Consider the following 72,089-nt stretch of genomic DNA (forward strand, 5'->3'; position numbering starts at 1 on the left):
TCTTTATTCTCCTGAGTAACTCTCTCAGTTAAATGATCTATAAAGAGATCAGTTGATGTTTTGCATATGTGATAGTCATATTTCTCTTTATTTTGCAGATTTTAAACACACATAAACACTAACATTTTACATGAAGCATTGGCTTTATCACATTTGCTGTCGATGAATAAATGATGTTACTGCCATGATGGTGTTGTTCCAGCATCTGCCAGCAGAGGGTTGATGAGATTATTCAAACAGTCAATTCCTGACCCAATCCCAGATGAAAAGGATCAAGCACTCTTTTAACCCTCTGAGGTCTGAGCTGTTTTCTGGGCCCTGGAGGTGTTCTGACATGCTCTGACATTTCTGGTTATTTCTGTTACTTGTGACATTTTCATGGCTAAAGTCTAATTACACTGTATTAGCACAAACTCTGCTACAATAATATATCAGCAGCATGTATGTAAAAGTTTGCAGTTTTGAGATAATGACATTTATGCGTGGTTTGTGAAAATACAAACAAAATTCTCACTGAAATAAGGCCATGAAACCCATACTGATTATTTCTTCACAAGACTTTTGAAAATTGTATCACGTAGCCTAGAATATTTGCTCTAAAACTATGTGAAAATCACCCTGACTGCTCATTCAGATAAGACAATATATTGATTTAAAATTTTTACAATGTGTTTTGTGTGAAAAAGCTTTATGCGGGAGCTCATTAATATGTAAGCTTTTCACACCTGAGAAAGACAAAGACCCTCCCCTAACGGCCCTATTAGGAGCTATCAGGCCCTGTCATTCTGAGCAACCTTGCACAATACTGTAAATGAGGAGATTTAAAAAATAATGGCTTTTAAATTGTTTGGATTTATTTACAACACAACATAATCCAAAGATACACAACAAATGCCAAAAAAGCACTTATTGAAAACAATGATTCAAAGACAGAGACCTTTGTGCCATTCCTAAAAACATTGTACATACCTTTCATTTCCAAGGTGTTCGATTTTCACTTTACCATGTTCATGTACAGAGACTCATGTGGATGTTGAAGTCCTCAGTGGCATCTGGGCCCTGAAAAAAAAAAGTGAACATACTGATATCAAGAGAAAGGCCTGCACGATTTTGGAAATAAATATTAGATTTTTCTGGTTAAAATTGCCTTTTAAAATTCACAGAATACACACACACACACACACACACACAAATGTTTCCAACAATATATAATATAATGAACATCAGGTTTGTTGTGCCTTGCAGGCATAAGCTATGCGCAGTGCTGGATAAAATAATAATAACAATTTCAGTACACAGTTTCAGTAATAATAATAACAGTTTCAGTAACAACTAAGCTAGAGAAAAATATATTGATTATCATGTTACTTCAAATGTTTCCATTCGTTATGATGATATGAAATTAGATAATAGTAAAAACATGAAGCCGTTTGGTGCGTTTTGCTTTCATCCAAAATATGATACATTCAAACGCGATCGCGCTGCACAATATGATACATTCAAACGCGATCGCGCTCAAATATAAAACATTATGGTTACCATATACATATCTACGTTTGAGCAGATATCCACAAACACAGTAACAGTAAACAAACACGGGTCTAAATATTATAATATTCCCCCATATATCTAGCAACAGTTCAACTGCAACGTGACATTTATGCAACAATAACAAACTAATATGTAAGAATTTCTTACCTTACATCTTTCTTGTCTTCAAATCACGTTCTTCTTCTTCTGAGGTAGCCTAAATCCAATGTAAGCTCAGGCGCGTCTTTCAAACTCGACGAAAAGTGAAGTGAAGTGAAGTGGTGTTTTGTTGTTGAGGTAATGAGCGAGTTCGCGTTCCATGTGGAGATTTGCATGTCAATCTCTTTTGCGCGAGTGGGCGTGGCCAAATTAAATCTAATGAGCAAGCGTTTGAGGAGCTGGACATCTTGTTGGTTTTATACAAATTACTTAAACAGAGAATATTTGTTTTCAGTTTGAATCCGATCATTTAAAAGTACACACTTAAATGTTTATAAAGGTATATGGCTCATAAATGTGTGACAAGTATTCGCTGAGTTTTGTTTCAGTTTATAGACGTGCTCAAGAAAAAAAAGTTCACCGCGACGGAGAGGCAGAACGCACACCCTGTTTATTTTCTTTATTTTACAAAAGCACAATGTTTTGATTTGATTGTAAGTGGGCACATACAAAAGTAGAAATATCACAGATTCTTTTTTTATATTTCTTTTTTCTGTATGACCATAAATGACGGAGTAATTTAAGTTTATAGTGCTACAATGTGGAGAAAATCCAGCAAATCGCGCCCGCGCGTTTGCCGACCTCAGAGGGTTAAAAAGACAAATGTCGGCCTATACTTTTGGACTCTGCTCATATATATATATATATATATGTACGTACTTTTTATTTAACATTAAAATATAAATAAGCATATGTAGTCTATCTGTCCCATGAGAGCAAAGGTACCGCAGAACGAGTGTAGCCTCTATATCTATAGACACTTTTAAATCTGAACTCCAAAAAGCAACAAAATTGTCAGACATCCATGAGTGCATATTCACAGAGGAAAACAACTGGAAAACCCATCCATCCATCCATCTTCTTCCGCTTATCCGTGGCCGGGTCACTGGGGCAGCAGTCTAAGCAAAGATGCCCAGACTTCCCTCTCCCTAGACACTTCCTCCAGCTCTTCCGGGGGGACACCCCCCGAGGCATTCCCAGGCCAGCCGGGAGACATAATCCCTCCAGCGTGTCCTAGGTCTTCCTCTGGGTCTCCTCCCGGTGGGACGCGCCCGGAAAACCTTCCCGGGAAGGCGTCCAGGAGGCATCCGGAACAGATGCCCGAGCCACCTCAGCTGTGGAGGAGCAGCGGCTCTACTCTGAGCACCTCCCGCGTGACCGAGCTTCTTACCCTATCTCTAAGGGATCGCCCAGCCACCCAGCGGAGAAAGCTCATTTCGGCCGCCTGTATCCGGGATCTTGTCCTTTTGGTGACCATAGGTAAGAGTAGGAACGTAGATTGACCGGTACATCGACCACATTACTGCAGACCTCTGTCAATCGCCTGTTCCATCCTTCCCTCACTCGTGAACAAGACCCCAAGATACTTGAACTCCTCCACTTGAGGCAGGAACTCTCCACCAACCTGAAGTGGGCAAGCCAACCTTTTCCGACTGAGAACCATGGCCTCGGATTTGGAGGCGCTGATTCTCATCCCAGCCGCTTCACACTTGGCTGCAAACCGTCCCAGTGCATGCTGAAGGTCCTGGTCTGATGGGGCCAGCACGACAACATCATCTGCAAAGAACAGAGAGGAAATCGTGTGGTCCCCAAACCTGACACCCTCCAGCCCCTGGCTGTGCCTAGAAATTCTGTCCATAAAAATTATGAACAGAACCGGCGACAAAGGGCAGCCCTGACGGAGTCCAACATGCACCGGGAACAAGTCTGACTTACTGCCAAAGGCAAAGGGCCTTATTGGCAAAGGGCCCCAGACCCCATACTCCCAGAGCACCCTCCACAGGACGCTGCGAGGGACACAGTCGAATGCCTTCTCCAAATATATCACAACTGGAAAACAGTGCTGGTTATTCTCTTGATACTCGACCACGACGGAGTCCAAAGGCGTGGGCGAAGTAATGGGTGTATTAAATTGTATGAAATAATCCCAAAAAAAGCACAAAGCACAAAGTTCAGCGGCTGGAATTTGCTGAGGTGACGTGACGCTAACAGACAGACAAACTGCTGATAGTGACAGGCTGACATCAGCGGCAATCCACCTGTCACTCAAGTGGCCCCGCCCTTAATTATGCAGAACTTTAAGGCTTAATATTATTTAAACGGATGAGTTATAAATAAATTCACCCCCTCACAGTTTTCATGAAGGGCAAGATTAGTTATTTAGACCAAAACCAATTTTTGTTCCAGGCTGTAAACATATTGTTTTCTGCTATAAAGTTGGGCAATTTAACATGGGGGATATATGGAATTGACTCTCTTTTGTAGCCTGTCTCTAGTGGCCAGACGATGAACTGCAGTTTAAGTTACTTCTGTATCGGCTTCACAAGAGAGATCGGAAGGTTGCCGCTTGATTGGCACCTTAAAGGTGCATATTAGTACCTGTGTACAAAGGTACCTTTTGAAAAGGTTCTGGCCCAGTGACAGCTTTTGTACCGTTTTTACTAAGAGTGATTTCTATCAGGATGACTCTGAACCAGACTGTCGATGTGGAAACAGACGATTCAGAACAGGACTATGTCTTGGTCAATATTACAGAAAACAGAAGTACGTTTGGCAGTAACTGCTATTTTAAGGGGGGGGGGAAATATTACTGATATTCAATTTTTTTTTTAAATAAATAAAAATAAAAATAGAGGGGACCTAGGATGATAACAGCACTAGACAAGAGAGTCCATTACCACACTCTGAGCTACAAGAAAACACTGAACGTTTCGACACCATGTTTCACTTCCTCAAATCTGGTTTAACCTATTCTGAGAACAGTACTTGTTATTGACGCAGAGCAGAGAAGAGGTAAGCTAGCAGCTATGCTATATTGAGATTAAAAAAAAATTCTTCCAAGTCATGGTAAAATAATATAAGTGATTACATTACATTACAACTTAATAACATGAGGTTTAAAACATCAGTCATATGGGTTTGATTAGACAGGGTAAAATATTAAAACATGCTGTAATGTGAAACTATTAACAGTTTATGGACATTAAAATAAGAGGATATTTGCATTATTATTTGTATATATCATACTGCAGATATCTCTACTAATGATGCTTAAAGTTAGCATTAAATGAAAATTCATGTTTCTAAATGAATGATATTCATCTTATTGTGAATGTTTCATACATCCATAAAGAATAGAGCAGAATAAAGTAGGATATAAAAGAGTAGAATAGTCTTTATTGTCATTATACGCAGCTGCAATAAAACTCTACACAGCAAATTTAAATGAACACTGCTCAGCGTTTCTATGAGTCCAGAAATAAAATAAATCTGGTCAGTAATAAGTGTGTCACGGAGTCACCAGATCTGCTCGCTCCGCCCACTCGTTCCCTCTCCCCGGAAGTCTGATTCACCGCTCCTGCACATCATCACTGACTCACACTATAAAGAGACACTTCCCTAGTGATGGCAAAATGAGGCTTCCTGAACCACTGAGACCTCGCAGCCCATTGCTTCACTCAAAGGGTCATTACTCGAAGCTTCATTCAGCATTGCTCACTAGTCACACCTAGCGACTGTGCAAAGAAACAGCAAACAAATAAATCAATACTGAACCAATGACCTGAGCATTTGTCCATTGCCTGGGGATAAAATAAAATATGTTTATTTCGCTGTCTGAATTTACTTGTGCAGAGACAACTGTCACACACAGTTCATTAATTATTCATAAATTGTTTGGATAGTGACAGTATGAACAACAAAAGTGAGACTGTGTTGAGTGTTGTGCTTATGGTTGAGGGAGTGTAATAAAGCAAACTGCAACAGAAAAGTGTGGGGTGGGAAAGGTTAAGAATTGTTTCTGGGTTGTTTAGTGCATTGAACTGTTACTAGTTTTAGTGCAGTGTTGTGCTTATGGGACTGGGGATATAGAGGAGCAAACTGCAACACTGCAGGTTGGGGTGGGTGAAGGAAGGATTACAAATGATTTTTATTGAGGAACAGAATTATTTCAAGTGTTGTTGGGGTTTAGACGATTCCTCTTCTCGGACAAAACCTCTCCAGCCTTGGAAAAGATCCTTTCGCATGGAACAGAGGATGCAGGGGAACATGAAAACGCCAGTGCCAGCTGATATAAATGAGGAGACTGATGCTTATGTTGAGCCCAATATACTAGTGGATCCTCAGATCTTGTGAGATTCACTTCTGATAAATATCGGTCCACTTCTACATTAGCATCTGCTGTTGCGCTTGAGCTCCTTCTACTGTGATCAACCGTGCTGTCCAGCAGAGGCCAAAGGTCACCTAATAATAAAGGTACAAAGTAAAAAAAAAATCCATTAACCATGGTTCACAGTACCAATCACTAATATTAGGGATGGGCAATACGACACTTTTAGGATACCGATACTTTTTCTTGCATTTTCATCGATATCGATACAGATACCGTTAATTTCTTTTTCTTTTTTTCTTTAATTTTTGTCAGTAAAAATATTATTACATTTAAGACAAATCACAAGACAAATACAGACCATTTATACAAAATGTATTATGGTCAATACATAATAAAATAAAAATTAAAAATAAATAACATAAATATGAATTAAATAAATTAAATATGAACAAAAACGTACACATTTTCACTTGTCTTATTTCTCAAAAAAAGAAAGAAAAAAGACCAATCTTGGTAGAAAAAGGTAAAAGGAAAAAAAAAAACTAAACAAACAAACAAAAAACTAATACATCAGTTATGTTTCGAGCCTCTTTGTAGAAGTAAACATGTAACACGTCACTGAAGCAAAAACAAGACGTCATAAAGATCATAATAAACTAGGATTTACTTATCCTATAATGCATAACAAAGACAGTTGTTCCCTGAGAAACGGTCTGACATCATCACGCCTTTAGTGCACTCGAGATATGTCGTCACACTTTACTGGGCTGGTGGCCTTGTTTGGCTGTGTGTGTGTCGTTGTCGGCTGTGCCGCACAATGTCGCTCATTCGCTCGTCTCCTGTCGCGTGACATGGGCCAGCTCAATACGCCGCCAGGTACAGCCAGGGGTGTCCCGGCACATAGTAATTTAAGGAAGTAATCTAAAACAGCTGAAAGTGATACATACACCCCCAATTATAATTTTTTAGTTTATATCGATATTTTTTTAAAGGAAATCGATGCCAAATGAGTAACGCGAGTATATCGATCTATCGATACCACAGGATCGATACGCCCATCCCTAACTAATATGAACATTCACACAACAAAGCCATACACTACTTGCTGTTGATTGAAGATTGAGCTGCTTCTGAAGAGGTTGGCAGCTGAGCTGGGGGTGTGTTGGTGGAAGCAGAATGGAGACCAGAACTTCTGATTACAGAAGCGCATTCAGATTTTAGTCTTGATACCGCTTCTTGCAGTTTCCCTTGACTTAAGAATCCCAGTTTTTTTTAATCTGGGATCCAATAACGTGGGTATGGTCATCACACTTATTGATTCTAAATGTACTGCATGTTCCCTGACCCTCCTGACCCTTAGATGCTTAATCATGCTGTAACGAGCAAGCTAGAAGGCCTCAGTTCAAAGTTAACAAGGCATCTGGGTGACAGCCTTGTTAACTTTGAACTGAGGCCTTCTAGCTTGCTCGTTACAGCATGATTAAGCATCTTCACTTTGGAGGCAGACACCCTTTTCTCTCCCGAAAGCTCTACTGTATCCTGGCGGAAAAGGGCTGTAGGAGGGGTGACGTCAGTCTTTAGAGAGGTCAGGGCTGCCCCCACTGGCTCTCTCAGCTGACAGAGACGCTCCAGCATGTTACAAGTGCTGTTCCAGCGAGTGTCCACTTCAGTTATCATTTTCAGGACTGGTCTCCCCATCTGCTCCTGTACTTGGACCAGTCTCTCTTTTGCTGGAGTGCTGGTTCAGAAATAGGTCACAAGTTTCCTACATTTGGACCGAATGTCGTTGAAGCTACTGATGTCATCAAAAGATTTCCTCGCAATAAGGTTTAGTGCATATCGCATGCCTAACATTCAATGATCTTACACATGCTGTCATGTTGGCTGCAGCATCAGTTTGGCTTTGAGCTGGGCTGGACGGGACCAGCAGGGAAGGAAGCTCTGGGCTGGACGGGACCAGCGGCGAAGAGAGTTTTGGCTCTGGCTCGGGGAGCATGACACTCACAGACTCTGGCTCGGCGGGCATGACGCTCTCAGTCTCAGGCTCGGCTGGACTGGCGTGAAGTGCAGACTCGGCAGGACTGACGTGAAGCTCTGGTTCGGCAGGACTGACGTGAAGCTCTGGTTCGCCAGGACTGACGTGAAGCTCTGGCTCGGCTGACGTGACGTGAACAGTCTCTGGATCGGCAGACGTGACGTGATGCGTAGGCTCGACAGGACGAAACCTTGAAACAATGGCCCTCTTGGCAGCACGTGCAGACATAAGCGGGGGATCGGCCACGCTGGAAAACCGGTCCCGTACATCCATAGACCGATCCAGTGGCTGGCTTGATGGTTGGCAAGACGTGACGATTCCCAGGCCGGGCGGGCGAGACGTGAACTGACTCTGGCTGGGCAGACGGGACATGGAGCTGTGAAGACTCTGGACTGGACGTGACCAGCGGTGAGGGCTCTGGGGGTACTGTGAGCTTGCAGGGTGTTTCATCAGCCAAGCCCACAGTAAATGCCGAACCGCTCAAGGAGAGGGCCAGGTCGACATACCCTTCTAGGGTCCAGCCGGTATAGTCCTCCGGCATCAATTGAGCAACGTCATCATCCAGCCCGCTCCAAAACAGGTCCATGAGCTGGGTGTCATCTAACGCTCCCAGGTGACAGCAAGACAAAAAGTCCCTTGCATACCTCTCAATAGGCTGGCCATCTTGGAACATCGAAGAAAGGAACTTCCTCAGGGCCTGGTTGCTAACAACTGCTGGATCCATTTTGTGGTGAGTTCTTCTGTTATGATGCAGAAGCAGGAAGCAGGAAGCAGGATCCAAATGCAGCAGTGTTTTATTAAATAAACTTGAATTAAGACAAAGACTAAGACTCCGGGACGGGACGGGACGGGGCAGACAACATGCAACATTACAACATCAAGAACTCACAAAGACTGAACTAGACACAGGGCTTAAATACAAAGGCAAACAAGCTAAACAAGATAACAAGGGGGCGTGGCTAATCAGAGACACCTGGGAAGACTAATCAACATAACGGGAGACAGCTAAACATGAAAAGACAGGGGAACACATGACAGACAAGAACAAGACACAAACCCACACCTTGACAGTCAGCCCCCCAGTTCACAAGCACTTCACCATTCCACAATAATTTTATTTTATTTTGATTATATATGCCTACATGAGCCTTGCCTATGAACTCGTAGGATTAGGACTGAGGCTAAAGTTTATGTGAATAAGGCTGCATTTGTAGATCAAAGCAGATTCATAAGAACTGTTTCTGTACAAGTTAATTAGTCCCATTTATTATTATTTTTTTCATAAATTCATTCATACAGTTGTTTGTTCATACATTGGGTAAGAACTACATCAACACTAACACATGAATTATGAGGATTAATTGTATTGCTTTGTGGTTTACAGAGCACAAAGAGATTTATTAAATGAAACAATAAAAAAATGGATGTGTCTTCTGGGACAGAAAGGCAGCTTTTCCACCTTTTGACCACAAGATGTCGTTAGTGTGCAATGTGTTGAAAAGCTTCGAGTAATAATCCATTTTATGATACAGTCGAGGGGGAAAGCCCCAGTGCTTCACAAAGCTTCATTTCACCATCACTACTTAGGGGCAACATTAAATACAGAATAAATAAACGGATCTATTTTCTCAGGGCTGGAGAGAGTAAAGCAGAACATTATAATCCATGTGTAGAAACTCTTCCTGAAGACATTTAATATCCGCTTTTCAGACGCTCATGAAGTGTGTGCAAATACTTTCTGTTTCACCAAACTGGAGCTGACGTTAATCATTTCAAAATACCTTAAAAACTGTTTTAGAATTAATTTTCTACAAGTTAGTCATGGATAGTGGAAACCTTTTCAGTAACAAAACAATTTTTTCACTAATAATGTAATAATTGTTTTTCAAGATTTTAACGGCATGTGGGAAACTGCTAAAATAAAGAAGTGAGACTAACAGTAATTCTCTTGTGTGCAAAAGTAGCCAATAAACTGTTCAGAGCAGATGTGTGTGAGACAGTGTGTTCACTCATTTGATGAGAGGAAGTGAATAACCAGAGGAGGAGCTGATGATGTTTAAAGGAAGAGCTGTAACTATATATAATGAAGAGTAAGACAGAAACCGAAAATGGCTGATAAGTGCGATCTGTGTCTGCTGGGACTGATCATTCTCTCTTCACTTCTCACAGGTAAAGAAATCTGTATTTTCTCTAAAGACATTGTAGGACTGAAAATAATCCAAGATATTTGAAATGAACAAAGACGTTTGCTTTACTGTTTTCCACCCCCTCTTTCTGCCACAATGACCATCTGTAGTTCCTAAAGGTACAGAGAGGCTGATAGTGAGCACTGTAGGCCAAGATGTGTGTACTTCAGGGGTCGATGAATTGTCACAAATTTAGTACGGTGGGGGAAGTTGTAATTATCTGATTGATCAGTTTGAACATTTCACATTTGGGTTTTAGTCACATGGTCAGGGAAAAGGATAAAAGAAGATTGTAACTGTTGCTCTGTCTCTTTTAATCTCTACTCTATCTTTCTCTCTCTCTCTCTCACTCTCTCTCTGGTAACATTTTACAAAAATGCAGGGTACAATTAATGGTATAAGTTATTATCATCTTATACATCTATTTTGAACTATTTTAAGTATAACTATAACCATGTTGCCAATAAACCCTTTCAATTACAACTAATGTGCTAACTAGTTTTGATTTGGTATTGACTTGCTATATAATATAATAGTGCTATCTATTGCAATACAATATCGTCACTCTCTATAGCAACGCTCTCCCACATATTAATCTATTGTAACTGCGCTTATTTCCGTCATTGGTATAAGTGGCAGTGGGTGGAATAGAGAAGAAATGTACAGTTTTCCATTAACCTGTTAACCTTTGCCAGTGCGCCCGCGCACTGAAGCGGTTTTTTTTTATTTAGTTCAAATTTACTATCAGATTTAATGTTATGCCTTGACAAACTATACATCATTAAAAAGATATAATACTCAAGTTTCAGTATTTGACCACTATTGTATTCTGAGAAACTTATAGCGACAGTTATTTCTAAATTTCTGTCAGGAGTTATGAAATGAAAAAATGAGTCGATACCTTTAATATGAATTATGCGCGTCAGCCGCTTTCATTCATAAAAAACTCCCGTGCCGTCGTCATGACAGCGATACACAAAACAACGTCCCTCAGGGCTTTTAGCTCAAAAATGTGCAGATTTGGAGAAATATTGATAGATTCTCATAGGTTTACATCAGATTTCTATTGACAGGAATAATATTTATTGAATTTATACCCAAATGCGTCGATGTAATCTTTATGAGCGTTTGGCACTCTCATTTACTGGGTTTTCAATTCATACCAGAAGCCTGAGGGCGCTATAAGCACAATAATAACCCATATATGGGACATGAAGAAGAGCCATAATCATGTGACATTCCAGGACGTCACTGATACCAGAGATACACACAAAGCTAACAAGAGATAGCGCTGTATCATGCAGATACAGATATTTTGAAGACAATAAACATGATTGCAATGATATTCGAGTTACCTGTGTTTTTCAAGCCACGCCAGGTATTTTAATAATAATAGATTATATGTATAATGTAATGCTAATCTATAGACCATCATTGTGCAGAATATGATCAAATAGTATATTTTCTGTCAGATTTTTTTTATCTGATGTCAAATTAGATCACAGAAGATTATTTAAAACACTTCACTTGCGTTTTAAAGTAAGTTTGAAGCACAAACATGGTTTTAATCTCATAAATTGTCATGTATTGATGGTGTGCTAAGCTAACATGCTAGCTAGCTCTAGGTGCTTCTATCTTGAAAAAAATGAACTAAATACAGAGTTTTAGACTTATCATCTTCAGATTTTAAACATAAAATGTTTAGACATGTGGCTTTAGCTGTAGTGCATTTCTAGATTGCTACAGGGTCAACTTCAATTTTATTTTCATGAAGATGTTTCATAAAAATAAATTTCTAATAACTTTACAAAACTTTAAAGCTATTTATAAAAAAAAATTCATTATGACAATAATTAATTCTACATTTACAATAAACTGCCAGGTGTCAGCTTTCAAATGAGATCATACTTGTGCTTTTAGTGCAAAGGGTTCATGAACTGTATCTGTTTCAGTGTGGGTATGTCATTTCTGGGGATTTTTCAAAAGTGGGCTTGCAGCTTAACAGGTTAAAACAGCAATATAACGTAGAAACAAATGCATTCTGGGAGATATTTGTCTTTTTTAAAACACACCCTATACCCTCATTAACTATTCCCTACATTAGTTCACTAATATAGTCCACTTGACTGAGTGAATAAAAACAAGTGAGTTAATTCAGACACTGATGAACACCTGCTGTTAACAAGCAGAATCACTGAAGGAAAGAGGAACAAGAAGAACAGAAGAAATATGAAATCAACTGAAGATAAAGACATTAAATCTGAAGATCTCAGCAGAGGAGGATTAAACAACTCCACAAACAGCATTACCAGCTTCACTTATTACTAACCAGACTGACTTTATTTCTGTCAGACGTCTACAGACGTTATTATTAAAAGGTGGCAGAGGTTTAGATCATTTGATGTCACCATGATGGTGATCAGTGTTTGCTTTAGTTGGGCTCTGGACCCTTGACTTTTGAACATTAGTTTTTCTTTGGCTGCGGTAGCTTTGTCTTTAAATACATTTGCTATTGCAAAAAAAGCTGAAAGAAAACAGGATCAGATGACAATGGCAGTTTGTTAATGGTAACAATCATCATCTAGTGGCACGGATCTCATTTATTGTCTAATGTATTTTATCAGTGCAGTTTTTTACAGTGTGTATTTTAGTTTTCTGCTTTTAATGCTGGTATGTTTTATGTTTCATTTATTAATATATATCATATTGATCACTGATATATACCGTGTTTCAGGTATCAGTGAAGTGGAGGATCATGTGTTCATCAGTTCTGGTGAAAATGTGCGTCTGTCCTGTAATAATGCTCTTTCTGACTGCAAATCAACTACATGGACCTACTATAACAGTCATTCAGCAGCAGTTGAACTGATTACTTTAGGGATAAAGAAGAAAGACACAGAGAGAGACATGAGAGACTGAGTCTGGAGTCTGACTGCTCTCTGAACATCAAGAACGTCACAGAAGAAGATCATGGATTTTACATCTGCAGACAAAATGACAGACAACCAGGATCTGATGCACGTGTTTTTCTGCATGTTCTTCATGGTAAGTTTATGATTATGTGGTCAATTTAAAATTCTCCCTTTAAACTCAGATGATGATTGAAGAGTCTGTGATTTGTGTTCAATTTCAGTGTCTCCATCATCATCATCATCTTCTTCATCATCATCATCATCCTCACAGACTGAGATCAGTCCAGGCCGCTCTGTGACTCTCTCCTGTCAGTTGTATTCATATACTGGACTCTCCTGTGATCATTTTGTCCGTTCTGAGGGATTTGAGCTGTTGTGGGTGAATCAGACTGGTGTTGTTATGAAGACAGACTCCAGATATCAGATATCATCATTATCAGATCCATGTATCATCACTCTGACTACAACACTCCTGAATGAAGATAACAACAGAGAGTGGAGATGTCAGCTTACTCACAGAAATCAACTCGAGACCTCAGTCAGATACACTGTCAAGTATTCAGGTGAGAAAACAGTGTTAGAAGACCCTCATAATGTCAGTAACACTAAGGTCTATCAGTATCACTGAACCAGAACAAACTGAGGGAACAAAAGCTTCTTTGACTCTCACAGAAGAGTAACTCAAAGCATTGCTTCAAACTAATGAACTGCAGTGAAGTAACAGTCCAAAACGTGATGCTGGAAATAATAAAGGAATTGAAATTTGACAGCAAAACTATTAACTTTTTATGTAATGTGATGATCAAAGTTAAAATATGATGGTCATATTGTACAGTATTAATGATCTGAACTAACATTCATCTTCACAGCTCAAGCTGATTCAACAACAGCAGTGAATCCAGTCCACATCACACACTCTCAGGATCCCTCAACTAGAAACACACACGTTTCTAAAGGTACATCATCACTGTCTTTCTCACATCAGTGCTTTTCAGAGCATAATGCTAGAGTTATCTTCAGTGTTAACTCATCACAATATGACTGTCATATTCTACAATATGATTGTCACACTGAGTTGTTGTTTTAGTTTCATTTCATGGACTTTTATGAGGTGTCCCAATTAGCGTACTTATGCATATTCTAGGACATGTTTAGTATAAACAGTGAGAGTAGTGTGTTCATATAACACTCCGGTTCCTTCACTCGATTCTCCCAGAAAGCGTCACATGAAGACGATGTTGAGCTCATCCATGCAGCGCATTCACTGTAGATCCATGAAAAACACCAAACAGACATAAAACACTGCTCATCCACTCACAAAATTATCAAAAAACATACATGTAAAAGTAAACAAATATACAAAAAAAGAGAGAGAAACACAAAATAAGCCGTACACTCGTAATGCTCGGCAACAAGTTTAACATATACAACTTCAGTTATTCATCAAGTCTGGGTGTCTTATGACCCCAATATGAAATAAACTGATTCAAATATATTTTTAAAAATATATATATTTTTGAAAAATAGAAAAATAGTTATCTCTGCCAACATTTTGTTTCTGTCTTACCGGAGAAAGTTTGTCCTGCCATTCACCTCAACCTTAACACATCCTCATTTGAGCCTCTGTGTCTTGGAAGACGGCCATGCCTGATTCTGGTTCCCAGGATGGCCACCGCCATGTCGCCTGAGAGTTTGCCTCTGGCCAAGATGGCCGCCGCCACGCCTGAGAGATCGTCTCCGGCAAAGATGGCCACTGCCACGCCTGAACCTGAGCTTTCAGCAAAGATGGCCGCCTCCACGCTTCCTGAGCCTCTTTCTGTTCCTGAGACTGAGCCTGTTCCTGAACCTGAGCTTCTTCACGTCAGGCCTGCCGATCCAAAGACTGTTCTTGTCACGTCTGCCGATCCAGAGACTGTTCACGTCACGTCTGCCGATCCAGAGACCGTTCACGTCACGTCTGTCTGATCCAGAGACCGTTCACGTCACGTCTGCCGATCCAGAGACCGCTCACGTCACGTCTGCCGATCCAGAGACCGCTCACGTCACGTCTGCCAATCCAGAGACTCCGGACAAGATGGTCACCACCGAGCCAGTGTCTCTGGACAAGATGGTCGCCACCGAGCCAGTGTCTGTTCCTGAGCCAGTGTCTCTGTTCCTGTTCCTGAGCCGGTGTCTGTTCCTGAGCCGGTGTCTGTTCCTGAGCTGGGGTCTGTTCCTGAGCCGGTGTCTGTTCCTGAGCCGGGGTCTGTTCCTGAGCCGGGGTCTGTTCCTGAGCCGGTGTCTGTTCCTGAGCCGGTGTCTGTTCCTGAGCCGGTGTCTGTTCCTGAGCCGGTGTCTGTTCCTGAGCCGGGGTCTGTTCCTGAGCCGGGGTCTGTTCCTGAGCCGGGGTCTGTTCCTGAGCCGGTGTCTGTTCCTGAGCCGGGGTCTGTTCCTGAGCCGGTGTCTGTTCCTGAGCCGGGGTCTGTTCCTGAGCCGGGGTCTGTTCCTGAGCCGGGGTCTGTTCCTGAGCCGGGGTCTGTTCCTGAGCCGGTGTCTGTTCCTGAGCCGGGGTCTGTTCCTGAGCCGGTGTCTGTTCCTGAGCCGGGGTCTGTTCCTGAGCCGGTGTCTGTTCCTGAGCCTGAGCCGGGGTCTGTTCCTGAGCCGGTGTCTGTTCCTGAGCCGGGGTCTGTTCCTGAGCCGGGGTCTGTTCCTGAGCCGGTGTCTGTTCCTGAGCCGGGGTCTGTTCCTGAGCCGGGGTCTGTTCCTGAGCCGGTGTCTGTTCCTGAGCCGGGGTCTGTTCCTGAGCCGGGGAGCCGGTATCTGTTCCTGAGCCGGGGTCTGTTCCGGAGCCGGGGTCTGTTCCTGAGCCGGTGTCTGTTCCTGAGCCGGGGTCTGTTCCTGTTCCTGAACCGGTGCCTGATTCTGAGCATAACCCCATAGCTGCCCTCAAGAAAATTTTGGGAGGGGGCAGTGGGTCCCCTGAACTGTCGTCTCTGCCATGGCCGCCCGAAGGGTCGTCTCTGCCCTGGCCGCCTGCACTGCCTGCTCCAGCTTGGCCTTCCGTCCTGCCGCACTCTCCAGGACCTCTTCCTCTCCATGGGCCTGGCCCTCCATCCCGCCCCCGGGTCCGCCTCCGCTCCACCACCCTCCTGGACTTGTTATATTGTTTGTGGAGTGTCTGGAATCCACTCCTTAAAGGGGGGGCTCTGTTATGATTCCTGTCTTGTGTTACCCTTGTCTTGTGTGGACTTATGTAATTATCCTGTCATGTGCCATGTTTTGTAGTCCCTTGTAGTTTGTCTTGTTTATTAGTCTCCCCAGGTGTTTCTGATTAGCCACGCCCCCTTGTTATCTTGTTTAGCTTGTTTGCCTCTGTATTTAAACCCTGTGTCTTGTTTCAGTGTTGGTGGGTTCTTGACTTTGTAATGTTGTTTGTTCTGTTTCTGAGTCATGTTCCCTGTTCCCTGTTCCCTAGTCGAAGTCTGTCAAGTTTTGAGTTAATCTAATAAAGCTGTTGCACGTGGATCCTGCTTCCTCCTTTGTTTCAAGCCTGCATCGTTACACAAATGATGTTCACAGTTCCCCTTTAAAAATACATGTGGCCCTAACAACCTAAACATTTTGCGACCACACACACACACACAAACACACACACACACACACACACACACACACACACACACACACACACACACACATAACATAACACCTCTAACAATAACCCTAAAGTTTGCAGGTCAAGCTCAAATTATGCTTTAAGTAATTTGAGCTTGTCCTGCAAATTCAACACATCCTCTTTTGAGCCATCTATTTCATTTTCAACCTTAAAACTGTTCTAAATGTGGATTATTTTCTTATTTAATCGTCCGACTCGTCTGATAATTTTTATTAACTGCTGTGCACGATGAATCAGTCCATTCTTAGGGAGTTGAGCATTAGTGGAAGATCTTCTCCAGTGCCTTTCTCTCCTTCTTCTCCGTCTCGAGAGCTCTCCTTGCGTTGTCCCTCCGGAGGTGTTCAACTAAAAGATCGTCCATAAAAATCTCAACCTTGTCTGTTACATTAACATTTCTTATTTCTGGGTCATCTCCATCCGTTACATTCAAAGCAGGCAGATAGTGTTTAATATATACTATTTCTGGAGATTTATCAGAAGAATTCATAATCATTTGTTCTCCAGTTCCAACATTTATTACAGAGGGGAAGAGACAGGGCAAGATAAAAACAAAGAGAAAAAGAGAGTGATGGAGATGAGGAGAGAAAAATAATCTACTTCACACTGAAATGATTTTAAAGTAGGGCTGTCAAACGATTAATCGCGATTAATCGCATCCAAAATAAAAGTTTGTTTTTACATAATATATGTGTGTGTACGGTGTTTAATTATTTTATATATATAAATACACACACATGGATGTATATATTTAAGAAATATTTGCATGTATATACTGTGTATATATATTTATATTATATATAATTTATATTATATATAAATATTTTATATATAAATAACACATTTTCTTAAATATACATGCATGTGTGTGTATTTATATATAGAAAATAATTAAACACCGTACACACACATATATTATGTAAGAACAAACTTTTATTTTGGATGCGATTAATCGCGATTAATCGTTTGACAGCCCTATTTGCTCGTAAAACTACCCCGATACAACCGCACCCGATACCACTTTAGGGGCCGTTCAAATATTGCATTTTTTGCGCGTGCAAAATCTTTATTTCAGATGTAGGCTATGCTGCGGCGAGATGAAAACGTCTCAACAGGTCATGTGACAAAAACCTTTCCGTAACAACATCGAAAGCTTGGCCGAACAGCTGATCATAGCTGTACAGGGCGGCTTTTTATTTCTTATCTCCATAAATATATCTAATAGTAAAGCTAATGCAAGGGCTAGAAATAAATTCTTTGCTGATACTTCATCATGGGGAGCACAGTTCGCACTGCTTTCTCCTTTCCACAAGCGCTTGCTCTCCTGTGGCGTCTGTCGTTGCTGTGCAACCATGAACAAAGGAGCGCCTGGAAAAACCTCATTATGTGACTCTTTCCTCCTTTCTTGTCAACGAGTGGATTCAGAGCCACCGCATCAGTAGCGCCGCCGGTCGCATGTCTCAGTGATTTTATGAAGAGGATGCAACTGTGTACCTTTTGGACAGCGCATCAAGAACTGGATTAATCCGGTACTCCGTCACCACCGGTACTTAAGTAAAGCTGGTACCATAATGGTTTATTTTTTTTAGTATCAACTTGGTACCGAAGTACCGGGTCTTTTGACAACACTACATACACTCATTGGGAGCTGAGCCCCGTTAAAATGAAAATCCTGTGTGAAGCTCGAGTATTATGTGATGATGATGTTGTGTATATGTGGCATTACGTGTTGAACTGAACTAACAGACGTGATCCACAGATCCAGGAGAAACTGAAGTCAGTGTGACTGCTGGATCATTATACAGAGGTACGACACGTTCATTTATACTGACAGCTTTATAACATTAAACTATCAGTCAGTCTGTAAAAGCTTCATCAATAACTGTTGATAGTTGAATACCCTTGACTTCAGTCATGTACAGTTTCTCTTCTTCCTCTCATGTTTCCTGCAGTGATTGTGACTATTGTTGAGATGGCAGTGTTTGCTGCTCCTACTGTGATTCTTCTTCAGATCATCTGTGCAAGAAGAGCTGGTGAGTTTTGAGCCGCACACAATCTGATGATTCACACTCATCTGATCTGGAACAATCTGCAATCATGATAAAAACACATACGAGAGGTCAGTCAATGCTTTTATTTTGCAGGGAGGAAGGACTCGAAGCACCCAGAGGAAATAGAGATGCCGACAATATTACAATAAAATACTGATGAGTTTAGAGCCAATCTGCAGCAATATTTACAATAGCAAAAACTTACAGAGGATTGTTCATTGATTTATTTTCTTCTTTTCAGAAAACAGAGAAAAAACTCTGATCCCAATGAAGAAATAGTGACACCAAATTTAGATTAAATTTTCTTGTGGTTCATATACAAACTGCTTTAAATATAATATTAAATAAAGTAATGGACAGATTCAGACTGTATAATCTCTCTCTGTTCTGTGTGATGGAGCTGAATTGGTGATTATTGTATCTCGTCTGTTCATTCCTGTTTTTAACATCTTTTTTTTTATTTTGAATGATTCATGCTAATTTCAGGCCTGATAGCGCTCCTGCGCCACGCCGGATTTCCGGCGTACAGACGTGTCAGCGAAAAAAAAAAAAAAAAAAAAATCAGGGGCACGTTCAAGTTCAAAACGGTGCGCAACGTTTTGCTACGGTTTCCGGGTTGAACGTCATGTTTCCTGGAAACGGCGTGCACCGGTGTGCAACGGGGTTTGAGATACGTTTTCTCTTGTTTGGTGGGTGTGTCAGAACTGCAGTCCAATCAGCAACAACGAAAGCACGCGGTATTAAAGTGAACTCGCACAATGGGTTCAAGGAAAGTAATTTACAAATGTGTTCGATGCAGCTCGGCATACGCAACAACTGAGGATATTAGAAGACATGTTTGTCGTAAGTTTTATTGTAAAAATATAGGATATCAACATAATGATGTAGTTGTTTATATTTTTAGCTTCATTGCAAGTGTATGACATTTGGTATAGAAATAAACAATGGTAATTAAGTGCTTTTCCTAAAAATGAGAAGTCAAGTCAAGTCAAGTCAACCTTTATTTATATAGCACATTTAAAAACAACAGAGGTTGACCCAAAGTGCTTTACAGATTAAATGAAATGAACATTTGATTGACATCATAACATTCGTCAATTAAAACATTCTATCAATATCAAAATACACAATTCATGATCTATTTAAAAGCTAAAGAGAACAGATATGTTTTTAAAGACGACTTAAAAATAGCTAAAGATGAAGAAGACCTCACATGAAAGAAAATACAGGGTATTAAAACAGTATGAACTACAAATAAAGTCAGTATGTGAGGCTAAATAGATGTGTAGATCAAACTTGATGAAAAATTATCGTGGCCTGATTTGAGGTAGCTCGCCAACAGGCCGTTCATATATCGCGTCTTTTGCGCGCTCAAGTTCATTCAAATGTAGGCGCACGGTAAGCGGTAATAAGCGCGCTCATAATTGAAGCGACGCGCTCGTTTTTTTCCATGTTTTTCGGCGGTGGAAATCCATTAGTCACTCAAACTTTTTTGTCGTTGTGGAGAGCGCAGACATCACGGGAATATCGGACCTAATTTTACTATTAATAATAAAAGATAGGCTAAAGTGCATTGTAAATGTCAGTAATTTATCTTTTTTTTGACTCATTCTTTTCATAAATAATAATTTAAAGTCTGAAATATGTGAGGTTTATCTTTTTATAAAAAAAAAATTGTCAAAACTTTTTGAACTTGTACATGTTAGTATAACATGTTGCAAGACACTTTTAAAATCTAGCTATCATTTTTAATGGTATTATTTTAATGTTTATGTAAAACAAAAAGTGCATATTGATGCTTATTTTATTTGTTATTTGCTGGTTTTCGACATAAAACGTGGTGAATTGATTTCATTGTGTAGTATTAGTACTTTTTGTACAGGATTCTGTGATAACCGTCATAATTTTTGTCACTATAATCATGAAATGAAATGTTCATGCCATTTCATCTCTAGTTATGATCAACTGAAATCAACTAATTATGTGTTTTTAAATAAATGCTTTTTCAATGACTGAATTCATTGAAATAAAAATGAATTCTTCGATTTGAATATTTTTTTGGCAATGCGTCGTAGGTCTTAAATTGCAATCTTTATGGTCTTAAAATGTCTTAAAATGGTCTTAAATTTGACTTACTGAAACCTGCTACTGTAATATGAAAAGTGCTATATAAATAAACTTGACTTGACTTGACTAATACTAATTTATGACTGAAGTCTTGTAGGCTATATAATCCGTTTTTTTTTTTTTTTTTTTTTTTTTTTTTTTAGTGGTACGGGTGTAGAGTAGACACACGATAGGCGAAAAAATGTTTGTAAGTGAGTGTTGAGAAGACGCGTTCAGCCGTGATCCACGAACGTAACCTATAAGAGTATCCATTGTTGGATCACTAATAGGCTTGAGACGCGTCTGCTCAACAGTCCGCGTTGTAACTGTGAGGTTTGAGCAGCAGTCTCAGTGAGGAAAGTAGAAAATGATCGTTGTAAAGAGTAAAATCAAGAATTATAAATCAAATCGATGGAGCTCCAAAGACAACAACGCGTTCAAACGCGACGCATTTAAGCGCTGTATTCACACTGTAATGAATTGCTGTAAAAATTACAGCATTATTTTACAGCAGCTGGCTGTTTTTTTAATAATACAGCATTTTGCTGTAAACCGCAATGCATTCTGGGGTCACGTGGCGGTTTGACTCAAATTTACGGAATATTGCTGTAAATTTCAAATCTACAGAGCATCGTCGTGGGATTTTCAACGGTCGTGATTCGGGTAGCGGCAAGGCGAATGATTCACACACAAGCAACAAGGTAAGTGACTTTTAGTTTTATTTTAGTTTTCATGTTTTGTAAGTGTCGCAGTATATGTATATAGCTATATATATTAGCGGTTACTATTTGTAATCCAGGATTCACGCGCCCGCGGTAGGATTTCACACATTCCCCGGCGCTATAGCATCTAACGTTATGGGTAGAAAACCTGAGTGCTTACATTTTGAACATGCTTAAATGACACTATTCACGGGAACTTCGTGTTGATTAGCACAGTTCGTCGTGATTATTTTATGGCAGACAGTCGTCTGTTAACACGGTCACAGAAATGAAAATGCGTTGCTAAGGCCTTGCTGTCAGCCCGCTCACGGAGCGTCGCTGAATGGGAGAATGGTGCTGTTCCAAGCCGTTTACTTAACCAGCTAGGTGTGGATTTGTATGCCTTTGTTATCTTCAGCCAGGTAATGTTAGTGTATTGTATAACGTTAGTTGATTTATAATATAATATGCTTTTTAGATTTACAGATATTTGTGTTTGTTTTACCGTCTGGCAACTTTTTTTTTTTTGCACAGGGTGCACAAGTCATTTTACCAGTGTGGTGACACATGAACAAATGAACTTGATCATGCTTATAACTTGACTTTTTGTCGTTGTAGAATGTTTTTCTGTTCATTTTTATTTATTGCGCTTCTGAATATGGCTCTTATGTCTAATCTGGTCTCAGTTGCCAATTTAGCGCCTTTGTCGCTATATTTAGCGAGTATTCAGACCCCCAAAGCGACTAGCGACAAATCTAATGACTTTTAGTGGTGTTATTGGAGGCTTTTAGAGACTTTTTGACGTGAAACCGCACATTGTTCTTACTCTTCTCAACGAGCTGCGGCCTGCGGGTGCTGTCGTTTGACCCATCCCCATGGCAAAGCACTCACAGGCGGCCCAGTTCTCGTGCACCAGCCCCTCCCAGCTGCACTTAGAGCGCGGAGATGTTCACCCCTCCGTGTCCTGACTGCAAATGAATCGCGCATCATGTGCGTGAAGCCGCCGCTGGCTGATACCGCCCTGTCTTACATTCAGCAAGGAATTTAAAATGTAAAATGTACTTTGTCTAAAATAATTAAATCGCTGCATTTATTTAGGCTCACACAGTTGTCGTCAGTGCAGTTGAGTTGGGAAGTTGAGAGTGCAAAGAGTTCCAGTTAGCAATAGAGGTAATTTTCTAAATATTTCGTTGGCTGTTGCATTTTTTGGTTGTAGTGACTTGAAACAGTAATTTAGTATTTGCCTTAAGTGTGAGTATTGTTTTTGTGTGCGTCAGTTGGAAATTATATCGGGTATAGTGCCAATTAGCATGTAAAACACATTTTAGTGTAATGTTTAGACATACTAAGCAAGGATGCATGTTGTGTAGAGCATTTAACTGTTTAAAATGCATTTAAAGTCCCACACACTTTTTTCGCGCACTTTTTTTTGAGCGCGTGCGCGCACTTTTTTCGCGCCTTGTTCTTTCTATCCATTGTATTTTAATGTCTGACTCCAGATAGCATTGTTTTCTGAGTGTGGAAATTAAGGATAGTTAGCATCCAAAATAATAAGTTTCAAGATGATCTGTCAGTTTTGCTCACATGAGTTTGAGACCGTTATGTCTTATGTAAGGCACATGAAATTACACAGATATTTGCCAAATGCAACTTTTAAGTGTGGAATAGCTAACTGCAGTTTGGTGTTCAAAAACTTTAATGCATTTAAATCACACTCATACCGGTATCATAATGAGAGACAACCTGTAGCTGTGGCACAACTCTGCAGTAACATTACTGATTTGACCTGTCACATTGAATGCTGTTCTGTGCATTGTGAGGATTTGACTGTTTTTTTTTCACATCTAAAAACCCATTTGAAAGAGGGCACAGCAGTAACATGTCCATTTAAACAGTGCAAAAAGACATATACTGTCTTGTCAACGTTCACATCACATTTATCAAGATGTCATAAAGGAAAGACAGAGCACAGTCTAATTGAAACCATTGTTCAGGTAACAGGTGCAAACGAAGGAAGCTCTCTAGAGTCCATGGTCCATTCTGAGGACAGGTGTGAGGCTGCTAACTCAAATCAAATGACTGTAGATGAGATTTGCCCAGAACATGTAGATGATGAGATGTTTCTAAAAAATCTGGCCCTATTTTACCTTAAGTTGCAGGCAAAGTTGTTGCTTCCTGCGTCTGTTATTCAAGCGGTCATTGAAGGATTTCAGGAGACACATGACATGAGCCTGTCAAATTTGCTGAATAAACTAAAAGAAAAATTGATTCTACTTGAAGTCGCTGAGACGGACATAGAAAGAGTGGTAGATGAGATTAAAGCGGATGATCTTCTCCACACTTGCAACACTCGGATATTGAAAACAGATCAGAGGAGGAAAACCGTGTTTAAAGAGAGCTTCAACTACATTGAGCCAGTTCCCATTTGTTTAGGGAACAATGAAGCAGGAAATGAATGTTTTGCCCAATACATTCCAATAAAAAAAACACTTGCTAGTCTTTTCAAGAGTGAGTCCATGCGGGAGCAACACAGCAACACCCATTTGCAAGTTCACAACAGCAATGTTTTTAAGGACATTTGGGATGGAAAAGTAGTTGCAGAAAATGCTTTGTTTAAGTCAGATCCCATGTCCTTGGGCTTGATTCTCTATCAGGATTCATTTGAAGTTGTTAATCCATTAGGTTCAGGGAAAAAAAACACAAAGTGCTGGCAGTCTATCTCACTTTAGGAGACATTTTGCCTCATAATCGGTCAAACACTGATCATATGCAACTTGTTCTTCTTTGCAGAGAGCAAGATTTCAAGTTCTTCGGACATGATTTGGTGATGGGGCAGTTGGTAAAAGATCTTAAAGACCTTGAGGTGAGTGGCATCCAAATGCCCAGTGGTGAGATTAGGAAAGCAATTGTGTGTGCCATTGCTGGAGATAATCTTGGCTCACATGGTATTGGAGGTTTTGTTGAAAATTTCAGCACCAGTTCCTTCTTTTGCCGATTTTGTGAAATCGATCGACCAACATTTGTGGCAGACCCACTGGCCAAGGGGCCAAGCAGGACTGTACATTCATATAAAGGTAATATCCAAGCAGAAGATTTGCACCTTAAAAAAGGGGTCAAATTTGACTCACTGTTCAACGACTTATCACATTACCATGTGTGCCAGCCTGGCTTGCCTCCATGCATTGGACATGATCTTTTTGAAGGTGTTGTGTCCTATGATTTGGCTCTGTGCATTAAACATCTGGTCAGAGTTGAGAAACAGTTTACATATGTGGAACTGAATAGAAGGGTAAATCAATTTAGATACCTAGGCAATGATGCACATGACAAGCCATGTGAGATAAATTCTGGGAGTGATAAACTTGGAGGGCATGCTGTTCAGAACTGGTGTTTCCTGAGATTGCTACCGGTGTTAATAGGAGATAAAATAAGGGACCCAGCTGATAACGATGTGTGGCAACTTGTTTTGCAGCTCCGACAGATGGTAGAGTTCATCTGTGCACCTGCCATTACTTCAGGACAGATCGCCTACTTAAAGGTAATGATTGAGGACTACATGTATTTTCGAAAGAAACTATTTCCTGAACATCCTCTGAGGCCAAAACACCATTATGTTACCCATTATCCAGAACTAACAGTCCAGTTTGGGCCACTCATTCGTCTCTGGACCCTCAGATTTGAAAGCAAACACACATATTTTAAGCAGTGTTCAAGAAAGTTGCACAATTTCAAGAACATTTGCTCTACTCTTGCTGAAAGGCATCAGCTATTTCAAGCTTACTTAAGTGCTGGTAGTCTGTTCCCACCCCATGTTGTTGTTGAAAAAGGAACAGATTTTTGCCCATCCGATTATAATGACGATATTAGAGAAGCTGTTTCACAGCTTAACTGTCAGGCAAACACACTAATTTCACATGAGGCAAAAGTGAAAGGGACTAAATACAAAAAAAATATGTTTCTTGTGCTGGATCAAATTGATGATGGAATTGTATTTGGCAAAATAAAAGCCATTCTCATTCAAGGAGATTACATCAACTTCATCACAGAAAGATATAACTCTTCAACTCTCATTGATCAGGGCCTTCATTGCATTTCTGAGAAACCTGCACAAAGGCTGTGTTGTGTCAGCCAAGAAAACCTATTAGACTATTATCCCTTGCCCATGTACAAATTGTGTGGCCTGTCAGTGCTTGCTCTTCACCACTCTTTTCCTTCTCTAGAATGATGTCTGCAACTGTGGGGGAGGACGTAAAAAAGGTCATTTCCAAAGCGCTTCCTGGTCTTCTTGAAGAAAAGAAGGAACAGTTGATGCAGAGACTTATTAGCTGGGGTGTGGAGAGCACAGATGATCTAAAGTATGTAGAGGGGGCGCCTGGAGTGGACCTGTCTGATTTACTCCCGCCCATCCAGATTCGCAAACTGCTAGACAGCTTTAACAGAGGTTATTTTGACATTCTGTATATGTATAAAGAATTTTTTTTTTTAATTTTTTTTTTTGTCACTGTAAATAGTTATTTTTCTGATAAAGATATATTAGCATATATATTAGCACAGTTACATAACACTGACTTGTTGATGATGTATTTTCTTTTTCTATTAGCTGGAGAACACAATATATCTAGTGATGTCCCTCCAACAACAACTCCGCCTTCCTCCACTGTCACCTTAGACACAATTAGCCCACCAAGCCTTTCTTCAACCACAGCAGTTACTTGGCCTGAGTCATTTCAGGTTCCTTGGAACCAAATGTCGAGTGAATTACGCATTGCAGTAGCAAATGGAAAGAGACCACTCCCCCCTGATCGCCGCAAAATGATTCGCATCATTGTTGATGAAATTAGGAAACATGAAAAGAATCCAAGCAAAGCACAGTGTCTTGCTGTTGCTCTCAAAATTGTCAAACAGTATCCACAGAGCTTTTCTGATTTTGATGATGCTCAAGAAAAACATGAAATTGGGTACTACTCCCTCTTGAAACAAATAAAAACCCGTGTAGAACACGTCAATAGAGATAATACTTTAACACGCAGGCGACGGATCAGGGGAGTATCTGACACACCTGAGAGAATGCAATGCAGAGAACCAACAGCCACATACGGATGTGCACAATGGCAGCCTGAGCCTCCGCTTGCAAATTCTGATGATGTACTTGAGGAAAAAAGACAAACTTTAGAGACTTTGTACCAGCAATATGGAAAAGGTGGAGCTGACAGGGGGGATGTTTGTGCCTTAATGAAGGAAACTTATTATTTGCAAAGAAAGCACATCAATGACACACAAGCACCTCCTATCAAAGACCTCAAAAGCAAATGGCCATACCTGTTTGTGCAAAAGCACATATATGCACATTTTGAGGAGCTTACCAGTATCGCCATCCACAAAAGGCTCAACCAGGCCATACAAGAGTATGGTAAAGTTCTCATTGACTTCTTTAAGAGCAAACCCACAAATGATGTGGTCAAGAAAGTATTGTCCAGCGAAGAGGAGGAAGTTGGACCCCTTGTGATTAAACTCATCCTGGCACATTTCCGAGAGGATCCAGATGGACTTCTGCTTCTTGCAAATGTAAGTATATTGCTGAAAACCACTGTTTTTTTGTTTTAGTGTATAGTTGTTTATATTAACAACTTGTACTTGTATTAGTTTATATGGACATGCCTTCCACTTGGATATACACTGAGTTAATGTGTTTTTCTTCTCCACTCTCTAGAAGTGCACCACACCAGCTGACCTTCAAGCGACACACACCATACCTGGGAGCCCACGACTAATTGTCCTTGGTAAGTCTGCACACTCTTGATTGACCAGAACTTGGTCTTGACCAGAAAAGAAAAGCTTGTATGTGTAACTACTTTGACAGTGTACTTTGCAGTTTAATCTTTTTCAGTCAGGGTTTTGTCTCTATTAAGGATGTTTATTTTATTGTTCCTTTATTTAATTTTCAAGTTAAACATTTTTGTAATGCTGTCTTGTTGGCTTTTTGCTTGCTGTGCTAGTCTGTGTTACCGGTAATACTCAGTGTTTGTACACAATTACATTATACTGCTGTACTGCCCCCACTGTCCTTTGCTTTTTTATAGAAATAAAAACAGTTTAGTTCACTTGGACATGAGACGCTACAGTTGTAAACTGAAAGCATCTGCTCTAATTTGCTTATTGTTTTGTTATGCTCTTGATAATTTGGTTTAAAAGAATGAGTCCATTCACTCTTAAGTACTTAAATGTAGTTTAAATGTAAAAAGCTGAAAGATAATAAATGGTATTGTTAAAAATGACTATTGTCACATGTGGTATTGATTGTTTTAGGAGACACTTTGACGAATGGGCACTGGATGCTGACTATTGAAGGCGAGGTTGTGTGTGAGGGTATTCAGCCCAACTTCCTGTCTGGCCTTGCCTCTCTGTTCGCTGCATATTATATATTCAATCTTGAGTACCAGGAGGAGGCAGCGTGTACGTTGGAGTTCATTCAAAGGTAATGGTTGAAATTCTAACAACTTCATTACCAGCATTTTACATATGTAGATTGTTTTATCAGAACTTTCCTTTATCTACGTAGTATTCTATATCTACATAGAATTATGTTTATATCTATATTATATCTATTCATATTCATATTATACGTTTTATATCTTTTGAGGCCTTTAATACAATGTTTCTCACAATGACTCGAGAAGAGATAGCATTTTTCAGGGTGAATGATTTAGCACATGGTTCTCAACTCCAGTCCTCGGGACCCGCTGCTCTGCACATTTTTTATGTCTCTCTTATCTGACACTTCAGTTCAGTTCATAGAGTCTCTCTTGACGAGCTGATGATCTGATGATTTATGTGTTAAATAAGGGAGACATACAAAATGTGCAGAGCAGTGGGTCCCGAGGACTGGAGTTGAGAACCACTGATCTAAAACTTCCTTGGAAATCTAACATATGGTCCAATTTCAAAAACATGATTACCTGCCTCATAAGATAAAACCAACCTTAATTACATATTGTCTGTTTCATGACCCTGTAGGCGCTTTGTAGGCATTAATCCGGAGAGAGGAACAAAGTCGTCAAAAGGAAAGGTGCCATCTAAAATGACAGGGCAAATGGTGCAGAAAAAACAAGTTGCAGTGAACCCACATGTTGCCACTCTTCTCTGCAAATTGATGGACTTTCAGTGGAATTTCTAAAATGTAAGTAGATACATACACAAACATTTTTTTCTTTTATTGTATCTCTGACTGTATCTGTCATCCCTCTATCCGTATCTGACTGTATCTGCCATCCTCTATCTGTCTCTGACTGTATCTGTCATCCTCTATCTGTCTCTGACTGTACCTGTCATCCCTCTATCTGTCTCTGACTGTATCTGTCATCCTCTATCTGTCTCTGACTGTATCTGTCATCCTCTATCTGTCTCTGACTGTATCTGTCATCTTCTATCCGTCTCTGACTGTATCTGTCATCCTCTATCTGTCTCTGACTGTATCTGTCATCCTCTATCTGTCTCTGACTGTATCTGTCATCTTCTATCCGTCTCTGACTGTATCTGTCATCTTCTATCCGTCTCTGACTGTATCTGACTGTATCTGTCATCCCTCTATCCGTATCTGACTGTATCTGCCATCCTCTATCTGTCTCTGACTGTATCTGTCATCCTCTATCTGTCTCTGACTGTATCTGTCATCCTCTATCTGTCTCTGACTGTATCTGTCATCTTCTATCCGTCTCTGACTGTATCTGTCATCTTCTATCCGTCTCTGACTGTATCTGTCATCCTCTATCCGTCTCTGACTGTATCTGTCATCCTCTATCTGTCTCTGACTGTATCTGTCATCTTCTATCCGTCTCTGACTGTATCTGTCATCCTCTATCTGTCTCTGACTGTATCTGTCATCCTCTATCCGTCTCTGACTGTATCTGTCATCCTCTATCTGTCTCTGACTGTATCTGACTGTATCTGTCATCCTCTATCTGTCTCTGACTGTATCTGTCATCCTCTATCTGTCTCTGACTGTATCTGTCATCTTCTATCCGTCTCTGACTGTATCTGTCATCTTCTATCCGTCTCTGACTGTATCTGTCATCTTCTATCCGTCTCTGACTGTATCTGTCATCCTCTATCCGTCTCTGACTGTATCTGTCATCCTCTATCCGTCTCTGACTGTATCTGTCATCCTCTATCTGTCTCTGACTGTATCTGTCATCCTCTATCTGTCTCTGACTGTATCTGTCATCCCTCTATCTGTCTCTGACTGTATCTGTCATCCTCTATCTGTATCTGACTGTATCTGTCATCCCTCTATCTGTCTCTGACTGTATCTGTCATCCCTCTATCTGTCTCTGACTGTATCTGTCATCCCTCTATCTGTCTCTGACTGTATCTGTCATCCCTCTATCTGTCTCTGACTGTATCTGTCATCCCTCTATCTGTCTCTGACTGTATCTGTCATCCTCTATCTGTCTCTGACTGTATCTGTCATCCTCTATCTGTCTCTGACTGTATCTGTCATCCTCTATCTGTCTCTGACTGTATCTGTCATCCCTCTATCTGTCTCTGACTGTATCTGTCATCCTCTATCTGTCTGACTGTATCTGTCATCCCTCTATCTGTCTCTGACTGTATCTGTCATCCTCTATCTGTCTCTGACTGTATCTGTCATCCTCTATCCGTCTCTGACTGTATCTGTCATCCTCTATCTGTCTCTGACTGTATCTGTCATCCCTCTATCTGTCTCTGACTGTATCTGTCATCCCTCTATCTGTCTCTGACTGTATCTGTCATCCCTCTATCTGTCTCTGACTGTATCTGTCATCCTCTATCTGTCTCTGACTGTATCTGTCATCCTCTATCTGTCTCTGACTGTATCTGTCATCCTCTATCTGTCTCTGACTGTATCTGTCATCCTCTATCTGTCTCTGACTGTATCTGACTGTATCTGTCATCCTCTATCTGTCTCTGACTGTATCTGTCATCCTCTATCTGTCTCTGACTGTATCTGACTGTATCTGTCATCCTCTATCTGTCTCTGACTGTATCTGACTGTATCTGTCATCCTCTATCTGTCTCTGACTGTATCTGTCATCCTCTATCTGTCTCTGACTGTATCTGACTGTATCTGTCATCCTCTATCTGTCTCTGACTGTATCTGTCATCCCTCTATCTGTCTCTGACTGTATCTGACTGTATCTGTCATCCTCTATCTGTCTCTGACTGTATCTGTCATCCCTCTATCTGTCTCTGACTGTATCTGTCATCCTCTATCCGTCTCTGACTGTATCTGTCATCTTCTATCTGTCTCTGACTGTATCTGTCATCCTCTATCTGTCTCTGACTGTATCTGTCATCCTCTATCTGTCTCTGACTGTATCTGTCATCCCTCTATCTGTCTCTGACTGTATCTGTCATCCTCTATCTGTCTCTGACTGTATCTGTCATCCTCTATCTGTCTCTGACTGTATCTGTCATCTTCTATCCGTCTCTGACTGTATCTGTCATCTTCTATCCGTCTCTGACTGTATCTGTCATCCTCTATCCGTCTCTGACTGTATCTGTCATCCTCTATCTGTCTCTGACTGTATCTGTCATCTTCTATCCGTCTCTGACTGTATCTGTCATCCTCTATCTGTCTCTGACTGTATCTGTCATCCTCTATCCGTCTCTGACTGTATCTGTCATCCTCTATCTGTCTCTGACTGTATCTGACTGTATCTGTCATCCTCTATCTGTCTCTGACTGTATCTGTCATCCTCTATCTGTCTCTGACTGTATCTGTCATCTTCTATCCGTCTCTGACTGTATCTGTCATCTTCTATCCGTCTCTGACTGTATCTGTCATCCTCTATCCGTCTCTGACTGTATCTGTCATCCTCTATCCGTCTCTGACTGTATCTGTCATCCTCTATCCGTCTCTGACTGTATCTGTCATCCTCTATCCGTCTCTGACTGTATCTGTCATCCTCTATCTGTCTCTGACTGTATCTGTCATCCTCTATCCGTCTCTGACTGTATCTGTCATCCTCTATCTGTCTCTGACTGTATCTGTCATCCTCTATCTGTCTCTGACTGTATCTGTCATCCTCTATCCGTCTCTGACTGTATCTGTCATCCTCTATCTGTCTCTGACTGTATCTGTCATCCTCTATCTGTCTCTGACTGTATCTGTCATCCCTCTATCTGTCTCTGACTGTATCTGTCATCCTCTATCCGTCTCTGACTGTATCTGTCATCTTCTATCCGTCTCTGACTGTATCTGTCATCCTCTATCCGTCTCTGACTGTATCTGTCATCCTCTATCCGTCTCTGACTGTATCTGTCATCCTCTATCCGTCTCTGACTGTATCTGTCATCCTCTATCCGTCTCTGACTGTATCTGTCATCCTCTATCTGTCTCTGACTGTATCTGTCATCCTCTAGCTGTCTCTGACTGTATCTGTCATCCTCTATCCGTCTCTGACTGTATCTGTCATCTTCTATCCGTCTCTGACTGTATCTGTCATCTTCTATCCGTCTCTGACTGTATCTGTCATCCTCTATCTGTCTCTGACTGTATCTGTCATCCTCTATCCGTCTCTGACTGTATCTGTCATCCTCTATCCGTCTCTGACTGTATCTGTCATCCTCTATCCGTCTCTGACTGTATCTGTCATCCCTCTATCTGTCTCTGACTGTATCTGTCATCCTCTATCTGTATCTGACTGTATCTGTCATCCTCTATCTGTATCTGACTGTATCTGTCATCCCTCTATCTGTCTCTGACTGTATCTGTCATCCCTCTATCTGTCTCTGACTGTATCTGTCATCCCTCTATCTGTCTCTGACTGTATCTGTCATCCCTCTATCTGTCTCTGACTGTATCTGTCATCCCTCTATCTGTCTCTGACTGTATCTGTCATCCTCTATCTGTCTCTGACTGTATCTGTCATCCTCTATCTGTCTCTGACTGTATCTGTCATCCCTCTATCTGTCTCTGACTGTATCTGTCATCCTCTATCTGTCTGACTGTATCTGTCATCCTCTATCTGTCTCTGACTGTATCTGTCATCCTCTATCCGTCTCTGACTGTATCTGTCATCCTCTATCTGTCTCTGACTGTATCTGTCATCCCTCTATCTGTCTCTGACTGTATCTGTCATCCTCTATCTGTCTCTGACTGTATCTGTCATCCCTCTATCTGTCTCTGACTGTATCTGTCATCCCTCTATCTGTCTCTGACTGTATCTGTCATCCTCTATCTGTCTCTGACTGTATCTGTCATCCTCTATCTGTCTCTGACTGTATCTGTCATCCTCTATCTGTCTCTGACTGTATCTGACTGTATCTGTCATCCTCTATCTGTCTCTGACTGTATCTGTCATCCTCTATCTGTCTCTGACTGTATCTGACTGTATCTGTCATCCTCTATCTGTCTCTGACTGTATCTGACTGTATCTGTCATCCTCTATCTGTCTCTGACTGTATCTGTCATCCTCTATCTGTCTCTGACTGTATCTGACTGTATCTGTCATCCTCTATCTGTCTCTGACTGTATCTGTCATCCCTCTATCTGTCTCTGACTGTATCTGACTGTATCTGTCATCCTCTATCTGTCTCTGACTGTATCTGTCATCCTCTATCTGTCTCTGACTGTATCTGTCATCCTCTATCTGTCTCTGACTGTATCTGACTGTATCTGTCATCCTCTATCTGTCTCTGACTGTATCTGTCATCCTCTATCTGTCTCTGACTGTATCTGACTGTATCTGTCATCCTCTATCTGTCTCTGACTGTATCTGTCATCCTCTATCTGTCTCTGACTGTATCTGACTGTATCTGTCATCCTCTATCTGTCTCTGACTGTATCTGTCATCCCTCTATCTGTCTCTGACTGTATCTGACTGTATCTGTCATCCTCTATCTGTCTCTGACTGTATCTGTCATCCCTCTATCTGTCTCTGACTGTATCTGTCATCCTCTATCCGTCTCTGACTGTATCTGTCATCTTCTATCTGTCTCTGACTGTATCTGTCATCCTCTATCTGTCTCTGACTGTATCTGTCATCCTCTATCTGTCTCTGACTGTATCTGTCATCCCTCTATCTGTCTCTGACTGTATCTGTCATCCTCTATCTGTCTCTGACTGTATCTGTCATCCTCTATCTGTCTCTGACTGTATCTGTCATCCCTCTATCTGTCTCTGACTGTATCTGTCATCCTCTATCCGTCTCTGACTGTATCTGTCATCCTCTATCTGTCTCTGACTGTATCTGTCATCTTCTATCCGTCTCTGACTGTATCTGTCATCCTCTATCTGTCTCTGACTGTATCTGTCATCCTCTATCCGTCTCTGACTGTATCTGTCATCCTCTATCTGTCTCTGACTGTATCTGTCATCCTCTATCCGTCTCTGACTGTATCTGTCATCCTCTATCCGTCTCTGACTGTATCTGTCATCCTCTATCTGTCTCTGACTGTATCTGTCATCTTCTATCCGTCTCTGACTGTATCTGTCATCCTCTATCTGTCTCTGACTGTATCTGTCATCCTCTATCCGTCTCTGACTGTATCTGTCATCCTCTATCTGTCTCTGACTGTATCTGTCATCCTCTATCCGTCTCTGACTGTATCTGTCATCCTCTATCCGTCTCTGACTGTATCTGTCATCCTCTATCCGTCTCTGACTGTATCTGTCATCCTCTATCTGTCTCTGACTGTATCTGTCATCCTCTATCTGTCTCTGACTGTATCTGTCATCCTCTATCCGTCTCTGACTGTATCTGTCATCCTCTATCCGTCTCTGACTGTATCTGTCATCCTCTATCTGTCTCTGACTGTATCTGTCATCCTCTATCTGTCTCTGACTGTATCTGTCATCCTCTATCCGTCTCTGACTGTATCTGTCATCCTCTATCTGTCTCTGACTGTATCTGTCATCCTCTATCTGTCTCTGACTGTATCTGTCATCCTCTATCCGTCTCTGACTGTATCTGTCATCCTCTATCTGTCTCTGACTGTATCTGTCATCCCTCTATCTGTCTCTGACTGTATCTGTCATCCTCTATCCGTCTCTGACTGTATCTGTCATCTTCTATCCGTCTCTGACTGTATCTGTCATCCTCTATCCGTCTCTGACTGTATCTGTCATCCTCTATCCGTCTCTGACTGTATCTGTCATCCTCTATCTGTCTCTGACTGTATCTGTCATCCTCTATCTGTCTCTGACTGTATCTGTCATCCTCTATCTGTCTCTGACTGTATCTGTCATCCTCTATCTGTCTCTGACTGTATCTGTCATCCTCTATCTGTCTCTGACTGTATCTGTCATCTTCTATCTGTCTCTGACTGTATCTGTCATCCTCTATCTGTCTCTGACTGTATCTGTCATCCTCTATCTGTCTCTGACTGTATCTGTCTCTGACTTAATCATTATGTTTGTAATTTATCTAATATATTGTCCTCTGTTCTTTTCAATATTTCTAGCCAGTCTTTGGACCAAAAGTTCGACTCACTTGGGGCCTTGCTGTTTTGCCATGGTTTTGTTCAAGAAGTGGTGAAAACTCATAAGCATCCTTATGGTTTTTAGAACCGTTTTAGTATGACCATGTTGGTCAACTTGTGATTATACAGTAATGCATTTTGCCTATTTGTTCTTTGTGCGAAATGATGTCTAATATATGTTTGAATGAATTAAAAAACATTTAATGGGTTAGTTCACCCAAAAATGAAAGTTCTGTCATAAATTACTCACCCTCATGTCGTTCCAAAGCCGTAAGACCTTTGTTCATCTTTGGCACACAAATGAAGATCTTTTTGATGAAATCTGAGAGCTTTCTATCCCTCTATTGGGAGCAACACAACTTACATATTGGTCAATATTTTATTTATTGAAAATATTGACCTTTTGTTCTGGACCTTGAATGTGTAAGTTGTGTTGCTCCCAATAGAGGGATAGAAAGCTCTCTGATTTCATCAAAAAGATCTTCATTTGTGTTCTGAAGATGAATGAAGGTCTTACGGCTTTGGGATGAAATGAGAGTAAGTAATTTAAGACAGAATTTTCATTTTTGGGTGAACTAACCCTTTAATTTCATGTACATAAAAAAAAAAATACACAGTAATATGACAATAATTTGGGGTAAAGCTTTAGACAATATTTTCAATCAGATTTGTAAGTTATATATTAAATAAATTTTGAACTGTTTTCAAGATTAACAAGTGTCAAATTGTTTTTTTGTTATGCATTATACAGCACTTTATGCTGTTAAAAATAGTTTAAAACTTATGCAGTTAATAGTTTAAATGTAGAATTCAGCTGCCAGTCTTTAATAGCAATCATAAAAATATATTGAATATACTACATTTTACGTACACTGTTAAAAATTACCTGTAAATTTTACAGTAAAATACTGGCAGCAGGGTTGCCAGCCAATTACTGTATTTTTTACAGTAGCGTTTCTGTAATTTAATTTACAGAATTTTACTGTATTCTCTGATTACAGTAAAATTCTGTAAATTAAATTACAGAAACGCTACTGTAAAAAATACAGTAATTGGCTGGCAACCCTGCTGCCAGTATTTTACTGTAAAATTTACAGGTAATTTTTAACAGTGCATGTGGGATGGGAATTTCGCATTTTGTTTTATTTCCGTTATTATTCTACTGAATAGTGGGTATAAAGTTGACCAAAAATGTTCGTAGAACTCAGCAGGGAAGCCATAAGGTCCTGGTGCTTTATTATTTTGCATGTGTTTGAGCGCGGAGTGAAGTTCTTTTTCAGTGATTGGTAATTTGAGAAATTTGGTCATTTGTTGCGGGTTGAGTTTTGGTAGAATGGTGTTATCGAGGAATTGGTTTATGTCTTCTTGGTTTGGGTCCAGATCAGATGAGTATAATTTTGTTTAGTATTCTTTAAATATTTTGTTTATCTCAATTGGTGAATTGGTTAGCTTCCCTGCTAAGTTTCTAATGGATGTTATAGCTGTTTTTTCTTTATTTCTTATAATTTGACTGGCTAAATATTTTCCGGATTTATTGCTATGGTGAAAAGTTTTGTGACGAAGTCTGTGAATCAGAAACTGGTTTCATTTGTTTATTACTTCATTAAGCAAGAATGTATTTTTTCTTAATTCTTTATAGATGGTTTTTGATTGGTTATTTGCGTGTAAAATTTCCATTTTTTTTATTTTTTCTTCCAGTTGGCTTCTTTTTCTTTTTCCTTCTTTTTTTATGGACTGAATAAGATATAATTTTTCCCCTTGATACTACTTTCCATGTTTCCCAGAGCAGTGATGCTGGCGACTTTGGAGTGTCATTTATTCCAAGGAAGGATGTCCACTCTCTTGAAGTAGCTGTCAAATTCTGGATCTTTCAAGAGAGATGTGTTAAAACGCCATCTGGTGGGGTGTTTCTGCATTGCAGGTGGGTTCCATGTGAGAGTTACCGGATTATGGTCATTGGTCACTAATATTGATGGGATGAATTTTGGTTTCAACCATATTTAGTATGATTGAATTACTGGTTAGAAAGAAATCAATGCGGGAGTAGGTTTGGTGGACATTAGAATAAAAAGTGTATTCTCTGGCAAGTGGGTGTTGTAGCCTCCAACCATCGCCGAGACCAAAATCACTCATGAACTGTTTTATTGTTTTGGAGGACTGCCAGGATTTGCCTTTATGTTTTGACCTGTCCAATAATGGATTGATTACAGTGTTATAGTCTCCCCCTATAATTATTGGACCGCTGGAAAGGTTTGAAAAAGAGGAAAAGAAATTTGAAAAGAAGGAGGGATCATCAGAGTTTGGTCCATAAATGTTGCCAACTGTGATTGGATTATTGTTGATTGAAATGTTAATAATGATAAAATGGCCTTCAGGATCTGAAATGGTTGTATGGTGGTTAAATTGTATTTTTTTTTTTGTTTATTAATATGCACACTCCTCTTTGTTTTGAATTATAGTAGGAGGAAAAACGGTGGTTAAAATGTGTAGTTTTTAAGCTGTTTTGTGTAGATTGTGAGAAGTGCGTTTCCTGTATTAGAAATATTTCAGCTTGCGTATTTTTTAGGTAATTTAGCACTTTGTTTTTGGGAGGGAGGATGAAAAAATTACAATGAGAGAGGAGCAGGGGTCTATTGTCTATACATCATTTCACAGTTTATAGAATTAGTAAAGCCAGGGAGTAGTGTCCTTGTCTCTGAACAATTGTCCATCAATATATAGTTTGTCTACTGTAATGATTGCTTTTTTACCTTGATTGATCATTGTCTTACGGATGGGGAAGAGTAGCTTACGTCTGCGGATGATCTCTTGTGGAAATTGGTCATTGAGTCCGTAATGAGTCCCTTTTAGCTGCCGGCCCTGTCGCTGAACCAGTACTTTTTGTTTGAAATGTTCAAATTTGACGATGATGGGCCGGGGTCGGGTGGAGTTGAGGAGTTTCTGTCCTAAACGGTGTACGCGATGGAAGGTGATGTGCTCAACAGTCTCTGGTGTAAGTTTGAGCTGGTTAACCATGAAGTCCTTAACAGATTTTTCGGGGTCTTCGGTGGATGATTCGGCAATGCCGGAAAAGATTAAATTGTCTCTCATACTTCGTGACTGTAAATCCAGGATGGTTTCTTGCATAGCTTTGTTCTCAGCAGTGACGGAGGTGAGTTGAGTGTTTACAGTGGAAAGTTTAGCGGTGAGTGTGTCCACGGAGCTTTTAAATGATTTGTTTTCTTCTGTGAGCGAATCGACTTGTTGTTGACTGTATTCCAGGCTATGGCAAATATTTTGGAATTCTTTGTGAAGTACTTCGATTAGTGAGAGTCTAGAATCCAAGTTAGATAAGCGCTCGTTGATTGATAAAAGTATGTCAGAACAGCAGTTTGTTTTGATAGGAGTGGATGTTGGTGATGTTGGTGACGATGAAGAATCAGTTGATATAGGAGAGTTTTTTTGGCTTTGCATGATCGGCCCATTGTACATAGTCTATTGAAGCATTTGTCAATGTAGTCCTCCAGGTGGTCCAGGTCCAAGTCGTAATCCAGGTTTTAATCCAGGTTTTTAATCCAGGTTTTAACCGGGTGATGTCGTGGCGGGGGGAAAAAACAAGTAGAGAAAAAGTTTGTTGTCTTTCTAGCAGCAGCACGCTGCCATGTTGAATCATGCATCCATCACACACCCATGACCTAATCATCACGTGACATCTCCTCCTCCACAAGCTTCCTATTGGCTTTTTTTTTTATTTACTACACATTTAATTACTCATTCAGGACTGAAGCAAGAAACACAAAGGCAGAAACATGTGCAGTGCAGTGACATAAAAGGTGATAGCAGATATGTGTTCAGAAGACTAACAGGCGTTCAGAACAGCCCTTTCCCCTTCCCCCTACCCTATCACCACCCTCTGTGACAAATGGGGGATCCAACTTCGTAATCTGATGGCTTTGAGACTGTGGTTTAACCCCCCAGTCTCAGTAATCGGCTGGTGGCAGGCTTAGCCATGACCAGGGTAAATCATTTACATGCCCATATAGGCCACCAGACTTCTCAAGCAAATCCAGTTATGGCATTAAGTGAATGTGTTTTTTGACAGACATCAAGAGATTCCACACAAACTTCAATGTAAAAAAATTAGGTAAAAGTAATCTATTACTTACAGGGTAAAAAGACTAGTAGTGGGTTTAAACACATTAAAATGAGCTTAATGTAGGAAGAAGTGGCACTAAAAATGGTTGGTTAAGAAAATTGTATTATTAAATATATATATATATATATATTATTAACACTATTGTTACAATGGGAAGATGACTGAAAGATCAATAAAGTAATAAGTATCTGTCCAAGAAATAACTATATCTATGACAGCAGCATTAAAATAAAACGATGCACTTGTTGACATTAGTAACAGGACGGTTGCTGTGGATGGTTTCACCAAAGGTACGCTTCTACCTCACATTCTGTGATGTTGCTTCGACTTTGCTTTTCAACCCAGAAGAACAAAATTTCTCAGAAAAACGCAAAAATAACCAATTTCCCCTTGTTGGTAACGTACATATCTGTTCACCTCTCCAAATAGGTTTTGTGGTTTCATGACAAAAACAGTGTACCGGTATTAGTCAATGTAGTGATTCGTTCATGTACTGTATGTGTGCTATTGCTGATGGTTAGCTTGAGGTATTAAAGTTAAGTTGATTTTTATTTGATTATGGTTTTGTAATTGTAAAGTTTAATTTTATGTTAATCAATATTCTTTATTAGTGGATTCCAATGAAATACATTCACAGTATTATAGCGCCATACTGTTAAATATATTACCACCGCAAACATCCAATAGGAAAATTCAACTGCAGTAGCCACCGTTCAACCCGAAGAGGCCAGTACTCAGACGTTTTTACACCATATATTGTAGAATTAAAACACTTTATACCCAAATGTCATAAAAGTTACTCAAATCAATGAACAGCACTAATAAAGCCCCATTCTTACAGATCATTAACCAAAAAAAGTTGGTTTAGGGTTTAGTTTCTTGGCCCGAAGGTGTGTACAGCCATCTAAATAGTTATGACCCTTTGAGAGAATTTGAAGAATGAAATAGGAATTTGAAAGTGAATGACAGTCACACAAACAGATTTATACAACAGAAGTTTCCAGTATGTCACATTATACTGGGGTGAACTATAGGCTATACATGTATAATCTGCTTTTCATAAATGCACACTGAAAAAATAAATAAATAAATAAATAAATAAATAAATAAATAAAAGGAAAACACAGATTGTTTGATTTACTCACATTATTTGTCATATTAATCAAGGATGTTAAGAGGCTAAAAGCAGGTTTAAAACTTGCCCCATTTAAGTCAACAGGGTGCAAATTTTAAAAAGAGGATAACACGGTGTAGGCAACACCGATTTTTGTCGTTGTTCTCTGTACTGACAGCACTCCAAATTTACAAAAAAAAATAAAAAATTAGTAAAAGGGAGCAGAGCCCGTGGTTGTTCTGTAGGCAAACGTCAGTGACTTGAATTTGATGCAAGCGGCAACTGGCAACCAGTGCAATTTTGTGAGGAGAGAAGTGACGTGTGCCCTTTTCGGCTCGTTAAAGACCACTCTAGCTGTGGCATCTGGATCAGTTGCAGAGGTTTGACAGTGATGCTGGAAGACCAGCCAGGAGAGCATTACAATAGTCCAGTCTGGATAGAACTAGCGCTTGGACTAGGAGTTGTAGCTACGAAAGGAAGGGCCTGATCCTCCTAATGTTGTATAAGGCAAATCTACATGACCGGGTAGTTCTAGCAATGTGGTCTGTGAAGTTCAATTGATCATCAATTACCACTCCAAGGTTCCTGGCTGACCTTGAGTTATGGATGATGAGCCTAGCTGAATGGAGAAGTAGTGATGCAGTTGGGTTGGCCGGGACCACGAGTAGCTCTGTCTTCGCAAGGTTTAGTTGAAGGTGGTGGTCCTTCATCCATCCATAAATGTCTGTCAGGCAGGCTGAGATACGATCAGCTATCCTCGGATCATCAGGCTGGAATGAGAGGTAGAGTTGTGTGTCATCAGCATAGCAGTGATAGAAAAAGCCATGTTTCTGAATCACAGATCCAAGTGATGTCATGTAGATGGAGAAGTGAAGAGAAGTGGTCCAAGCACTGAGCCCTGAGGCACTCCAGTAGCCAGATGTTGGGTCCTACCTGAGTGGTAAGACTTGAACCATCGGTCCCCGAGATGCCCTTCATCTCTAGGATTGACAGGAGGATCTGGTGGTTAACTGTGTCAAAGGAAGCAGACAGATCCAGCAGGATGAGAACTGAGGATTTGGAGGCTGCTCTTGCCAGTCTAAGAGCTTCAATTACTGAGAGCAGGGCCGTCTCAGTTGAGTGTCGCTTTTAAAGCCAGACTGATTGTTGTACAAAAGGTTGTTCTGTGTAAGGAAGGAAGAGATCTGGTTGAAAACAAATCATTCAAGTGTTTTCACAACGAATGGAAGAAGGGATACCGGTCTGTAATTTTCCAGATGTGCTGGATTAACCCTCTGAGGTCTGAGCTGTTTTCTGGGCCCTGGAGGTGTTCTGACATGCTCTGACATTTGTGGTTATTTCTGTTACTTGTGACATTTTCATGGCTAAAGTCTAATTACACTGTATTCAGCACAAACTCTGCTACAATAATATATCAGCAGCATGTATGTAAAAGTTTGTAGTTTTGAGATAATGACATTTATGCGTGGTTTGTGAAAATACAAAAATAAATTCTCACTGAAATAAGGTCATGAAACCCATACTGATTATTTCTTCACAAGACTTTTGAAAATTGTATCACGTAGCCTAGAATATTTGCTCTAAAACTATGTGAGAATCACCCTGACTGCTCATTCAGAGAAGACAATATATTGATTTAAAAATTTTACGACGTGTTTTGTGTTAGAAAGCAATATGCGAAGGGGCGGATCACCTCATTAATATGAAAGCTTTCCACACCTGAGAAAGACAAAGAACCTCCCTAATGGCCCTATTAGGAGCTTATCAGGGCCCATCATTCTGACCAACCTTGCACAAAGAATGAGGAGATTTAAAAAAGAATGGCTTTTAAAATTGTTTGGATTTATTTACAACACAACATAATCTAAAGATACACAACAAAAAAGCACTTATTGAAGAAAGAGACCTTTGTGCCATTCCTAAAAACATTGTACATACCTTTCATTTTCTAAGGTGTTTGATTTTCACTTTACCATGTTCATGTACAGAGACATGTACTGTGAATGTTGAAGTCAGCAGGACTCAGTGGCATCTGGGCCCTGAAAAAAAAAAAAGTGAACATACTGATATCAAGAGAAAGGCCTGCACGATTTTGGGAATACATTTTAGATTTTTCTTGTTAAAATTGCTTTTTAAAATTCACAGAATACACACACACACTCACACAAATGTTTCCAACAATATATAATGAACACCAGGTTTGTTGTGCCTTGTAGGTATAGGCTATGCGCAGTGCTGCATAAAATAATAACAATATAGCAGCCTATATATATTTTCAAAAAGATTTCAGTAACAACTAAGCTACAGAAAAATATATTGATTATCATGTTACTTCAAATGTTTCCATTCGTTATGATGATATGAAATGAGATAATAGTAAAAACATGAAGCCGTTTGGAGCGTTTTGCTTTTCCAAAATATGATACATTCAAACGCGATCGCGATCAAAAATATGATACATTAAAACGCGATCGCGATCAAAAATATGATACATTAAAACGCGATTGCGATCAAATATAAAACATTATGGTTAGGCCTACCATATACATAGCCTATCTACGTTTGAGCAGATATCCACAAACACAGTAACAGTAAACACGGGTCTAAATATTATAATATTCACCATATATCTAGCAACAGTTCAACTGCAATGTGAAATTTATGCAACAATAGCAAACTAATATGTAAGAATTTCTTACCTTATCTTTCTTGTCTTCAAATATCGTTCTTCTTCTTCTGATGTAAATCCAATGTAAGCTCAGGCACGTCTTTCAAACTCGACGAAAAGTGAAGTGAAGTGTTTTGTTGTTGAGGTAATGAGGGCGATCGCGTTCCATGTGGAGATTTGCATGTGAATATCTTTTGCGCGAGTGGGCGTGGCCGAATTAAAAATAATTAGGAAGCGTTTGAGAAGCTGGAAATCTTGTTGGTTTTATACAAATTACTTAAACAGAGAATATTTGTTTTCGTTTTGAATCCGATCATTTAAAAGTACACACTTAAATGTTTATAAAGGTGTATGGCTCATAAATGTGTAACAAGTATTCGCTGAGTTTTGTTTCAGTTTATAGACGTGCTCAAGAAAAAAAAGTTCACCGCGACGGAGAGGCAGAACGCACACACTGTTTATTTTCTTTATTTTACAAAAGCACAATGTTTTGATTTGATTGGAAGTGGACACATACAAAAGTAGAAATACCACAGATTCTTTTTTTATATTTATTTTTTCTGTATGACCATAAATGACGGAGAAATTTAAGTTTAAAGTGCTACAATGTGGAGAAAATCCAGCAAAACGCGCCGGCGCGTTTGTCGACCTCAGAGGGTTAAAAGTGGGTTTCTTAAGCAGTGGGGTTACATGAGCCTGCTTAAATGCTGTGGGAAAGGTAGTGTGAAGAGAGGTGTTTATGATGTGTGTGAGTGCGGGTACAACTGAGGATGAAATGGCTTGAAGTAGATTAGTGGGAATAGGATCAATCAGACAGGTGGTAGGGCGATTGGAAAAGAGGAGTTTGGAGACTTCTGCCTCTGAAAGCAGAGAGAAGGAGGGTAGAATGTGTGTGTCAGTTTGTGGATTGCTAAATTGGCTGCTGATGGTGGTTGTTTTATTTATGAAGAATGTGGCAAAAATCGTCAGCTGTTATGATGAAGGAGGAGGAGGGTTGAGAAGAGAGGAGAAGGTTTTGAAAAGCATGCGAGAGTCAGAAGAATTATTAATTTTGTTTTGATAGTAAGTAATTTTAGCAGTAGAGATATTAGCAGAGAAGGAAGAGATGAGGGATTGATAAAGACCAAGATCAGTTGGATCTTTCGATTTGTGCCACTTCCTCTCTGCACCCCTGAGTTTAGAACGATGTTCACAGAGAACATCATATTTTGATTCTTGATGTCTGTGTGAGTCTTTGAAAATAAGAACTTTTATCTGATTGTCAAAACACTGCTGGCTCGTATGCTATAGAATCATAGTTTTACTACAGTGAAGAAAACTTCTTGGTTACGTATGTAACCATCGTTCCCTTTCGTTCGGGAACTCCTATGTCTCGTCGGAGGAGTTTCCAACGAATTGGGATCACGCTAGGGAGACCAACTGTCTTCGAGTGAAATAAAACGAGCCAATAAACATTGGCATGCAGGATTTGCATTCCGCGGCCCGCCTACCAGCGGGGGTATAAAGCGGAAGCAAGCGCATACACAAACGCTTTTCGCTGAGGAGCCTTAGGCAGGGCCGCGGAATGCAAATCCTTAGCTTAGCTTAGGCAGGGCGCTGGAAGGGGCCAGCACCATGGCGTTTTATTAGGGATCCCAATTCGTTGGAAACTCCTCCGATGAGACGTCTCCGTTCCCTACTCAGGGAACGAGGGTTACGATACGTAACCGAGACGTTCCCTTTCGTTCGGGAACTCCTACATCTCGTCGGAGGAGTTTCCAACGAATTGGGATCCCTAATAAAACGCCATGGTGCTGGCCCCTTCCAGCGCCCTGCCTAAGCTTAAGCAGCAGTTTCTTGAAACTTATCTCTTTTGTGCAGAAGCTTAGCTGGGAGAGTCACACTGCTGTTCCGCAAGACCCACTCAGTGGACATTGGATAACACTGGGAAAGCGTGCCGACCGGTTGTGTCCTCTGAGTGTATGAGCGTTTTGGATTGTGTTTCCGTGAAGCTCAACGAGTCTGCTGTTTCATGAAGTCTCTTTGTGTTGGTGTTACAGCGCGGCAGTGATCTTCGCGATCTCCCGGATCCCATCTGTCACTTCAGGCGAGCTGCTTTTTTCAAAGAGCTGTTGTCACAGCTGGTATTCGGTTGAGTGCACACAGCGGGCTTGCAGTTTCCCCGCTGTGTTGCCGCGTTTGATCCCTGCGTGCTTCGGCACACTAAAAGAGTATTTTCTCTGAAAGAGCAACACGAGTGAAGAAAGTGTCCTTTTAAGGATAACGTTTCACCCGTGTGTTTCTGGGTGCGGTCAATATCTGCCTCTGGCTGATGGTCACGATCGCTGTCTCACGTGTTTGGGCCTTGTGCATGCTGAGACAGCGTTAGTGGATGAGTCATGTTCTCATTGCGGGAACATGACCATCGCGACATTGAGACTGAGACTGAGATCCGTCAGACGAGGGGGAGTCCCTTTGGCGATTCCCCGATCTAGTTCACGTTCACTTCAGAAGAAGTCTACTTCGGCTAATCCCATGGGTAGTCTGAGGATTACTGTGAAGAATAACCCGCCGGGTGAAAGACCCCCACGGGCCCCTCAATCCTCCGTGTCGCAGCCATCAGAGTCTTCAATTGAGACGGCTGGGTCATCTCGTATGACTCCAGCGGTTTCTTTTGGAGCTCCACCGGAGGACCAGATGTCGATCGCGGCATTGGAGGGAGAGCAGTCATCTTCTGGGGATGACGATTCGGCTGCGTTGCCCCCTTCGGGTGTGGTAGCGTTGCCCGAGTCGGACCCGGAAATGGCTGCTATGCTTGCCCGGGCGGCCGCGAGTGTCGGGCTCACGTGGAATCCTCCACCGTGTCCCGAACCCTCGCGGCTCGACGATTGGTATCTTGGCGCGGGCCGTGCTGGTTCTCAGCGCGCCGCTCCAGTGCCTTTCTTTCCGGAAGTGCATGAAGAGGTGACGAGGACGTGGAAGGCCCCTCTGGCGGCCCGACACAGACTCACTCCCTCCTCCTCCCTCACCACTCTTGATGGTGGAGCAGTGAAGGGATACGAGGGCATCCCCCCAGTGGAACGGTCTGTGGCGATGCATCTGTGTCCCAAGACCGCGTCCACCTGGCAGGGTCGAAAATATAATCAAATGACTCGGGTCGGGTCGGACCTCGGGCTTAATCTTTTCCGCTCAGTAAAAAAAAAAAAAAAAAACAACATTTATTAATCATCGCTGCTGGTCACCGTAAAGAAAGTCTGGCTGCTGCGTGTAATGTGCATCATGGAGAGGGGCGGGGGCAGACCTGACGCCGCTGCGTGCACGCCTTTAGCCTGGAGAAGAAGATGGAGTTGGTGAGAAGTAAACTTGCCGCAGGTGAATTCACCGTCGCTACTACAGCCTATTTATATATTTAAAGTGTATTGTTTCAGTTGTTTGTATTGTTAAAAGGCGTGAACATTAAAGGTTGATTTGAATTCCCGTCTGCTGGTCATGATAATACGTGTATGAGCGGAAAAAAAAAAAAACTCGTCGGGCTGCGGGTCGGGTTCGGGCAGATAATTCATGTTTATGTGTCGGGTTACATCGGGTCCGGGCTTTAACCTGTTAAGCTGCAACCCCACTTTTGAAAAATCCCAAGAAATGACATACCCAAACTGAAACAGATACAGTTCATGAACCCTTTGTACTAAAAGCACAAGTATGATCTCATTTGAAAGCTGACACCTGGCAGTTTATTGTAAATGTAGAATTAATTATTGTCATAATGACAAAAATTGTTATAAATAGCTTCAAAGTTTTGTAAAGTTATTAGAAATTATTTTTTATGAAATATCCTCATGAAAATAAAATTGAAGTTGGCACTGGAGCAATCTAGAAATGCACTACAGCTAATGCCACATGTCTAAACATTTTATGTTTAAAATCTTAAGATAATAAGTCCAAAACTCTGTATTTAGTGAAATGTTTTTCAAGACCATGTCATGTGACTTTATTTTGATTTGACGCTAAGATGCTTCTGATGTTTATTGCCATCTTCTAACCATCTATCCAGTCTCTATTGTTTTGTGGTGCAAACGAGCCCCATTCAGTCTCAGTGTCCCCCTGCACACATTCACACCTCTCCAGCCTGGTTATGGCTGTAAATATGCATTTCTTTTGTCTGCATTATAGTTACTAACGACTGGCTATTCACAGGCTGTTCATATGGTTTCAGTCACTAATTTCTTTTCTCAAAGTTCACCCTTACATTTTAAACTGTATCTAATGCATTTCTTGAATAAAGAAACATTTCAGTAAGCATTCAAAAAATAATAAAAATATAACTTCTAGGTGGCAGGTGCACCTAGGGCTAGCTAGCATGTTAGCTTAGCACACCATCAATACACGACGATTTATAAGATTAAAACCATGTTTGTGCTTATAAACTTACTTTATAAAGCAAATCGAGTATTTTAAATAATTTTCTGTGATCTAATTTGGCTTCAGATAAAAAATCAGACAGAAAATATACTATTGGATAGTGTTCTGCACAACGATTCTATATAGATTAGCATTACATTATCAATATAATCTATTATTATGGAAATACCTGGCATGGATTGAAAAACACAGGTAACTCAAATATCATAGCAAACATGTTTATTGTCTTCAAAACGACTGTATCTCCATGTTACAGCCATAGTTACAGCGCGATCTGTTGTTAGCTGTGTGTGTGTGTTCGAGGCTTCCTGGATTGTCACATGATTATGGCACTTCTTCATGTTCTAATACTGTGCACAGGGCGGCGAGGGCGCCCTCAGGCTATTGGTATGAATTGAAAACACATTAACAGAGTATGCAAACGCTCATAATGATTACATCGACGCATTTGGGTATAAATTCAATAAATATTATTCCTGTCTATAGAAATCTGATGTAAACCTATGAGAATATATCAATATTTCTCCAAATCTGCACATTTTTGAGCTAAAGCCTAGAAGGACGTTGTTTTGTGTATCGCTGTCATGACGACGGCACGGGAGTTTTTTATGAATGAAACCGGCTGACGCGCATAATTCATATCAAAGGTATTGACTCATTTTTTCATTTCATAACTCCTGACACAAATTAAGAAATAACTGTCGCTATAAGTTTCTCAGAATACAATAGTGGTCAAATTCTGAAACTTGAGTCTTATATCTTTTTAATGATGTATAGTTTGTCAAGGTATAACATTAAATCTGATAGTAACTTTGAACTATATATAAATAAAACCGCTTCAGTGCGCCCGCGCTCTGGCAACGGTTAACAGGTTAAAAGCCACAGGCCGAGTCGGGTCGGGTAGTAATTTTCAGGCCCGTTGAGAACTCTACGCTCAGGTACATCTGTTTGCCTCTCCGGACACGACCCATTGCCGGTTGTTTTATTCCCTGACCGGAGGAACACTCGGCACGGATGCACTGGCGCACAGCTGGCCCCAGGGTCTTCGCAAGAATGCGTTTCCCCCAGTGAGCCTTCTCGCACAGACCCTGTGCAAAGTCAGGGAGGACGAGGAACAGGTCCTGCTAGTTGCGCCGTATTGGCCCAACCGGACTTGGTTTGCAGAACTCATGCTCCTCGCGACAGCCCCTCCTTGGCCCATTCCTCTGAGGAAAGACCTTCTCTCTCAGAGACGGGGCACTCTATGGCACCCGCGTCCAGACCTCTGGAAACTTCATGTCTGGTCCCTGGACGGGACGCGGAGGTTCTAGGTGGCCTACCACAGGCTGTGGTAGACACCATCACTTCCGCTAGAGCCCCCTCTACGAGGCGCCTCTATGCGTTTAAGTGGAACCTATTCGTCGATTGGTGCTCTTCCCGCCGGGAAGACCCCCGAACTTGCCCGATCAGTGTCGTGCTTTCCTTCCTGCAAGATGGGTTGGAGCGAAGGCTGTCTCCCTCCACCCTCAAAGTGTATGTTGCCGCAATAGCCGCACATCACGATGCAGTAGAAGGTAAGCCCTTGGGAAAGCATGACCTGGTCCTCAGGTTCCTCAGGGGTGCTAGGAGAATAAATCCTCCTCGTAATCAGCACCCCGTACCCTCTTGGGATCTGACTTTAGTGCTCAGAGCACTCCAGAATCCACCTTTTGAGCCCTTGCATGCAGTCGATTTAAATATCCTGTCAATGAAGACAGCTCTCCTGCTCGCTTTGGCATCCATCAAGAGGGTAGGGGACCTGCAAGCATTTCCGGTCGACGAATCGTGCCTAGAGTTCGCGCCGGATTTTTCTCACGTTGTTCTGAGACCCCGGCCCGGATATGTGCCCAAGGTTCCTATCACTCCGTTTAGAGATCAGGTAGTGAACCTGCAAGCGCTGCCCCCGGAGGAGGCAGACCCAGCCGTGGCTTTGCTCTGTCCTGTTTGCGCTCTGCGCTGTTACATTGACAGGACGCAAAGCTTTAGGACCTCAGACCAGCTCTTCGTCTGTTACAGAGGCCAGCAGAAGGGGAAGCATGTCTCAAAGCAGAGGTTAGCCCACTGGCTAGTGGGATGCTATCGTCCGGGCTTATGATTCCCAGGACGTGCCTTGTCCACCTAGGTTGAGGGCACACTCTACTAGGAGTGTTGCCTCCTCCTGGGCTTTGGCTCAAGGCGCCTCGCTGACAGATATTTGTAGAGCTGTGGGCTGGGCGACACCCAACACGTTCGCTAGGTTTTACAGCCTTCGTGTAGAACCTGTTTCCTCCCGTGTACTCGCTTTGGCCAGTAGCGCGAGGAATTGGGTTAGTGTCGGCTTGCTACGCCATTCTCGCCCTAGGGGCCAGATACGTGCGTTATTCTGCTCCGTTGGTTACCCAACAAACGGCTAACCTCGTGAGCTCCTCCGTCTCCCCCTCCGGCGACTGGCGAGGCGGATCGCCGGTCGCCAGGGCTGTTCCTCTCTGTTGAACTGAGTGCAGGCTGGGTCCTATGTAGTGATCCCTACGGCGACCCCATAGGTGTCTTTCCACGTTAGGCTACCCTCCGGGTTAGCCAGTGTCTTCCCCTTGGCAGACTCTGTCTGTCGTCTCTGCTGAGTACGCTCCCACCCTCCGGGCTGGGACTACCTCAGAGACTGCCATGTGTTCACTACCCTGCGGGCTAGTGCACATGTGTATTCCTAGTGCCTCCCTTCGGGCAGGCTTTGGGCTCCGCAGCGTTCCCTTCTACATCTTGGGCACGCTTTCCCAGTGTTATCCAATGTCCACTGAGTGGGTCTTGCGGAACAGCAGTGTGACTCTCCCAGCTAAGCTTCTGCACAAAAGAGATAAGTTTCAAGAAACTGCTGCTTAAGCTTAGGCAGGGCGCTGGAAGGGGCCAGCACCATGGCGTTTTATTAGGGATCCCAATTCGTTGGAAACTCCTCCGACGAGATGTAGGAGTTCCCGAACGAAAGGGAACGTCTCGGTTACGTATCGTAACCCTCGTTCCCTGAGTAGGGAACGGAGACGTCTCATCGGAGGAGTTTCCAACGAATTGGGATCCCTAATAAAACGCCATGGTGCTGGCCCCTTCCAGCGCCCTGCCTAAGCTAAGCTAAGGATTTGCATTCCGCGGCCCTGCCTAAGGCTCCTCAGCGAAAAGCGTTTGTGTATGCGCTTGCTTCCGCTTTATACCCCCGCTGGTAGGCGGGCCGCGGAATGCAAATCCTGCATGCCAATGTTTATTGGCTCGTTTTATTTCACTCGAAGACAGTTGGTCTCCCTAGCGTGATCCCAATTCGTTGGAAACTCCTCCGACGAGACGTCTCCGTTCCCTACTTAGGGAACGAGGGTTACCATACGTAACCGAGATGTTCTCTGAATAGGGAACGGAGACATTACGTTGTACCGACGAATGGGGTTTCCCTTAGAAAGCCTATCACCTTCGAGTATTACAAAATGAGCCAATGGCAAGGAAATGTCATGGGTCTGCGGAATTTGCATAGCGAAACCCCCCTGGGAGACCCCAACATGTGTATTTTCACTGTAAGCCTCTCTCGTTACGTCTCCCCGCCTGAGTTCAGCCTAGGCTCCTCAGCGAGAAAACATAACTGCATGTTGCCAGCGTACTTCCTTATATACCGACACGGTGGGGCGGAGTTATGCTATGCAAAGTCCACAGACCCATGGCATTTCCTTGCCATTGGCTTGTTTTGTAATACTCAAAGGTGATAGGCTTTCTTAGCGAAACCCCATTCGTCGTCACGACATAACTTGTAGTTACCACAAAAGGGAACTAATAATACATCAACCATTTAATCAGAGATTAGACTCTAAATGAGTTCAGTGAATCAGGTCTCTAAATGATGAATGATATTATCAATCCTTACCATCAACACCCAATCACATTTTTCTTGGCTTTTGGGCCATAACAAAAGTGTTTTATAAACACACAGTTACAGCAAGCAGAGATAAACACATGCACAATTCTAGGGTCCACTGAACTCCATCCTGGTGACCTTAAACGAAACTCAATAAACCATCAACATCTAAACCTGTTCTCAACATCTAAAAGTTCTGTAGACGTCTGACAGAAATAAAGTCAGTCTGGTTAGTAATAAGTGAAGCTGGTAATGCTGCTTGTGGAGTTGTTTAATCCTCCTCTGCTGAGATCTTCACAGATTTAATGTCTTCTTTTATCTTCAGTTGATTTCATCTAAGGCTGTGTCTGAAATTGAATCAAGTTGTAGTTTGTGTTCTTATTTCTCTTTCTTTTAGTGCTTGTTCACATCAGGTGTTTGAATGATTGAAAGAATGTTTCAGGAACATCATACTAGCCTTTAAATAACATTCCAGTAACATTAACCCCCTGAGGTCGGCTGTCGCGCCGGCGCGATAGGCTCGTTTTTTTCCGTATGCAAAAAAAAAAAAAAAAAAAAAAAAATGTATCTTACATGCTTGTGTTATACATCAATCGATCCTGTTTAGTGTGTATTTTTTTTTTGTGTATGCTCATAATAAAAACAAAGTGTTGTGCTTTTCGCCAAATAAAGAAAAATAAACATGATGCGAGTTCTGCCTACTCTCCGTCAGTGAAGTCAATTCTGAAACGCGTCCGAAAATGAACTGTAACTTAGCGAATACTCAGTCAAACAGGCATACAGTCACACAGGCATGAAGCTTGAATTCTCTTCTTTAAAATGAAGTAATTTTTATAAAAAACAAATATTCACAGTTTATGTAATATGCATGCAAAGAGAGAGATGTCAGTCGTTCTCATCTCAGCTCATTAAGTTTTAATGTGCTCCGCCCACGGAGAGCGCGCGCTATTCAAACGCAAATGTGAGGCGATCCGAACAAACCTGTGAAACGCCCACATCAGCTGGATAACACACACCGCGAGTTCACTTTCAGACTTATGTACTTTACGATGCTGTGAGGAATAATACTATCTTGATAATAATCCTGCAAAAATTTACCTCAGAAGTTCTGGAAGTATCATTTCGAGGAGCAAACGGATCCCGCTGAGGAATTAGGTCAGTTCTGTTTGCTTTGTTCTAATCTGAATGAATGAACGCAAAGATGCGTGCTGTTGTGGAGCTACTACAGCTGGCAAAAATACTGTTTAAATATTGATCGCGTTTCTGTGTATGAATGAATGAACGAATTGTCACAGTGTCTGGTTTATGTTCCCTGGGTCACCACTAGATGTCCTCCTTCCCCACGGTGTCTGTCACAATTCTGAACTGCATTTCCCACAATTCCTGTCTGTCACTAATTGTTCATTGTCTTTCAGCTGTTTCTCGTCACCTTGTCAGCACTTGTGTATATATACCCTGGCTGCGTTCGAAACCGCATACTCAATGAGTAGGTACTTAATTTCAATGAGTACTTACTTAACGAGCGCTAAAAGAGTAGGTACTTTATAGCCAAATCTCGTTGAGTATGAATGCGAACCGGACATCAGCCATGTTGACGTTATCATGTGACCTACGACGCGTTATCACAAGCGCAGCAACTCAAAAGATTTGAACGACACGTTTAATTAATCTGTCTGTAAATATCATGATATTGATTAAACTTGCTCCTTTTGTGGACTTTTTGAAGAAACTGCTGCCCATTTATTTTGTAAGTACATTTAGGGTTGATTTAAGTTCTTATACCCTACTAATGTGACCCACCGTTTAATCCTTAACGATATTTATTTTTATTACGAAATCCCAAAATTGTCATCTCTTGAATATGTTGTTAATTTCTTTATTTTATATCCAAATATTTTCATCCATAAGCAAAAGTGTCTTACTGCTTTATGTTTTCCTCTTTTTCTTGTTAAATTTAACTCTCGTTTCATCCCTCAGGCCTATAAATAACAGAAAATGCATTTTTTAAATGTATTATATAATTAATTATTTAAGAAAATATATATTTAGATATTCAACCTTATAGGTTTTTTCCTGTGTATAAAATCTCATGTTTGCAAACCCATGATTGATACATATATATATAGATAGATAGATAGATAGATAGATATACACATATACCTCATAACATCAGTAACTCGACAGCCCTACCTAGAACGGTTTTCCTCAGTGTTTGTAATGTCTGCACAAAGGGAGATTCACCTTTGGAGAAAACGTACTCGGTTACTAACGTAACCTCGGTTCTCTCTAGAAGAGGGAACGAGTACTGCGTTTGAATAAACGCTGCGGGAAAAGTCTCTTTTCACGAAATACTGAAGCAAAATTATCCTTAATTTTCATATTTGTAAAACGCATTGCAGCAGTGCACAGCCATGGCGAGACGGCTCGCTCACTCATTGGCTGTTCTGCGGCAACTGCATGAGCCTATCGAGCGAGGGCTGATGCAACATCAGACCAATGAGAGCGCTTCGCGCGCTCCTCGTCACATCCCGCCGAAACGGGTGTGGCCATCCCCTATAAAAGGAGCTCGAGTAGGCTGATTCAACTGGTTTTCATCGCCGAAGCGAACCAGAGCGAACCGCGCGCACGGCAGGGAACGCAGTACTCGTTCCCTCTTCTAGAGAGAACCGAGGTTACGTTAGTAACCGAGTACGTTCTCTTACGAGAGTTCTCTCGTACTGCGTTTGAATAAACGCTGCGGGAACCACTTGTAAGACGCCGTGCGTGCTGGGATGAGAAAACACTGACCACTGGAAGCTAGTCCAGGTATACAGTGCATAATCACCCGGTAGACTCGGAGAGTCTGGAGGGGGGGGGGGGGACAACCACCCTCAGATAGCTGCGTCCTAAGACGCGGTATGACATCACATAGGCAGGGGAAGGCCTGGCTAATGTGGGAAATGTGGGTCTTACGCAAATTTGCCCAGATATATGCGCCCTTAGGCGCGAAACAGCGCCACATAGGCAGGGGAAAAACCTGGCTGATGTGGGAGATGTGGGTCTTACGTAATTTCGCCCAATGGATGCGCCCTTAAGCGCGATACAACGTCACATAGGCAGGGAGAGCCTGGCTAATGTGGGAAATGTGGGACTTACACACTTTCGCCCAGATAGGTGCGTTCTAGACGCGATATAACATCACATAGGCAGGAGGGAGCCTGGCTAATGTGGGAAAACATGGGTCTTACACAATTCTGCCCAGAGAACTTCGGCGGCGCTGTGCGTCTGCGATATCAGTGCCGTGTTTAGACAGCTGACTCGAATACACCGAAAATACTTGGCTTGCAAGTGCGGTGAAGTCTTCGGTGGCGTTGTGCGCCTGCGAAATCAGTGTCGTGGTAGACAGCTTATACGGCTAAACCGAAAACAACCTGGCCTGCAAGGCGGGAACTTCTAGGTTGTAGAACCTTATGAATGTAGACGGCGAGGCCCAGCCCGCCGCCGTACATATTTCCTGTAAGGAAATCCCGCTAGACCAGGCCCACGATGAGGCAACGCCTCTCGTGGAATGCGCTCTAATGCCCAACGGGCACTGAAGGCCCTTGGTAGTATAAGCCATTGTTATGGCGTCAACCACCCATCTGGACAGGCTCTGTTTCGAAACAGCCGTTCCCTTGGAACGTCCACTGAACGAGACAAAGAGCTGCTCCGTCTGTCTGAAGGCAGCGGAGCGGGACACATAAGCTCTTAAAGCCCTAACGGGGCAAAGACAGCTCGAGTCCCCTTCCTCGTTTGACCCCGGCAGGGCAGACAGGGAAATAACCTGAGCCCTAAACGGAGTGTTGAGGGATTTCGGCACGTAGCCGTGCTTAGGTTTGAGTATGACTTTGGAGTCATTGGGCCCAAACTCCAAGCACGTTGGACTCACAGAGAGCGCGTGCAGATCGCCTATGCGCTTCACCGAAGCGAGGGCCATCAAAAACACCGTTTTGAAAGACAGATGTTTGAGGCTAACAGATTGGATAGGCTCAAAGGGGGGGCCTTTCATGGCTGCCAAGACCGTAGAAAGGTCCCACACCGGGACTGAGGGAGGTCTGGGGGGATTCAGCCTCCTAGCTCCCCTGAGGAAGCGGATGACTAAATCGTTCCTTCCCAGTGACTGGCCTGGCGTTGCTGTCGAGCACGCTGCGATAGCCGCCACATAGACTTTGAGCGTGGAAGGGGATCTGCCCTTGTCCAACAGCTCTTGTAGGAAGGAGAGAACCTCCGTCACCTCACAATCGAGGGGTGACAGGCCCCGAGCTGTACACCAGCTGGAGAAAACCGACCACTTCGAGGCATAAAGCCGCCTGGTGGAAGGCGCTCTAGCCTGAGTGATGGTGTTCAGCACTCCATCCGTGAGGCTAACGGGTAACCGTTGAACGTCCACGCATGAAGGGACCACAGCTCTGGGTGTGGGTGCCAAATCGAGCCCCTGGCCTGCGAGAGGAGATCTCTCCTCAATAGCACTGGCCATGGAGCGGAGTCTGCTAACTGCATCAGGACTGGAAACCAGGCTTGGTTGTCCCAGAACGGTGCTATAAGCAGTACTGGGCATTTCACTTCCCTGACTCGCTCCAGCACCTGAGGTAGGAGGGAGACTGGGGGAAACGCGTATAGCGGGCAGTGCGGCCACTTGTGGGACAGCGCGCTGTCGTTCTTTGAAAAGAACACGGGGCAATGAGCGTTTTCTGGGGACGCGAATAGGTCCACCTCCGCTCTGCCGAATCTCTGCCACAACAGCCGGACTGTTTGTGGGTGTAGAGACCATTCGCCCGTGGGAACATTGTTCCTGGACAGCCTGTCTGGACCCAGGTTGAGTGTCCCGGGCACATGCACCGCTCTCAGCGAGCTCAGGTTGCGCTGAGCCCATATTAGGAGGCGCTCGGCCAGCCTGTAAAGGGAACTGGAACCGAGACCGCCTTGGCGATTTATGTAGGACACCACGGCCGTGTTGTCCGAGCGGACTACGACGTGTTGGTCCTTGATGTGGGGACAAAAGCGCGTCAGCGCGTTGTGAACTGCTAGCATTTCCAGGCAGTTGATATGATGGAGCTTTTCTCGTTCTGACCAGAGGCCAAAGAACGGCCTGCCCTCGAGCAGCGCTCCCCATCCCGAGGTGGATGCGTCCGTAGACACCACTTTCACTCTCGAGGAAGTCCCCAGGCTTACACCTGAACGGTACCAATCGCCCGCCGCCCATGGTCTCAGGGCTGCTGCGCAGTCTTGATCGACTTTGAGGCGCAATCGGCTGAGTGCCCACGCTCCGCGTGGCACTCGCGCTTTCAACCAGAACTGCAGAGGGCGCATGCGAAGCAGGCCCAGCTGGAGAACTGATGATGCTGAGGCCATGAGGCCCAGCATCCTCTGAAAACGTTTGAGCGGGATAATCGCACCGCAGCGGAAGGACCTCGCTGCGTGCTGTATGCGCAGCGCGCGCTGTTGCGACAGCCGCGCCGTCATAGAACGAGAGTCCAGAACGATGCCCAGAAACGAAATAGTTTGGCTGGGGTTCAAGGAGCTCTTCGTCCAATTGATCGTGATACCAAGATTCTCGAGGTGATCGAGTAACATGGTTCTGTGCTCCACGAGCTGAGATCGTGATTGAGCTATGATCAGCCAGTCGTCCAAATAGTTCAGCACTCGCATGCCCCTGAGTCTGAGGGGGGCGAGCGCTGCGTCCATGCACTTCGTAAATGTACGGGGTGCCAGGGACAAGCCGAATGGCAGGACTGTATACTGGTATGCCCGACCCTCGAAGGCGAATCTCAAGAATCGCCTGTGGCGTGACGCTATCTGTATTTGGAAATACGCGTCCTTTAGATCTATCGACATAAACCAGTCTTCTCGGCGAATGTGCGCGAGGATTTTGCTGGTCGTGAGCATTTTGAAACTGCGTTTCACTAAAGCTCTGTTTAGTCGTCTTAGATCTAGTATGGGTCTGATACCACCGTCCTTTTTGGGGACTAGGAAGTATCTGCTGTATAGCCCCCCTTCGCTTTGAGCTTGGGATACATGTTGTATCGCCCCTTTGCTCAACAGTTTTGATATTTCGGCGCGAAGTAGGTGTGCTACTTCTGAATTCACCGTAGTTTCGACGCGCGCTGTGAAGCGTGGAGGGCGCCGACAAAACTGTAGCGAGAAGCCTCTCTTTATAATGTCTAGCACCCAGTCCGAAACCCCTGGAAGCGCGGCCCATGCGTCTGCATGGCCGGCTAGGGGTTGGATGCGAAGCGCGCTCTGTTCGCTGTGCGACGGCGGCGCTTCGGGGCGCGCTAGCATAGGCGTTACGCCTGTGACATTTGAGGCGGGGAGCGCGCGTAATACAGCGGGCAACACGCTCATCCTCGACCCCGCTACAGTGTTTATCTGAACGAGGGAGGTCTGAGAAGGTCTCATGGGACTCATGCAGCCTACAAGTGAACGTGGGCGGGGACCGGGCACGTTTACTGCTTTGGCCGCGCTGTCTGCTTGAACAGAGCGGGCGCTCACAGGTCCCGTTTTTACAGGGAGCCTGTGGCTTGCCAGACATAGCGTTTGTGGGCACTGGGAAGTGGGCACTTTGACTATGTTTGTGGCGCGATCGAACTGCGTCGATCTTATGAGTACGGGCCCTGTGTGCAGGGCTGTGCTTGTGTGTAGGGATGGGCACAGGGAAGTGGGCATCAACACTACATTTATAGCACCATCGGCCTTGGCCGGGACACCAGAAAATACACTCTTTTCGGGATTTATCTGGGTAGCCGTAAAAACGGCTTTTGTGTGCAGGCAAGCGGGCAGCTGTGCGGGCTTGTGCTCTGCTGAGAACGCTGAAGCAGTCGCAATTCCTGGGACTGAGACAGCGGTGCGCTTTGGTGAGGGCCCGGTCGCAACGGGGCTTACACACCTGCGCTTTCCTAGGCGTGCTAGGACTTCTTTGGGGCTTCCGGCTTCAACACAACCCTTGGTCGCGGCCCGCGGTGAGTGGGGCGGCGGCTGGTAGAGCGAGAGCGAGGGCGTGAGCTGCGCTGCTGTCGCTGTGAGGGGGCGGCCGGGGGCTGAGGCTGTGAGCTCCGAGGGGCCTGCTTCTCACGGCCCGCTGCGGAACTGGAGCGCTTCGGCAGGAAGTGCTTGAATGCCTGTGACGCTTTCTGGGCTTCGGAAAATCTCTCCACGAACTCGGAGAGAGAAGATCCAAAGAGGCCAGCGGAGGATAGCGGGGCGTCGAGGAACGCGTTGCGCTCTGCATCAGCCATCTCCGTGAGCGTCAGCCACAAATGCCTCTCGGCTACGGTAGCGGAAGCCATACAGCGTCCCATGGCTTGTGCTGCAGCCTTGGTAGCGCGGAGGGAGAGATCCGACGCGCTTCTCAGGTCCGTGATGCAGATAGCTTCAGGTCCCATCTCGTCCAGTTTGCGGAGGAGATCGCCTTGGAAAACCTGAAGCGTGGCCATGGTGTGCAGGGCCGATGCCGCCTGCCCAGCGGCGGAGAAGATCCGCGCGAGCAGCGACGACGTCATGCGGCAGGCTTTTGACGGCAGCATTGGCTTAGTCCGCCGTCCAGCAGAGGGCGGGCAAAGGTGGGCTGCTATCGCCTGTTCCACCGGCGGCAGAGTGAGGTAGCCTCGGTCCTGAGCATTATCCAGGGAGGAAAATGCTGGGGATACAGACGAACGTGTTCGTGCAGAAAAGGGAGCGTTCCAGGCCTTCGCCACTTCTTCATGAAGCTCAGGAAGAAACGGAGCGGGCTTAGACACAGGAGAAGTGCGCTCACCAGGGAGGAAGCTACCATCAAGCCGGGTGCGCGAGGGGAGTTCCGGTGCAGACCACTCGAGGCCGAGGCTCGCCGCGGCCAACGCGAGTACTCGCATGAGCTCCCTCTCGATGCTAGCTCTAGCCGACGGCTTTCGGGCAGGAGGCGTGAGGTCCGCAGAGCTCGCCCAGTCCTCACTGCCTGAAGCTAGCAGAGAGCAGGAATCCTTTTCGACCGACTCGACTTCAGAAACAACTTCCTCAGATGAAGCGGCGGCAGACTGCGGGCGCTGAGCATCGGGAAGTGCTTCGGGGGAAGCCGGCGAAGCTGGCGGGCGAGCCGGCGAGCTTTGTCGGGAAGAGGGTTCCGGGGCCCGCTGCGAGCGGCGCTTCTTGCGGCGCGGCACCGCGGCAGGGGGCGCAGGCTCGGAGAAATGTGCCAGGCGAGTCCGCAGAGTCACCATCGGCAAAAGCTCGCAGTGAGGGCAGCCGCCGTCAGCGAGCGCGAGCGCTGCGTGATCTTCGCCCAGACAGGAGACGCAAATAACGTGGCGGTCTCCCTCGGTGAGCGGGGCTCGGCACGAGCCACAGGATGGCATCTTGATAAAGACGCGGCTCTTTTAGGGGTGAGTGTTCAGGGAACACTGCACACACACACACAGAACAGAGCAGGTAAAAGGATATGAAGCGCCGGAAAGCGCAGCAGGTACGGCAGTAGAGGCGGCGAAGGCCAGCGGCTTCAAGGGCTCGTCCCGCTGAAAAGCTTGCCTCGACGACGCTTGCTTCTTCGTGATCCAGCGATGCGTGAGCTTCGCTGAAGAGATGAAAATCAGTTGAATCAGCCTACTCGAGCTCCTTTTATAGGGGATGGCCACACCCGTTTCGGCGGGATGTGACGAGGAGCGCGCGAAGCGCTCTCATTGGTCTGATGTTGCATCAGCCCTCGCTCGATAGGCTCATGCAGTTGCCGCAGAACAGCCAATGAGTGAGCGAGCCGTCTCGCCATGGCTGTGCACTGCTGCAATGCGTTTTACAAATATGAAAATTAAGGATAATTTTGCTTCAGTATTTCGTGAAAAGAGACTTTTCCCGCAGCGTTTATTCAAACGCAGTACGAGAGAACTCTCGTAAGAGAACTGCTGATTTTATACTCGAAAAATTTAAGTATCATTATTAAAAATTAATATTACCCCAGAACGAATTGCATTGCTATCCCACCCCAAAACATACAATAATAACAACGATAAATGCTGACCAATTAATTATATTACTTTTTACTGAAAATGATATAATTCAATAAAACAAACAAAATGTAATGTATGTCATTTGAAATAGCTATGCATGAATACACTCTAGATGTGTATATAGTGAACATCTACATTTTCATTCAAACAATATATAAAGCATGAATTAATTGTATTTTATTTACTGACAACAATGAGAAATATTAATAAATTAGTTAAAGAATGAATCAAAATCACCATCACACAATAAACAAATATACAAGTCAACACATGAAACAAAGCTTTATTCAAACTACAATCATGTATGTATATAGGCTACAGGCGCTGAACCCCACATCCTTCTGCCGTCTCAACACAGCGGTGCCCATTCTGCGGCTCTGATGAATCAGCTGACCGCCAGAGGTGAGCCGTTCTGAGGTTGTTGCGTGATGTGTTGTGCTTCACAATCTGAGGCAATAAGGGCAGGTGGAGTGATGGAGGGACTCATCCATGGCACCATCTCCAGGATTCAGCTCTGGGCTCCTCATCCTCAGTGCTCACACCAGCCTACTGACATTTCAGATCCTACAAAATGCACAAACATAACACAAAAGCAGTCATTATTTTTAGAAGACAAAAATGCTTTTTTTCCATAAATGCCGCCATCATCTTTCCTTGCAGGTCCTGCTCCACCACAACAGCTGTGCAGCAAATGCACAGAAATCAAGAATCAGAAAAGTGCTGTAGTAGCTCAGTTTGAAATTACAATAATTAAAATAAACTACAACTTAATATTTAAATAGTTGTTGTTATTCATTTCTGTAATGTCACAAAGCCTTTGATGGCAGGATTCAGCTTCATGAGCCACTCTCCACCAGATAAACACACATCTGTTCAACTGTCCCTATAACATCCAGACCAGACTCACATACCTCTGTGATTTATGAACTCAACACTACATTTACATGTTGAGGTTGTTTTAACTTTTTATCCTACATAAATGTTCCTCAATTTACCAACAGTAATGGACAAATAAAATAGATAACTTATGTTGTTACTTTATAGATTTGTTCTACATAATAGCACACATACATCACTCAGATGTCTATTTCATATCTATTAGACGTAGTAATCTGCAATTCTTATTAGAGTTTCTTGCCAGATATTAAATAGACATTTAGTAATTGTATTTAAGATGTAGCTGCTATACGGTTTAAAATGTATGCAAATCCACTTTGGAGACGTATGTGTCCTTACTGGAGCTTCTCTGTTAGCTATACATAATAAAATGTGATTTACAGCAAAATCACAAATATACAGCGTCTTTACACCTTCAACAATTCAACAGTTTACTGTACAGTAGTTCAACACATGCGATCATTTGATTTGTAATACTCACATTTGAGTCTCGTCCGTCATCCTTTCCGTCACGTTCGAGTATGACCTATCCTCCTTCTTCTTTTTTATGACGTATCCTCTCGCGTGGCCTCCTGGGATAGAAGAGTATCCATCGGTTGAGCACTCAAAAATCTGGGCGGAAGCAGTAAGCCATCCGGGAACTTCTCGCCTACTCTTTTATGAACACTGATGTTTCGAACGTACTGCTTCCTTCACGTACTGTTTTCGCCTACTATATAGTAGGAAAGTAGGCATATTCGAACGCACTTAAGTCCGAATCTCGCAATAATTAGTACTTCACCCAGGTAATTCTCGCCTACTCTTTTGGATTCGTACATACTTTTTCGCTCGCCTACTCTTTTTCCCATACTAAATAGTATGGAAGTATGCGGTTTCGAACGCAGCCCGTCTGTTTTAGTGTTTGTCACGGAGTCATTGTAAGATATCACACCACTTCTGTATTCTGTTCCTGCCTGTTCCTGTCTTTGTGTCTCATTGTTTGGATTGCTTGTTTGGATTATGACCCCTGCCTGGACTGGATTTTGAGTACGGATTTCCCCATTAAAATTCACTTACTGCATATGGATCTACCTGTCTTCTGTTCGGTGTGATTCGTGACACGAATGAACGCACAGATGAGCGCTGTTGTGGAGCTACTACAGCTGGCAAAAATACTGTTTAAATATGAATCGCGAATACAAAGAAAGATTACACTGGAAATATTGTTACAATTTTAAATGTTGTTGTAATTGTATAACCTTAAAAAAACAAAACAAAACACACACACACACACACACATATATATATATATATATATATATATATATATATATATACATATATATATATATATATATATATATATAAGGATAGATGTAAACAAAATCTTAAAAGGTCATTATAAGCCTTCTCTTTAAATAATTGTATTATGCTTTATTAGTGACACATTTGGGAAGAGAATATATTCCAAATCTGAAAATACAGTATGAGAACAATTAACTGCACAATTACTAGAAATGTTTACCTTGGATATTGTACAATTTGCAAGCAAAATTTGTGGAAAAAAACAACAAACCAGTTATATATTGTCCTTGCATTCTTGTGGCTCATTCACACACCTGAATGAAAGGCTCATTACGTATGCAGCCTCATTATGCGGGCCCCATTGTCTCCGCAGGTGTGAATCACGCCCACCCGCATATGGCCTTTCCAAACAAAAAGTGTTTTACAAGATTTAAATCAATGTATTGTGTTATGTGAATGATTAGGCAGGATGATTTTCACATAATTTTGAAGAAAAAATTCTAGGCAACGTCATCCATTAATCAAAAGTCTTATTTACATATATTTAGAATGTGTTTTATGGCCTTATTTCAGAAACTTTAGTTTTTTGTTTTTGAAAAAAACATGCATAAACATTATTCTATCAAAAATACAAATATGTACATGCAAGTTGTTCACATATTATGGTAGTCCTGTTTGTGCTAAATAGAGTGAATTTACACCTTTGCCATTAATATGTTTATAAGCAACTGAAAAAAGCACAAATGTCAGGGCATGTCAGAACATCTCAAGGACCCCAAAAACCCCTCAGACCCCAGAGGGTTAAGGAAACAGGACATTTTTATGTTCTTGGTATGTTACAAATTTGTTAATACAAATTAAGTTGAAAGAACGTTTCAGGAAAATCATACTAACCTTGAAAATGCATTAACATCAAGAAAACTGGACATTGTAATGTTGTTATAACCAAAACTGAAATGTTTGGAAAATGTTTTAATTACAAAAAAATGTTAGCTGGTTGTTGTTCTGCAGTAGGTGATTTTTTTCATGCCTTTATTCATTGTGTAAAGCTGGTTTGTCAGCATCAGCTCATGCAGTTCAAGTAAAATCAGGCTCCTCCTCGAACAGGTAAAAGAGGAACAGGTAACTCACTGCTGGGAGAAGCATTTCGCCACGTACAACCAAAGGTAAAATTAAAAGCTAAATGCTACACCTGCTCTGGGTTTTCTGGCAAAATCTTTGATATATATTTTATTTAAAGAGTGTTTTAATATTTTATTCTGTATATGCTTTCTAAGAACCATTACTGAACAGTGTGATCTGTCTGGAGTCACAATCAGCAAAAATGGCAGATGAATCTTCCTCACTTCCAGGTATGAAACATCTTCTGCGACTGTGAATGACAGTATTCTGTATTTGGAAATTTTTTATTTAAATTGTTTTTAATATTTGATGTGTTTTTGTAACTGATAGGCCAAACAACTCATGTCAAACCCTATTATTAGACCCTGTTTTTAAATTTAAAAATAATTAAATCTATATCAGATCTGCGGGTTTAAACTGTCATGTGAATCTGTAAATGTGCAGTGCCGACATCTTTGACAATTATAATGGGAGCATTCAAGCAGCATTCATTGATTTTTTGCATTCATGCATAGTTTTTTCTCAGTAATCCAGTTGAATCTGCACTGTAAAAACAAACCAATAGAATCCACTCAATAAAAGTGAGGTAACAATTTGCACTCATTTTGTTTAGGTAGATTTCATATTAATTTCATATTCATATATTTTTTGAGTAAGGTGTACCTGAATTTAACAGCTATGATATACTTAATGAAATTAGGTAAAGTCTACCTAATATTTCTCAATACATTACACAGCTAATTACTTATAAAAAATATAAATAATAACTCTATTATTAGCAGAAAACAGTTAATCTACTTAATTATTATTATTAATAATAAGTCAATAGAAATGATTAAACATTACTTATTCAGAGATGGTTAAATTTACCTAAAAATGGCCAGCCACGGGACACAGTAAGTTATTGGTCAAATTACTCTTGATTGACCAAATACTATGGATAAAAACTTTAGATTTTTAAAAAAAACATTAATTAAAGGGAACGTTCATCCAAAATGGAATTTACTTGGCAGGAAGTTGCATACATATAGCATACAACATATAGGACACAGGATATAAGAGCACCAAAAATACACATAGAATACCTTTTAAGGCAATGGTGCAAATATGCAAAAGTGAAAATATTGTTTATGAAAAAGTGAAGAATTTATAATTTAAAGTCAGTGCAACTATGGCAATGTTTAAGAGGTTATAGTTTATAATCAGTGTAAATATGGCATGGTTAAATATGGCAGTTCCCACTTTAGGTTCCGGGAGAGGATAGTACCCAGGAAGCGGAAGGACTCCACAATGTTTACTTGGGAGCCACACAGGTTGATGGGGTGGGTGGGGCTGCGTTCCTTCTGAAATCCACAGCCATCTCCACTGTCTTCAGAGCATTGAGCTCTAAGTTGTTCTGGCTACACCAGGACACCAGGTTTTCAACTTCCCACCTGTAGTCAGACACATCCCCATCGGAGATGAGCCCAATGAGGGTGGTGTCATCCGCAAACTTCAAGAGTTTGACGGACAGGTGACTGGAGCTGCAGCTGTTGGTGTATAGGGAGAAGAGCAGAGGAGAAAGGACACAGTGGTGGGAGGGAGTAGAACAGGACAGTCCAATTGCCTTTCGAATCTACAGTAAAACTCATTCAGGTCGTTGGTCAGACAAGAGTCGTTAGTGGTGTGGGGGGCTCTGGGCTTGTAGTTGGTAATCTGCCTGAACCCCCTCCAGACAGAAGCAGCATCGTCAGCAAAGAACTGAAGTTGAAGCCTCTCTGAGTACAGTCATTTAGCCTCCTTTACAGCTTTGCTAAACCTGTTTTTCGACTCCTTGAATCTGTCTCTGTCCGCACTCCTAAACACTTTCTCTTTCTCCACCCTCAACCTTCTGAGTTTACCTGAGAACCAGGGCTTATCATTGTTAAAATTCACCCTGGTGCATGTTGAAATACAGCAGTCTTCGCAGAAACTGATGTACGACATTAGAGCCTCTGTGTGCTCATCCAGACTATTGGTAGTAAACCTGAACATGTCCCAGTCAGTAGAGTCCAAGCACGCCCGCAGGTCCTCTAGGGCCTCACTGTAGAGGTCTTCACGGGTCCACTTGGATCCGAAAACCCGAGGTCCGACCCGAGACCCGAGCGGGTTCGGGTCCAAAACTGCGTCGTGTATCTCGGACATGGGTCAGGTTCGGTATAGTGGCCTCAGGTCTCGGGTAATTTAAAATAAATATGCCTTTTCCAAATGGACCCGAGAAGACCCGAATTCTTTTAAACTATGTTGGGCATTTAACAAAATTGCATTATTTAAAACAACTCTATGACACCGTTCTCTCATTTTTTTCTAAGTGAGAGAGCAAATCCGCACTTCTACGTGCAATGGGCTCTAAGCACGGTTGCCTCCACATTTATTTACTCAGTTTCTACACATAAACCAACCCCCTTCCTTTGCCAAGAACTAGTGCGCCATCATGTGGATGGATGTTTGACTAAATGCAAGTATTTGAATTGTGTTAAGCCAGGCCTGTCAATCAATTTTAGAAATACGCGACACTGTCAGAAAAGCATGGAGGCGATAACAGACATTGCGAAAAAGGTAAGGGAAAACGAATATGTAGAACAGAAACATCCAGAGTCGTCATCGGTGTGGGCAACTTTTGTGATCATTGTTGATAAGGAAGGAAAAAAGACTGGTGCAGTTAAATGCATTGACTGCAATACCATATTAAGATTTGATTCAGCTAAAACTGGAATGTCCCATTTGCTGAAGCACAAGAGATCATGCCGGCACAAAAAAATTATGCAAAGCTCCATACATTCGTTTGTGAGGAAGAGCAGTATACCTGCCCAGTATAAAAAGACAATACTTGAAAACTGCATTCGAGTCTGTGCCAAAGATCTCAGACCATACCGAATGTTTGAAACAAGCTCATTTTGTCAGTTAGCACAGAGCTTGATTGAGATTGGAGCTACGCACGGCCACTGTGATGTGAAAGATATTCTTCCCTCGGGAGTCACTGTTTCTCGTGCCACTTTGGAGAGGTGCCTTGCCTTGAAACAAGAGCTTTTACCTAAAGTCTAGCAGGCTATTGCTAAGGCATTTGCTTGTGGAGCATTCACTGACATGTGGACTGATGATTTTCGAAAGGTCAGCTACACATGCATCACTCTCCACTTCATAGATGAAGACTGGATGTTCCAGAGCTGGGTAATATGCACCAGTGCTTTCCCATTTGACTCAAAAACTGCCGCAAACATAAAAACGGAACTGTTGAAACAGTTGCATGACTTCGGACTATCAAAGGCTGAAATAGACAAACTTGTGTTTGTTAGCGATCAAGGTGCTAATATAAAGGCTGCTCTCAGCAGCTGGAAACACAGAAGCTGTAATGCGCACATTCTCAACAGGGTGCTGAAACACACTTTCAAGAAGGGAATTGATGAGGAGTAGGAAGATTCATTACAGCCCGTGAGAGAATGTATTAATCAGTGCAAGTCACTGACGACATATTTTAAGCATTCTGGTTTGCAGCTCCACCTGACACGCACCCTCAAACAGGAATGTGAGACTCGCTGGAACACTAAGCTCGCAATGGTTGAATCAGTACTCGGTTCTTTCGATGATGTGCAAAGACTTCTTATGACAAGAGGGGAAATACACAAAATGAGTCACATCTCAAAAAATGTTCTCCAAATGCTAGTTAAATTTTTGACCCCATTCAAAATGGCAAGCGATGAACTGAGCGCGTCAAACTATCCTACAATCCATCTACTGGCTTTATGGAAATCTACACTACTTGAGCACTGTGTGGTTACACCGACCGACCCTAAAGCACTGGAGATTCTGAAGCGCAGAGCCAAAGACCTTCAGAGTGAATGAATAGTGCTCGACCAACAAGCAAAGCTTGCAGTGCTTTTGTGGCCTAAGTTGAAGCAGCTACGCATGTTCACAAATCAGGAAAGAGACGAAATATACCAAAATGCCTGGAGCGAGTTGGACAGCCTTCCTAGCCCAACAGACACGGACCCTCCAGTTCCAAATATTACCATCGCAGCCACAGAATGTGCTGCAGTTGCTGGTCCATCTGCGAAGTTCAGCCAGTGGGAGGATGTAGATGACCGAGACATGGCAGTGGATGAGTTGAATGCCTACTTGAATAAAAAAAATGGTCATGCAAGATAGTGACAGAGACATGTTAGGTGTATGGAAAAACACAGAACACCTCTTCCCAAAGATGGCAACTCTTGCATGGAAGATTCTGTGTGTTCTAGCATCCAGCGTTAGTTGTGAGTGTGCTTTCAGTGTGTCTGGGCGCGCTCTGGAGAACTGACGTACCTCTCTTGGTACAGCAAGTGTCAATGCTTTGCTCTTCCTGAACAGCAACGACAAGTAGGCTGAGATGAGAACTGAACTATAAACTAACATTTAACTGACTTTATTTCGAAACCTATGTAGGATAAACCAGCATGTTAAATAGGATTATCTCTGTTCTGCGGTAATCTGCCTGTAAATCGAGGCAATATTATTTTTGATGCTTTGGTTTTAAAAGTTCAAAAAGTTTTAAACAGAACAGTTAGCCTAATAGTTTGGCTTCCGATTGTTATTTTAAAATGTTCTGGTCAACTTATTACTCTGCGATGAAATGTGTATAGTACGACCATATGATGTTTAAAAAAAAAAAACGTCTCTGTTTTGCATGCATTGTGGTGTAGGCTATTTATTTGCATTATATGATGATCACAAAGATTTTGTTGACAGAAATTTGGCTTCATAATATTTTATCATCAAATGTTTAGTTATTTATTGATAACAACAAAAGTAATGAGTAAACAAAGCACCGCTTGATTGGTGAATATCCCTGAAGAAAAGCTAAATATAGGCTAATGAAATAATATTTAATTATTTAGATAATTACCTTGAATATTTTGAAAAATATTATTTAAATGACTAAAATGCCCTAAATAGACAATAATGAACAATAATAATCCACTGCACTGCATAGGATATAAAGATGCAACGACAAATTAAAGCGCACAGTTTCACCAACCCCAATAAACTTGAATTTTTTATAAAATCAGAATTTTTTTTTATTCATTAGGCTACATCATAGATCGGAATTTTCTTGAGGAAACGGGCAGACTTGAATAAATAGCAACCAGCAAACAATAAACGAAAAAAATTGCTAAATAAATTTGAATAATTAATCCAAAGTTGGAACATTTATGAGTAGGCTAAAACATCTTATTTTGAACGTGCGTTGTGGGACTGTTTACAGTAAGCAATAAAGACTAATAAATTATTAATTTGCTTAGTTATATAGTTTATAATTTGAATAAGAGAACATGCCTACATGGTAGGCTAAATTTGACCTGCTATGGCGGTTCTAATGCCCTGTTTTTAATCTGGTTTTATCTAAACAACTTTTTAACAATGGGATTGTAGGCTAAATAACACAATTTTAGTAAAAATCAATGACTGGGAGACCTTATATATTTTATTGAAAATCTGTTATAGGCTACATTTGAAAAACAGCCATCGTTAAATTTTATCCTGGTGGTTCTAATGTTAATCATTATATGGTCCGGTAATTGACGGGCCGGGCCTAGGCCCACCCACTTTTCAACAGGCCCACCCGAAAAAAAAAACAAAAAAAAACCCTAAAAAAAAAACAAAAAAAAAACTTAATATATTCTAATTTTAGATAGATAGATAGATAGATAGATAGATAGATAGATAGATAGATAGATAGATAGATAGATAGAAACCTTTATTTGTCCCGCAATGGGGAAATTACGATTGAGGAGAAAAATACAGCATAACATGAGGAGAGGTGAGGACAAAAAAGGCAACCCCCAGACTATGCTCCTGTAAGGAGTACAGTTTGGGAACAGTAAAAAACACCTCAGCAACATTAGCACATAATCAGTACACTCTACAACATGAACACACAAGACTTGCAACAGGGGAGGGGAGTGGGGAATGGAGTTAACCCAGCACAGGCAAGCAGCCATCCGGTCCTGCAGCCATTCTCGGCGCTGGTCAGACCCGCCTGTCAGACTGGTGATACAAAGAGGCGAAGGCAAGGGATGGGGGGTGGGGGGGTGATTGCATATCTGTATATATGTAAGAGTTCGTGTATGTGTAGGCCTGGAGAGTCGCTACGCCTGGCATCATAATCTAGGTGCCTCAGTCCGCAGGATGTCATAGCGATACACAGCAATTGCCATGGAGACAGCCTTGGTCAGGTCCCAGACAGAGTCAACAATCAGCAGGTGTCTGTAGTGGGGGTAGTGGGGGAAGGAACGCAAGAGCATCTCGCTGCAGTGCTCTCTTCCGGGGGAGTTGTTGTTCCAACAGCGGCCTTGGCCAAGGCCAGTGCTGGTTGAGGGGGGCCGAAAGCAGATAAGATTGGGATTGTTTGGTCTTAGGACGAGTAGCCACATTCCAATTTACACAGCTCAAGGTCCATTTGGTTCTCCGAAACGATCCATTTGCCTTTGCAAAGCTGTAAGCTTCTCCATGATGTTATCCATATTGTGGTTTCATAGTCACAGTCTGAGTGCTGACAGCTCTGCCCACTGCTTCAATCATGACAGGCAGCCTTGAGGGGCTTTGAACAGCCGTCACCTTCTTCTTAATTCCTTGATAAACCAGGGCAATGCCTAATCCAATCAGCAGAAAACCTGTTATCATGGTTCTGAATTGGTAGATATCTTCAATGTCCTCCACAGAAAGAGCCGCCAGACACACGACCCGCCACCTCTCCCACGCGTCCATCGTGTAGCCAGCTGCGAACGTTCCGGCAGGGCACGGTCCCAAACCCAAGCTTCTCGTCGAGAAGATGGTGTCAATTGTGTTGAGAGACCAGTTGATCAAATCCATAATTTCTTAGTTTGGAGAGCAGTGCGGAGAGAGTCTCTCAAAGTACAAGACAGTAGACTAGACGAGACGAGAGGAGCAAAGCAGGGGAGATAAGGGAGTGGAGGGTAAGAAAATGCGACCGCCTTCGTTGAGAGCCAAGAGAGGAGGGATTTTGTCAAAAATCTGAAATCTGAAAAATTTGTCAAGAATTATAAAAAATCGTCAATAAGCTCATAATTTGTACTAAAATAGTCTAAATGTTTAGTTTTAAAATTTTTTTTAAAAAAGCTGGCTATATCTATTTTGATGTTTTTGCGCAAGTTCAGCAGACAGTGAGGTTCGGGTTTGTTCCGATCAGAGCTCGTGAGCGGAGAGCGCATTTCTGAATATTCCGCTCCGCTCACTCATTCCGTAGGGTCGCTCGCTCAACCCAGAATGGCCTGCTGGTTCAAAAATATGTGGAATAAGGGCTGCCTCCGACTAATTTTTTTTTTTCTAGTCGACTAGTAGTTGTTCATTTAAGCCATTCGTGGACAAATCGCCCCGTTATATTAATTTAATTACTTAAATAGGCTATAGCCTACAGGATAATAAGCGTAATGACCGCACGCATAAAGTTTGCCACAAAGAACTGGCTTAAGTAATGATTATGAATGTGTGTAAATTAGCAAGGAGACATTTAATTGTTTAGTAATAAACTGGTGTTTTCTGTGTCGCTGCAAAGATGAAGTTGACGATGCGGACTCGCCATGAACGCCAGAGAGAAATGCACATTTCATATGGATTACATAATCAGAGAGTAGCCTATTTCTTTTGGTTTTGAATATTTTCGTTTAAAAGTAAACATTTCAAGCTTTCTATAATAGATAGCCTATATTTCTCAAATCTGTGATGCACAAGCTAAGTTTCGACGCCCTCCAGTTCACGTGCAAGGAAAGTTATCGTGATCGTGCCGGCACCTTATTACATTGTCTGCTATATATTTGCTTCTTATTTATTAAATACAGCCAATTGGTTGATAAAACATTGACCAAAATTAAGATACAATTTAAACAAAATAGGTCCGTCCTATGCACCGAAACTTTTTACAATGCAACAAAATATTTAAAGCATCAATATCAAATATCATCAAGCTATTAAAATCTATATTATGTATATGCACAGATAATATAACAGTAGATTAGTCAGTCATTTTGATTAGGTTAAACAGTGATTGGATAACGTTTTTAATTTAAGGCAAACCCACAATTGGTCTGGCCCATCCAAAACTGGAATCCTGGTGCCGTGCCTGCTATGTACCCTCCTGACCACTGTACTAAATACAGATAAATCTACGCTAGCTCGTACCAAGGGCGTGGTGAGCTGGAACCTGCTTACGTCACGTAGTACAGCTTATGTCACATAGTACTGCAAACATCCAATAGGAAAATTCAACTGCAGTAGCCACCTTTGAACCTGAAGAGGGCAGCACTCAGACATTTTTACACCATGTATTGTAAAATTAAAACACTTTATACCCAAATGTCAAAAAAGTTACTCAAATCAATGAACAGCTCTAATAAAGCCCCATTCTTACAGATCATTAACTAAAAAAAGTTGTTTTAGGGTTTAGTTACCCTTTAATTTGTTTGTTCTATTATGTAAAGCGCCTTGAGAAGCTGCTTTAAAGGCACTATATAAAAATAAAGTTATTATTATATTATTATTATTATTATTATAAAAATACCAATACAGTTGCTTGATGCAAGTAAATGGTGGTATAATTATTTTATGGTTTCTATGCTGTTT

General features: G+C 42.1%; 2 protein-coding genes across 2 annotated transcripts; both read left to right on the plus strand.

Moving 5' to 3' along the window:
- The first annotated feature begins 9,856 nt into the window (after positions 1-9,856).
- LOC308700628 (uncharacterized protein) lies at positions 9,857-19,236 on the plus strand. The gene is made up of 7 exons (XM_081382328.1): positions 9,857-10,064; positions 12,816-13,126; positions 13,215-13,556; positions 13,863-13,949; positions 18,405-18,452; positions 18,598-18,678; positions 18,790-19,236. The coding sequence occupies exons 3-7, from the start codon at positions 13,394-13,396 to the stop codon at positions 18,843-18,845; spliced, it is 435 nt and encodes a 144-aa protein (XP_081238454.1). The 5' UTR covers positions 9,857-10,064; positions 12,816-13,126; positions 13,215-13,393; the 3' UTR covers positions 18,846-19,236.
- Positions 19,237-24,270: 5,034 nt separating this feature from the next.
- On the plus strand, positions 24,271-35,676 carry LOC308692242 (uncharacterized protein). The gene is made up of 8 exons (XM_081368072.1): positions 24,271-24,366; positions 24,976-25,041; positions 25,724-25,944; positions 26,104-27,068; positions 27,214-27,283; positions 27,810-27,978; positions 28,518-28,680; positions 34,947-35,676. The coding sequence occupies exons 3-7, from the start codon at positions 25,725-25,727 to the stop codon at positions 28,675-28,677; spliced, it is 1,584 nt and encodes a 527-aa protein (XP_081224198.1). The 5' UTR covers positions 24,271-24,366; positions 24,976-25,041; position 25,724; the 3' UTR covers positions 28,678-28,680; positions 34,947-35,676.
- Positions 35,677-72,089: the final 36,413 nt, after the last annotated feature.

Source organism: Scardinius erythrophthalmus (genome assembly GCF_964197995.2).
Source record: "Scardinius erythrophthalmus genome assembly, chromosome: 1".
In the NCBI taxonomy this organism is placed as follows: domain Eukaryota; kingdom Metazoa; phylum Chordata; class Actinopteri; order Cypriniformes; family Leuciscidae; genus Scardinius; species Scardinius erythrophthalmus.

Excerpts from the sequence above, each read along its gene's own strand:
- LOC308700628 (XM_081382328.1), top strand. The coding sequence starts at position 13,394 with ATGAAGACAGACTCCAGATATCAGATATCATCATTATCAGATCCATGT. Across the intron at positions 13,557-13,862 it reads ATACACTGTCAAGTATTCAG|CTCAAGCTGATTCAACAACA; the intron begins GTGAGAAAACAG and ends TCATCTTCACAG. Across the intron at positions 18,453-18,597 it reads TGCTGGATCATTATACAGAG|TGATTGTGACTATTGTTGAG; the intron begins GTACGACACGTT and ends TGTTTCCTGCAG.
- LOC308692242 (XM_081368072.1), top strand. The coding sequence starts at position 25,725 with ATGATGTCTGCAACTGTGGGGGAGGACGTAAAAAAGGTCATTTCCAAA. Across the intron at positions 25,945-26,103 it reads GCTAGACAGCTTTAACAGAG|CTGGAGAACACAATATATCT; the intron begins GTTATTTTGACA and ends TTTTTCTATTAG. Across the intron at positions 27,069-27,213 it reads GACTTCTGCTTCTTGCAAAT|AAGTGCACCACACCAGCTGA; the intron begins GTAAGTATATTG and ends TCCACTCTCTAG.